Here is a 72,089-nt window from a genome sequence, read left to right on the forward strand (position 1 = left end):
GGAGGCATGGATAAAGTGTTCCGTGTTAATTCATGGATTGCTAGACAGAAAAAGTTACCTAGAGATGTGGTGGTATATTTTGCAAAGAGGGAAATTAGAGATGAAGTTATTCAAGCTGCCTATGATACTAAAGTTGTGATTGCTGACCAAGAAGTTCTGGTCTTAAAAGAAATTCCTCCAAAGATCTTAAGGAGAAGAAAAGATTATGCATTTCTTGTGCAGGAGCTCAATCAACGTGATATAAGGTTCAGATGGGAGATTCCAGTTGGATTGGTGGCGATGCATGAAGGCAAAAGGTACCGTCTGGTCACTGTGACACAGGCGCGGGATTTTTATAACAATGTTTTAAAAGCAACCCCACTATCACTTCTGGAAGCTGCAAAGGGATCTGGAGAAGGAAAACTTCAAGAGGCTGAAGCTGGACAGACAGAGGAGAATGGTGCTGGAGGAGATCAAGCTACAATTTCTTTGGCTGATCCTGGAGAGCAGAGGGTGACGCGTGCTGCTTTAAAACGAGAAAAAAAAATAAAAGAACAAGATCAGCAGAAGTCTATGGAACTTCCAAAATCTACTTACAGCCAAGCAGTGGGAGGAGCACGGCCTAAAGGAGAGCCTATTAAAGAAGTGCTCCAACAGCTTTGGGATGACATGCATGGCGACTAAATTTTTAACTTGGAACGTTAATGGGCTAAATTCACCACAGAAGAGGAAGAAAGTTTTTCAATATTTAAAACAATTCAAGATAGATGTTATATGTTTGCAAGAAACGCATATTAGGGCTATGGACCAAAAGTATTTATTGAACTTAAGGTTGGGCACGCAATTTGTTGCTTCTGCAATGAATAAGAAAAATGGAGTGGTTGTTTATGTTAAAAGTGCCTTAACAGCGGACTTAATTGAAGCAGATAAGCATGGAAGATACGTTATGATAGAGTTGCTGTTAGAAGGTAAAAAGACACTTTTAGTTGGATTATATGCTCCTAATCAACAACAAGCTGATTTTTTTAGTTTACTTCACACAAAGCTTACTCAGTTGGATTATAAATCGTTCATTTTTATGGGGGATTGGAATGGTGTTTTGGATGTACAGATGGATAAGGCTGGTTCTTTTAAACACGTTCCAAGTCATGCTAGACTGCCTAAATCCTTTTTTGAAATGAAGGATGACTTGGAACTGTGAGATATTTGGCGTGAAATACATTTGCATGAAAAGGATTATACTTTTTTTTCTGACAGACATCAATCTTTTTCCAGGATCGATTTTATTTTGCTGACTAATGACTTTTTTTCAAGGATTAAAAAGGTGAAGATATGTGCAAGAACTATTTCTGATCATAGTCCAGTCTGGCTAGAGATTAATAAGGAGAATAGAGATAGGCGCTCGTGGCACGTAAATGAGAATTTGTTTAGAAATCAGAAAAATGTGGAATAATGTAAACAGCGGATGAAGGATTTTTTTTGAAATTAATATGAATAAAGACACTTCTATGGACATGGTTTGGGATGCTAGCAAGGCCTATATGAGAGGGGTGTTGATATATATGAATAACAAACATAGACGTATTTTGGAAGCCAGGAGGAAAGAATTGGAGAATGAAATTAAGGAAAAAGAAAAGGCTTTGATTTTGAATCCAGCGGATGTGAAGACTAAGGAGGTTATTAAGCTATTAAAAGGACAATTTGACAAATTAATGGCTGACCAAGTGGCAACCAATTTGCGGTTTGCCAGGCACAACACCTTTTGCAATGCAAATAAACCAGGTAGATGGTTAGCTTATAGACTGAGGAAAAAGCAAAGGGCTTCTAATATAGATAAAATTGAGCATAAGGGAAGGGTTGTGTTTCAACAGGATCTTATTAAGGATGCTTTTGTGGATTTTTATTCTAAATTATATGCTAAGGAGAAGATTAATGAAAAAGACATTGATATATATTTGGAGAATGCTAGCATCCCGGTTCTTACGCAAGAACAAAAAGAGGGGATTAATCAATTGATAACAGAAGAAGAAATTCTTATAGCAATTAAGGAATTGAAGGTGGACAAAGCGCCAGGCACGGATGGTTTGACTGCGGCTTATTACAAAAATCTACAATTAGAGATGATAAAACCGTTAAAGGAACTGTTCCAGACAATTCAGAGGGGGGGGAAAGGTGCCTCCGTCTTGGAGAACTGCTTTTATTTCTTTGATTCCGAAGGAAGACCAAGATGCTACTCAAGTTAAAAATTATAGACCGATATCGCTTTTAAATACAGACTACAAGATATTTGCTAAGGTGTTGGCTAATAGATTGATGAGGGTTCTGCAACAGACGATTCATGGGGACCAAACGGGGTTTATTAGTGGTAGGCAAATGAAAAATAATGTGAGGCATATAGTTGATGTGTTAGAGTTTTTGGAAAGGAATAACCAGATCCCTGCGGCGCTAATTTTTTTAGATGCTGAAAAAGCTTTTGATCAATTGAATTGGCAATTTTTGATGAAAGTCTTGGATAAAATGAATTTTGGGGATAATTTTTTGCAACCAATTAGGGCATTATATCAAAAACAAACGGCCCGAATAATAGTTAATAATAGCCTGACAGAAGCATGTAATATTGAGAAGGGCACAAGGCAAGGGTGTCCGTTATCGCCCTTGTTATTTGTATTAACATTGGAGATATTGGTTAAAATACGGAATTCGAAAAAAATTAAGGGGATACAAATTAGAGATCAGGATTATAGATTGAGAGCATTTGCAGACGATCTGGTTGTTACAGTGACCCAGCCGGAGAACTCTGTTGTGCACCTGATGGAGATAATAATACAATATGGGAAGGTTTCTGGATTTAAAGTTAATACACAAAAAACTAAAATTCTGGCCAAAAATATGACAGCTTCGCAAAAGGCTCTCTTAGAAGGATTAACTGGATTTGAGATTGTTAAAAGGGTTAAATATTTGGGGGTGCTTTTGTCGCCCTCAAATACAAAGTTATATAAAAATAATTATGAAAAATTATGGGGGAAAATTCAAAAAGAAATGGAGAGTTGGGAAAAATTGCAATTGTCTTTGTTGGGGCGAATCGCAGCAGTGAAAATGAATGTCCTGCCTAAATTCTTATTTTTATTTCAAATGATACCGGTTCTTAAGAAAGATTCTAATTTGGAGGAATGGCAGCGAGGTATCAATAAATTTGTATGGGCAGGGAAAAGGCCACGAGTTAAACTAAAGATAATACAGGATACTCGTGAAAGAGGTGGTCTTAAAATGCCTAATTTTAAATTATATTATGAAGCTGCTGCTTTAGCAGGAATAAGTGATTGGATTAATTTGACACAAGAGAGATTATTAAATCTTGAGGGCCATGACTTGTTGTTTGGCTGGCATGCATATTTGTTGTATGATAAGAAGGTAGATAATGTTTTTAGAGTGCATATTTTAAGACAGGCATTGTTGAGGGTTTGGAAGAAGTAGAGACATAAATTAGATTGTAAGATACCATTGTGGGCAATCCCAAAACACGCAATAGAAAATATACATGCTGGTTTCAAACATGATGTGACTACGTACAAGGAGATTCTAAGCTTGGAAAGAAATGTCTGGTGTTTGAAACCATATAGTCTCTTGCGAGATGAGAAGATTGTTCAGACTTGGTTTCAATATATTCAGCTACGGGACAGGTGGAAAGAAGATCAGAAAAATGGTTTTACAATGACTGATGAAAATCTGATAAAGCAAATCAGAAACCAGGGTCCAGCACATATTAAACGGATATATCTTGCCTTGATAGAAATTGACTCAGAAACAGAACTCGTTAAGGATTGTATGATTAAATGGGCCCAAAATATCCAAGAAGTTATTACAATGGACACATGGGAAAGGATTTGGGTGAGGAACGTAAAATTTACACAAGCTCAAAATTTAAGAGAAAATTTTTATAAAATGTTTTACAGATGGCATTTAGATCCTAAAAAGCTGGCAAGTATGTATCCGAACTATCAGCCTAAATGCTGGAGGTGTGGTGAAGAAGATGCAACATATTTTCATATATGGTGGACTTGTAAAAAGGTTAAGGCCTTTTGGATAAAAATTTGGTGGAACATGCAGAAGATTTTCAAGCAAAGGATAAAGTTTTGTCCGCAACTTTTTTTGTTGGGTATAATTACAGATGCTACGGTTGTGGACACTAAGCTGATGTTGAATTTAATTACGGCAGCAAGACTCTTAATAGGCCAATATTGGAAGAAGGAGGAACTGCCGACTGTAGAAGAATGGACTTTAAAGGTTTCTGACCTGGCAGAGATGGCAAAGATCTCGGCTTATTTGAAAGATCACTCGCAAGAACGTTATGTTATGGAGTGGAGAAAATGGATTGAGTATATCCAGAACAAATATGGGACTAAGAAGTTTCATGTAGCATTTGAATAAGTCTTCCTTTTTTTCTCTCCTCTTTTTTTCTTTTTTCCTTTTTTTATATATCTTATATTAATAGTGTTTGTAATTACCCTATATGAGCTAGAGAGAGATGGATTTCAGAGTTTATGGTTGTTAGCATATGAATGTTTACGATTGGGTTTTTTTTGTTCTTTATACCTTGTATTTAGCTCTGGGAAGTCGGGGGGGAGGGGGGGGAGGGGTAGGGAGGGAGGGATAGGGGAGGGTTAGGGGGGATTGTTAAAGATAAAATGTATGATAAAACTTTTCAATAAAAAAAAAAGACTAAACATCGACATCTTAGGTATCAGCGAACTAAAATGGACAGGAATGGGTGAATTTAATTCAGATGACCATCAGGTATACTACTGCGGGCAAGAATCCCTCAGAAGAAATGGAGTAGCCTTCATAGTCAACAAAAAAGTAGGAAAAGCAATACTGGGATACAATCCTCAAAATGACAGAATGATCTCAGTTCGAATCCAAGGCAAACCATTCATTATCACAGTAGTCCAAGTCTATGCCCCAACCACCGGTGCTGAAGAGGATGAAATTGACCGGTTCTATGAAGCCCTACAGCACCTTATAGAACTAACACCCAAAAATGATGTCCTTATCATCATGGGAGATTGGAATGCTAAAGTAGGAAGCCAAAAGATAACTGGAATAACAGGCAAGTTTGGCCTTGGAGTACAAAATGAAGCAGGGCACAGGCTGATAGAAGTTTTTCAAGAGAATACGATGGTGATAGCAAACACTCTTTTCCAACAACCCAAGAGACGGCTTTACACATGGACATCACCAGACGGTCAACACAGAAATCAGATTGACTATATGCTCTGCAGCCAAAGATGGAGAAGCTCTATACAGTCAGTAAAAACAAGACCAGGAGCTGACTGTGGCTCAGACCATGAGCTTCTTGTTGCAAAGTTTAGGCTTAAATTAAAGAAAGTAGGGAAAAGCGGTAGGCCACTCAGGTATGAATTAAATCATATCCCTGTTCAATATACAGTAGAGGTGACAAATAGATTTAAGGAATTAGATCTGATAGACAGAGTGCCTGAAGAACTATGGACAGAGGTTTGCAACATTGTACAACAGGTAGCAACCAAAACCATCCCAAAGAAAAAGAAATGCAAGAAAGCAAAATGGCTGTCTGAGGAAGCTTTGCAAATAGCTGAGGAAAGGAGGGAAGCAAAAGGCAAGGGAGAAAAAGAAAGATATGCCCAATTAAATGCAGAATTCCAAAGAATAGCTAGAAGAGATAAGAATGCCTTCGTAAATGAACAATGCAAAGAAATGGAAGAAAACAATAGAATAGGGAGGACCAGAGATCTTTTCAAGAAAATTGGAGAGATGAAGGGAACGTTTCATGCAAAAATGGGCATGATAAAGGACCAAAATGGCAGGGACCTAACAGAGGCAGAAGAGATTAAGAAGAGGTGGCAAAATTACACAGAAGAACTATACAAGAATGAGCTTAATGTCCCTGATAATCACAATGAGTTGGTCACTGACCTCGAGCCCGACATCCTAGAATGTGAAGTAAAGTGGGCCTTAGAAAAGCTGAGCAACAACAAAGCTAGTGGAGGTGACAGTATTCCAGCTGAGCTATTCAAAATCTTAAAAGACGATGCAGTAAAAGTGCTACACTCAATTTGCCAGCAAATTTGGAAAACTCAACAGTGGCCACAGGATTGGAAAAAATCAGTTTACTTTCCAATTCCAAAGAAAGGCAGTGCCAAAGAATGTTCAAACTGGTGCAACGTCAGTTAGAGAAGGCCAAGGCCGATTACAAAAGGTTTGCTGATCGGTCAAGACGGGAGACGCCTCCACTATCGGTGGGAGATCGGGTCTGGTTGTCCACCAGGAACCTACCGTCAACACGGCCGGTGAGAAAGTTAGATCACTGATATTTAGGACCGTTCCCAGTCGAGGCTGTCATCAATCCGGTCGCCTATCGCTTAACTCTGCCACGTTCCCTGCGCGTGCACCCTGTTCTGAACCAGCCCTCTTCTGGCCTTGTAGTAAGGCAAACCCCTATTCAGAAAGAAGAGACTGGAGAGCGTCCAAGGCTAAAAGGCATCTGCCAAGATTTAATTACGCAGTTAACAAAAACACAAGAGCTTGTCTTCTCAAGCGGAAAAGTTGCTTTCAGCAACCAGCCCCTCCCCAAACACTCCTTTTATAGAGAGCTCAGGGCGTGGTCTCCCTGTGCCTCCTCCCGAGGAGTCCCACAGCCTTTCTTTGTTTGTTCCTGCTCGACTGCCTCCTGCGTCGGGCGTCCTTGAACAGGGCCAGCTGTGGGTCATCTTCCTCCGCACTCTCGGGCTCACGCAGCTGAGAAGAGGTCCCCGGCTGAGGGCTCTGCAAAGCCTCCAAACCATCATCAGCCGGTTCGTTTCCCTCCCCCTCATCTGAGTCATCCGATACATCGGAGCCGGCTGTCGGACCCACAAGCTGGCCCTGAGTCACAACACTATCCCGCACTGCAGGGCCCTTCCCCCGGGTCTGCCGATCCGGATGCGGTCGGGATGGGAACTGTTCGTGAAAAGCAGTCACCAACGCAGGGGCATGAACGACGGTCGCGTCTTCCCATGTGAAGTCCTCCGGCCCGTACCCTTTCCACTTGATCAGGTACTGGAAGCGACCTTTCAGCCAGCGGGAATCCCTGATGCTGGCGACCTCGTACTCGGGGGTGCTGCCTCCATCACGAGTTCCTGATGGGGGAGGTTCCGCTTGGCGAAGTGGACAAGCCGGTTGTTCGGGGACCAACAAGGACCGATGGAAGACGGGGTGCACGCGCAGGGAACGTGGCAGAGTTAAACGATAGGCGACCGGGTTGATGACGGCCTCGACTGGGAACGGTCCAAGGTAACGGTGGTCCAGCTTCCTCGCCGGCCGAGTGGATGGTAGGTTCCTGGTGGACAGCCAGACCTGATCCCCCACCGATAATGGAGGCGTATCCCTTTTCGACCGATCGGCGAACCTCTTGTAGTCGGCCTTGGCCTTCTCCAGCTGCCGACGCACCAACCGATGGATCGCCTGTAATTCCGCCATGAATTCGTTCGCTGCCGGCTCCGGTGAGTCCACGGGAGAAAGGGGGAAAAACCTGGGGTGATAACCCACGTTGGCCAAGAACGGTGTCATCTGCGTGGAGGTGTGCTGCGAGTTGTTAAAGGCAAACTCGGCTATGGCCAAATAGTCCACCCAATTGTCCTGCTGCAGGTTAACATAGCAGCGCAGATACTGCTCTAAGATGCCGATGACCTTCTCGGTACCCCCGTCGGTCTGAGGATGATGCGCGGACGAGAGGCAAACCTTAATGTCCAACGCCCGCATCAACTCCTGCCAGAAGCGGGCTGTAAACTGGGCCCCCCTATCGGAGACGACCCTATCGGGAAGGCCGTGCAGCCGGAACACCTGTTGGATGAACATGCGACTAGTGGCGCGAGCTGACGGTAAGCCGCGACAGGGGATGAAGTGCGCCATCTTGGTCAACATGTCCACCACCACAAACACTGTCGTGAAGCCGGAGGATGGGGGTTGGTCCGTCAGAAAGTCCATGGACACAGCCCCCCAGGGTCTCTTGGGTGTTGGCAAAGGCTGCAGTAAACCAGGCGGGGCCCCTGTCGCTGACTTGGCCTGCCTGCAAGGAATGCAGGAGGTGACATAAGACTGGACATCGTGTCGGACTCGGGGCCACCAGAAAGTACGGGAGACCAAGTTCAGAGTCTTGAACAGGCCAAAATGCCCCGCAGCCGGGTTATCATGACACTGGCTGAGGACGAGTCCCCTGAGTGGCCCTCCTGGAACATAGAGCCGGTCACGATAATACAGGAGTCCATCCGCGACCGACCAAGGCGAATCTGGCCCCACCTCTTCCTTCCGCTGAGCCACCCACGCCTCCTGCTGCTGCGCCTCCCGGATCCGAGCCCGTATATCCACCGGCTCCCGCACTGCAGCAAAAGACTCAACGGGGATCACTGTCCTGGGCGGAAGCTTGTCTTCCACTCGGGTGTATTCGGGCTTTCTGGACAGAGCATCCGCTCTCTGGTTGTGCCCGCTTGGTATGTACCGCACTCGGAAGTCAAACCTCGCAAAGAAGAGGGACCACCGGATCTGGCGTTGATTCAAATTCCGAGCGGTCTGCAGGCTTTCCAGATTCTTGTGGTCCGTCCGGACCTCGATCTGATGCCGCGCCCCCTCCAGATGATGCCTCCAAGCCTCGAACGCCGCCTTGATGGCCAGCAGCTCCTTCTCCCAGATGGTATAGTTGCGCTCCGAGGGGTTCAATTTCCGAGAGTGATACGCGCAAGGGAAAAGGGTACCGCTGGGCGTCGTTGCCTGGAGTAACACGGCCCCAATGGCAATGTCGGAGGCGTCCGCCTCCACGACAAACGGCCGTTGCGGGTCGGGATGTTTCAAGATGGGCTCCTTCATGAAGGCGTCCTTCAAAGCCTGGAACGCCTGTTGTTCGGGGGCGTTCCACTGGAACCGAGTCTTCTTCTGCAGGAGCCAGGTGAGGGGGGCTGTCAAGGCAGCAAAGCCAGGGATGAATGTCCGATAGTAGTTGGCAAATCCAAGGAGTCGCTGAACGTCCTTCACGCGACGCGGGGGTTGCCAACTCTGCAACGACTCGACTTTACTCGGCTCCATGGCGATGCCCTCAGGAGAAATGCGGTGACCCAGGAAATCGATGGTCACCTGGTAGAACTGGCACTTCTCCAACTTGGCAAACAGCCGATGTTCCCGGAGGCGCTGCAGGACCTGACGGAGATGCTGATGATGCGCTTCACGCGACGGGGAGTAAATCAGGATGTCGTCCAGGTAAATCACGACAAACTGGTCCAACAGATCCCGAAAGATATCGTTCATAAAATGCTGAAACACAGCGGGGGCGTTGGTCAGGCCAAACGGCATCACCGTGTACTCGAAATGTCCATAGCGAGTACCAAACGCCGTCTTCCACTCATCACCCGGCCGAACCCTGACGAGGTTGTAAGCTCCACGCAGGTCCAGTTTCGTGAAGATCTTAGCCTCCCGGAGTCGGTCCAAGAGCTCGGGGATGAGGGGCAGCGGGTAGCGGTTACGCACCGTGATGGCGTTGAGTTTCCGGTAGTCACAGCAAAGCCGTAACTCGCCCGACTTCTTTTTGACGAAGAGCACGGGCGCAGACACTGGCGAGGACGAGGGCCGGATGAAACCACGAGCCAAATTCTTTGTCAGGAAGTCCCGCAATGCAGCCAACTCGGGCTCCGACATGGAGTACAAACGCCCCACTGGGAGAGGCGCATCAGGGACTAGGTCAATGGAGCAGTCGTAGGGCCTGTGCGGGGGTAATTGGTCCGCCTCTGACTCGCTGAACACGTCAGCAAAGTCGGACAGTTCGGGAGGCAAGGAAACCCCTGGGGAACCCTCCACCTGGCTGGCACAGATATGGCGGGTGTGGTCCACGCACTGCAAACTTGGGAAGGTGACCAAGTTCTGAGACCAATAGATCTGTGGATCATGCGCCCGGAGCCACGCCAGTCCCAAGACCACGGGGAAGTGCAGATCCGAAGTGACGTAGAACTGAATGGCCTCCACATGGGAACTGATGGCCATACACACGGGTTGCGTGGCGGCCGTAATAGGCCCGGACAGGAGCACTCGACCATCGATGGTCTCCACAAGCATGGGCGGATCCACTGGACACTGGGGAACAGCCCATTTGGCCACAAAGGCCGAATCCATAAAGTTAGTGGTAGCCCCAGAGTCAATTAAGGCATGGACCGGAATCCCCTCTGGCTTGCCAGGAAGGATCAGACGTGCCTCCAGAATCAAATGCCGTGGAGGTTCACAGGCACCGTCGGAACGGCGTCGCTCGGCGTGGTCGTTGTGGGTCGCCCGATCTTTCACACCGTCTAGATCGGGCTCGGGCCGTTTCCCGACAGCAAAGCAGGGGACTTTCTCGGGGCAGGCTTGGTCACTGACGCCCGCTGACGCTTCTTCGGGCAAGAAGCAGCCAAATGTCCAGGGTCCCCACAGTAAAAACACAACCCCTCCGATCGTCGTCTGTCCATTTCCGTCACCGATAGACGGGACCTGGCGGCACCCAGCTCCATTGGCTCCTCCCTCTGGACTGGGGGCACACGCTCAACAGGAGCGGCAGGGGTCTGTGGGGTGGCACGGCGACTCTTTCGCTGCTGCAGCCAGGCATCGATCCGCAGACAAAGATGGATCAGCCCATTCAGGTCTGAGGGAATGTCCACGCGGGCCAGCTCATCCAACATCTCCTCTGACAAGCCATCCTGAAAGGCATCCACGAGCGCAGCCTCATTCCAGGCGGAATCCTGGCTAAGCAGCCGGAAATCGCTGATATAGGCCTGTAGAGGGCGCTGACCCTGCCTCAAAGCTTTCAGGCGTCGGGTGGCAGTCTGCGCCTTAATCGGGTCCTCGTACATGAGGCGCATATGGTCACAAAACCCCCCAAAGTTATCCAACAAAGGGCTAGGCTGTGCCAACAGAGGCGTGCCCCAACGAGCTGCATCTCCAGACAGAAGGCTCAACACGAATCCCACCTTATCTCGGTCAGTGGGGAAATCAGCTGCTCTCACGCTGATAAAAAGCTGGCATTGTCCCAAGAAGGCAGGAAACAGTTCTGGAGTACCAGCAAATTTATCCGGCATAGCTATCTGACATTTCCTCCTGGGTGGGGGTGCAGCATGTACCTGAGCTTGCAGTTGAGCCACCTGAGCTGCCAGCAAAGTGAGTTGCTGGGTGAGCTGGGCATTCTCGGCAAGAAGCTGCTCCATCGTAGTAATAAGGGGTGGGTGGCTGAAAGCAAACTGTTCTGAACCAGCCCTCTTCTGGCCTTGTAGTAAGGCAAACCCCTATTCAGAAAGAAGAGACTGGAGAGCGTCCAAGGCTAAAAGGCATCTGCCAAGATTTAATTACGCAGTTAACAAAAACACAAGAGCTTGTCTTCTCAAGCGGAAAAGTTGCTTTCAGCAACCAGCCCCTCCCCAAACACTCCTTTTATAGAGAGCTCAGGGCGTGGTCTCCCTGTGCCTCCTCCCGAGGAGTCCCACAGCCTTTCTTTGTTTGTTCCTGCTCGACTGCCTCCTGCGTCGGGCGTCCTTGAACAGGGCCAGCTGTGGGTCATCTTCCTCCGCACTCTCGGGCTCACGCAGCTGAGAAGAGGTCCCCGGCTGAGGGCTCTGCAAAGCCTCCAAACCATCATCAGCCGGTTCGTTTCCCTCCCCCTCATCTGAGTCATCCGATACATCGGAGCCGGCTGTCGGACCCACAGGCTGGCCCTGAGTCACAACACACCCAGTCTTTCATCGGTCTCTGTTGGTCCCCGAGCAACCGGCCTGTCCACTCCGCCGAGCGGAACCTCCCCCATCAGGACCTCGTGATGGAGGCACCCATCCGAGTACGAGGTCGCCAGCATCAGGGATTCCCGTTGGCTGAAAGGCCGTTTCCAGTACCTGATTGAATGGAAAGGTTACGGACCAGAGGACTTCACCTGGGAAGACGCGACCGCCGTTCATGCCCCTGCGTTGGTGACCGCTTTTCATGAACAATTTCCATCCCGACCGCATCCGGATTGGCAGACCCGGGGGAAGGGCCCTGCGGTGCGGGATAGTGTTGTGATTCAGGGTCAGCCTGTGGGTTCGGCAGTTGGGTCGGATGACTCAGAGGAGGAGGGGGGTGTTGAAGATCTTGCTGATGATAGCCCTCAGCTAGGCCCCTCCCACTTGGTCACCACGGAGACCCAGCTGTGTTAGCCTGACAGTGTGGATGAAGATGACCCACAGCTGGCCCTGTTCAAGGACGCCCGACGCAGGAGGCAGTCAATTAGGAGTAAACAGAGGAAGGCAATGGGGCTTCTCGGAAGGAGGCAGAGAGAAGCCACTCCGTGAACTCTATATTTTATTTTATTTTTATTTTTATTCCATTTATATCCCGCCCTTCTCTGAAGACTCAGGGCGGCTTACAACCTTAGCAGTAGCCTTCATTCTATATAAGGGGAATGTGTGGGGAGGGCTGGTTTGCTGAAGGCAACCGCTCGGATAGTGTTTCAAAGCTCCTGTATCTTGGTTCGTGTCTTGTTTGTTTTTGTAGTAATAAATTTGGCAGGCGTAATTCCAGCCTCTTGCCGTTTGTAAAGGGGTTGCCTTTTCTGCAGGGCCGGTAGCAGGCTGGTACAGAACAGGCCATGCCCAGACAGAAGGACCTCACCGAAGGCCCTGCAGGCACCCAGAAGGACAGCCCGGACTGCCTGACCTGCTCACCTACAGGAAGGACCGGGCCAGGAGTATTCTCAAAGGGCTGTCACTGCCGCCTGACTGCAGAGCGGCCAGCGCCGGGCATGCCTGACGTTCGCTCCACAGGCACCCAGCAGGACAGACCTGCCAACGTTGTCGCCTGCACGTCGGGAGAGGCGTCCTGCTGTCCTCCAGCGATGGTGGCTCTGGGCGTAACGGAGCTGTTTGCCAGTGAGCCAGCAATGTGGGACGTCAGTCGATTGGGGAGGGGTGTTCGCCCATTGGGAACACATCAGTGTACACACCCGGGTCAGGGCTATAGGAGGCTGGGGGGGATACTCACAGCACGCTTTACACGGAGGGTGGTTCACAGAGGCACATGGGTGTGGGTGCACGCGTAGGTGATGGGGAAAAGGGAGGGGTGTTTTGTAGGTGCGGAGCCGGATGCTGGCTTGTGTGGGGTGGGGTGGGGCCGGCGTGTAACAGCTATAAAACATTATTATTATTATTATTATTTATTGAATATTTATACCGCCCTTCTCCCGAAGGACTCAGGGCGGTGAACAGGACATATAAATAGAAATACAAAAGTTAAAAAAAGATTAAATAATTGCCCAATTAAAACAATTAAAATGTAAAACCCATTAAAACCCTAAGGTTCCCCCATCAGGCCAGGCCAGCATGTTCGAATAAATGGGTCTTTAACCCGCGCCGGAAGGAGCGAAGATCCGGTGCCGTCCGGAGCTCAACCGGCAGTTGGTTCCATAAAGCCGGGGCGCTCACAGAGAAGGCCCTCCCCCTGGGGGCCGCCAGTCGACATTCTCTGACCGGTGGCACCCTGAGGAGGCCCTCTCTGGGAACGCACAGGGCGGAGGGGAGTCGATGCCGGCAGCAGGTAGTCCCCGAGGTATTCCGGACCCATGCCATGTAAGGACTTAAAAACCATCACCAAGACCTTGAACCTCACCCGGAAGACAACTGGTAACCAATGCAGCTCGCGGAGCAAAGGTGTAACATGGAAGTACCGGGAAACTCCCAAGACAACTCTCACAGCCGCATTCTGTACCAGTTGGAGTCTCCGAGTGGTCTTCAAGGGAAGCCCCATGTAAAGAGCATTGCAGTAGTCCAGACAAGAGGTCACGAGCGCATGAGTGACTGTACACAGGGCATCCCGGTCCAGATAGGGCCGCAACTGACGCACCAGGCGAACCTGAGCGAAAGCCCCCCTAGTCACGGCTACTATGTGATCTTCTAGAGTAAGCCGTGAATCTAGGAGGACTCCCAAGTTGTGAGCCCTATCCACGGGGGGGGGGTGGTGGTGGTAAAAACTCACCCCCCATAGAAAGAGATGGAATATTTTGAATGTCCCGGGATGCCGGAATGTACAGCCACTCGGTCTTGTCAGGGTTGAGCTGAAGTCTGTTCCTCCCCATCCAGACCCGAACCGCCTCCAGGCAACGGGACATCACATCGAGGGCATCACTGGGGTGGTTTGGGGTTGAAATGAAAAGTTGGGTATCATCAGCATATTGATGATACCCAACTCCAAAACCACGAATGATCTCACCCAGCGGTTTCATGTAGATGTTAAACAGGAGAGGCGAGAGGACCGATCCCTGAGGAACTCCACAAACAAGAGCCCTAGGGGTCGACCTCTGCCCCCCTGGCAACACCGACTGTGAGCGTCCCAGGAGATAGGAGGAGAACCACTGAAGAACTGTGCCTCCCACTCCCAGTCCCCTGAGACGCCGCAGCAGGATACCATGGTCGATGGTATCGAAAGCCGCCGAGAGGTCTAATAGGACTAGGACAGAGGAATGTCCTCTGTCCCGAGCCCTCCAGAGATCATTCACCAGAGCGACCAATGCCGTCTCCGTGCTGTACCCGGGCCTGAAGCCCGATTGGTACGGGTCTAGATAATCCGCTTCATCCAGAACCAGAGGGAGCTGATGCGCCACCACACTCTCAACAACCTTCGCAAGAAAGCGAAGGTTGGAGACCGGACAAAAGTTGTTTAACACAGCTGGGTCCAAGGCAGGCTTCTTGAGGAGAGGTCTCACCACCGCCTCCTTCAAGACGGTGGGGAAATTACCCTCACTCAAAGAAGCAGATATAACTGCATGGAACCAGCCTCGTGTCCTCTCCCTAGCTGCATAAGCCAGCCAAGAAGGGCACAGGTCCAATAAACGTGGTGGAGCTCAACCTCCCCATAATCCTGTCCACTTCCTCAGGGGTCACAGAATCAAACTCCTCCCAGATAACATTGACAAGACCGCCCGTGTCCTGATCGTCGGACTCTGCCCAGCTGGAGTCCAGACCGGTCCGAATCCGAGCAATTTTATCCGACAGATGTTGACCAAACTCCTCGGCACGACCCTGCAAGGGATCCTCCCTCACCTCCTGATTAAGGAGGGAGCGAGTCACCCTAAACAGGGCGGCTTATCTGCGGACGCGATGAGGGCAGAGAAGTAATTAAACCTCGCCGCCCTCATCGCTGCGAGATAAGACCTAATATAGGTCGGATTCGGATCGGCTGGACCTCCAACAACTCTCTAGGCCCCGTTTACGACGCTTCATCTCCCGGAGCTCCACGGAGAACCATGGAGCTCGTTGGGATCTGCACCGGGTCAGGGGCCGCAAGGGTACAACTCGGTCAAGTGCCTCAGCGGCTGCCCTTTCCCAGGCTTCCACTAAGGCATCCGCCGAGTTGTGAGCAACGGAGGCAGGTGGGGATCCCAGCGCTGCCTGGAACCCATCAGGGTCCATTAAGCGCCGGGGCGGTACCATCTAGTTGGTTCCGCATCCCCACGGCAGGGGGTGGCAAGACGGAAGACCAGCCGCAGGAGGTAATGATCGGTCCATGACAGGGGCGTAATAAATGGAGAGCCCCCACCAAGATCATTAAACCACCGTCCAGATAAAAAAAACAGGTCAAGGGTGTGGCCTCCCTCATGAGTTGGTTCAGAAATTACCTGCGTCAGGTCCATGGCCGTCATGGAAGCCATGAACTCCCGAGCTAACTCAGATGACCCTCCCAGGGATGGTAGATTGAAGTCACCCAAAACTATAAGTTTGGGGAACTCAATCACCAACCCAGAGAGGACATCGAGTAGCTCAGGCAGGGCTGCCGCTGTGCGACTAGGCGAAAAGTACACCAGCAGCAAGCCCAACTGCGCCCCCGGACCAAACCTCAAAAAGAGAGACTCACACCCGACTATCTGAGGAACGGTGGTCTCCCGTGGACATAAGGTCTCCCTAATAACTACCGCCACTCCTCCGCCCCTACCTTGAGCCCGAGGCCGGTGTAGCACCCGGAAACCTGGTGGGCAGAGATCAACCAAAGGGACCCCACCCTCTGGGCCCAACCAGGTCTCCGTGATGCAAGCCATGCGTTGGGAGCGTGTGGCTTCCAACGCTGACTTTGTACTTGTTTGGGACTGGAGAATAAAACGTACCATCTTTGTTAACCGTTCCATGGCTGATCGTCTGTGTTTTCCGTCGCAGATGGCTTGACAACCCGGAGGCTTCAACTGGTGCAAAATGTGGCCGCGCGGGTGCTTATGGGAGTATCTCGGTACTCCGATGTTACACCACTCCTGCACGAGCTGCATTGGCTTCCGGTTACCCTCCGAGTGCGATTCAAGGTGCTGGTAACAACCTTTAAAGCCCTGCATGGCTTAGGCCCGGTGTACTTGCGAGACCACCTGCTGCCATTGTCAACCTCCCATCGCCCGGTTCGCTCCCAGAGTCGGCCTCCTCAGGGTTTCGTCGGCCGGCGACCCCCAGGGGGAGAGCTTTCTCTGTGGGCGCGCCGACCCTCTGGAATGACTTGCCTCCGGAGCTGCGGACAGCCCCTGACCTTCGGTCCTTCCGCTGTGACCTGAAGACCTGGTTGTTCCAACAAGCGGGCCTGGACTGACTACGATTTTTAATTAGGCTTTTACTGGGTTAAATTATTTTGTAATTTTGTATTTATTGTTTAATTCTCTTTTAAATTTTTTACTCTGTTTTTTAATTTTTATTGTTGTGAGCCGCCCTGAGTCCTCAGGGAGAAGGGTGGCATATAAATTTAATAAAATGAAATGAAAAATGAAATGAAAATCTGGCCATAGCTGAGTTTGCATTCAATAACTCGCAGCACACCTCCACACAGGTGACACCGTTCTTGGCCAATGTGGGATGTCACCCCTGGGTTTTCCCCCTTTCCCCGTTAGACTCACCGGAGCCAGCAGCAAACGACTACATGGCAGAGTTACAGGCGATCCATCGATTGGTGCGGCGACAGTTAGTGTTCTGTACCAGCCTGCTACTGGCCCTGCAGAAAAGACAGGGACAACCCCTTTTACAAGAAGGCAAGAGGCTGGAATTACGCCTGCCAAATTTATTGCTACAAAAACAAATAGAACAAGACACAAACCAAGAAACAGGAGCTTTTCAAGCGGTTGCCTTCAGCAAACCAGCCCTCCCACGCATTCCCCCTTAAATACAGTTCAGGGCGTGGCTTCTCTCTGCCTCCTTCCGAGGAGCCCCATTGCCTTCCTCTGTTTACTCCTGATTGACTGCCTCCTGCGTCGGGCGTCCTTGAACAGGGCCAGCTGTGGGTCATCTTCATGCTGTCCGGCTCACACAGCTGGGTCTGCGTCGTGACCAGATGAGAGGGGCCTGGCTGAGGACTCTCATCAAGCTCTTCAACACCCCCCTCCTCCTCCTCCTCTGAGTCATCCGACCCAACTGCCGAACCCACAGGCTGACCCTGAATCACAACAGTTAGAGAAGGCCAAGGTCGATTACAAAAGGTTTGCTGATCGGTCGAGGCAGGATACGCCTCCACTATCGGTGGGAGATCGGGTCTGGCTGTCCACCAGGAACCTACCATCAACCCGGCCAGCTAAAAAGTTAGACCACTGATATTTAGGACCGTTCCCAATCGAGGCTGTCATCAATCCAGTCGCCTATCGCTTAACTCTGCCACGTTCCCTGCGTGTGCATCCAGTCTTTCATCACTCTCTGTTGGTCCCCAAGCAACCGGCGTGTCCACTCCGCCAAGCAGAACCTCCCCCACCAGAACATTGTGACGAAGACAGCGCCCCCGAGTACAAGGTCACCAGCGTCAGGAACTCCCATTGGCTGAAAGGTTGTTTCCTGTCGGATTCAGAGACCAGCCATCGCAGGGTGTCCAAAATGTCTGTCTGCCTACGCAGAGTTTATTGTATTTATACAGTTTTAACAAACAGGAAAGAGCACACAGCAAAAGCATTGTTTATTGGTGTACTCCCTAGTCCAGGGGTCGGCAACCTTAAACACTCAAAGAGCCACTTGGACCCGTTTCCCAGAGGGGGAAAAAACACGGAGCTGTAAAACTCGTGTGCACCCGCACGCAAGGGGGAGAACTTGATTGAAGAGTTTAATTAAAAAGAAATAGAGGCTGCTGTGCATGAGTTCTCTCTTTCTCTCCCTCTCTTTCTCTCCCTCCCTCTCTCTCTCCCCCCCTCTCTCCCTCTCTCCGATCTTCTGCTCACCTGGCAAGCTGGCTTCACGCTGTTCTGGACAAGCTGACACATATTCTTATTCGGCTGGCTCTCTCCTGCCCTGCTTTCTGCTGCTTTGTGCTTCCTGTGGAGATGCAGCAAAGGCAGGAGCCCCGCCCAATAAGCTTATCAGCTTCTCGGAGAACAGCTTGAATTACACAGAGAGAGACAGAGAGAGAGAGAGAGAGAGAGAGAGAGAGGGGGGGGGGGAGTGCAACTGCTGGAAGCCGCAGGAGAAGGCTGAAAGAGCCGCATGTGGCTCCAGAGCCATGGGTTGCTGACCCGTGCCCTAGTCAATCTTAGAGAACATCCCAGCCAGGGCAGAGTCTCTCATATCTACATGGTTCCTGGCAGTCCTTGGAGGTGCCAATTGGAGTGAGCTCATAGACATATGGTAAACAGGATACTAAGACAGGCAGTTTGCTGCACACAGTTCCTTCATATCCTTGACCTCCATCTCTACAGTTTCTAGTACCTGATCGAATGGAAAGGCTACGGTCCAGAGGAGTTCACCTGGGAAGATGTGACCACCGTTCATGCTCCTGCTTTGGTGTCTGCCTTCCATGAACAATTCCCATCCCGACTGCATCCGGATCGGCAGACCCAGGGGAAGGGCCCTGCAGTGCGGGATAGTGTTGTCATTCAGCGTCAGCCTGTGGTTCCGGCAGCTGAGTCGGATGATTCTGAAGAGGAGGAGGAGGAGGGGTTTTGACAGTCTTTGGTGTCAGAGGGAGGTTCTGATGCACTGCAGGACTCTCAGCCTGGCCCCTCCCATCTTGTTCAGACTCAGCTGTGTGAGCACGAGGGATTGGAAGAAGACAATTCACAGCTGGCTCTGTTCAGGGACGCTAGGAGCAGGATGTCAAGGTAAAAATCACCTTTGTAGAGGGCGAAGGACCGTGCTTCAGAGAATGCATGATGTGCATGCAGGAAGGCAATAAAAACACGACGCATAATCTTACTAAATACCTTTTACTTACAAAAATATAAAAACTAAAAATATATTATAAAGAGAGCTAGCTCACTACATCCTAACGTAACAGACAGTAACAGCAAAGTGAATAAAACAGTAAAGATAAACACTGGGAACTTTTTCTAGACATGCGCACTAAACAGACTGAAACCATAACATTACTAGTCATATGGGATTCACTATGGTTACCAGATAAGTTATCACAACAGGTGCAGAGAGCAGGGGAAAATGTACAGTTAGAAATGAACTTTTCTGACGAACAAAAAAAAACATGCAGTGACATTCCCCTTCTTTCGTCAGCAAAGTGAAGACTCAAGTAAGGCACATCTTCTCACGCAGATACTCATGCTGGGCTGTAGGAAGTGGTTTGTTCAGCATATCAGCAATTTGATCACGTGTAGGCACATACTGTAATGTCACAAAACCTTGTTTAACCAGTTGCCTTATGTTTTGATATCGGATGTCAATGTGTCTGGACCTTGAACCTGTAAAACGTGTTTCAGAAATATAAACCACAGATTCATTATCTTCCATCACTGTGATCGGTCGAATCGGATGTGTCCAGATATCTGTGATTAAAGCATCAAACCAGGTTAAAGAATTGCATGCATCAGACACACAAGCATACTCAGCTTCTGTAGAGGAACAAGAAACAAAATTCTGTTTACGCACATGCCAGTAAACAGGACATTCAAAAACATCATATAACCTGATGTACTTTTCCGTGACTTCTTATCACTCGCCCAATCTGAATCTGCATAACAACATAACTCTGCATAGTCAGTATGTGTTGGTTCCAACAACAACTTCATGTCTTTGGTGTGTTTTAGATACCTCAATAACTTTTTAACACATGTCCAATGAAACTGTTTTGCCTTGCCTACGTGTCGTGATAAAAGATTAACACTAAGTGCAATGTCGGGTCTAGTCCAACTACTAATATACAGCAGCGACCCAATGACTGAGCGATATAGTGTTTGATCTTCGAACTCAGGATTTGGTTCATGTGCCAAAATGTGAAAGTCAGTTTTCATGGGTATACTCACAGGCTTAGCGTCCTCCATGTTGCAGTGATGTAACAGTTGTTCAATCTTCTCTTCTTGTGTAAGACTGAACCCCTTCTGAGTTTTGGCAATTTGAACACCTAAATAAGTGTTAATACATCCTAAACACTTCAATGTGAAAAACGTTTGTAAAGCTTTAGCAAAAACCTCACTCATCTGCTTATTTGGACCAATATAAACAATATCATCGACATAAACAAGAATTATCTCATATGGACTTCCGGTGGCGACGCGACGTCGAAAGACAGCCGTTTTCGGGCTGCCCGCTCCGCAGCTGTGTTTTTCCATCGTAAACAGCGTCTATCAGCTGTTTAGATGGATTTGAAGCCCCCTCCTCGGGAGAAGAGGAGGGGGTGAGGCCCCAGGTAGGGGTTGAGCTCTCTGGGGCCGCCTGAGCTGAGAGCTTGGGCGGCTGAAGGATGAGCCCCCCCGAAGCCTGGGTTGCTCCGAGCTGCGCAGCGCCTCTGCTCTGGGATTCTTGGAGCAGAGCCAGGCGTTAGCAACCACCCCTGCCAAAAGGAAATACTTTTGATTATCAAGATGCAGGCAGAGCGGTACAGGAGGTCAAGGTGAAGTGGACTCTTTATTTTTACTCTCTAGCTCAATGGATTTTATAGCTTTAAAGTGAAAGTGCGTAATAAGTGAAAGTGGGGGAAGATGGCGGCTAAAACTTCTAAAGCTCTTCGGAATGCGGGGTCTTCCCTGGTGCAAGAGACCTCACTGCAAGCTTTGCTTCCTCCTGCATCTCCTCCGGTATTGACGCTTAAGGATTTACAAGACGCTCTTGGAAAGCACGCACAACTGATGTCTGATATGATGGATGAAAAGTTGAAAAAGCTGGAGGAGAAATTGGAGGAGAAAATGGAGGAGAAAATGGAGAGACTGGAGAAGAAGATGGAAGAGAAGCTGAGAGCAATGAGGGTGGACATCTTGTCTAAGGTTGTATCCGTAGCTGAATGTGTGCTACAGCTGGATATAAAAGTGGAGGATCTCAGTCAAAAGAACTCTATATTAGAAGCAAAGGTATTAGAAAATGAAAATATAAGGGATAAAATGGATGAAGAATTGAGCCTTGTTCAGTATAATCAGATGCAGAATGCTATTAGAATTAGGGGTTTAAAGGAGAATGGTAAAGAAGATTTAAAGCAGCTGATTTCTGAGGCTCTGGAAGGGGTACTGGGTCAGTCAGCATCTGAAATTGAGGGAAATATGGACAAAGTTTTTCGTGTAAATTCATGGATTGCAAGACAGAGAAAGTTACCCAGAGATGTGGTGGTCTATTTTACAAAGAGAGTAATTAGAGATGAAGTCATTCAAGCTGCTTATGATACTAATTTGTTAGTGGCTGAGCAAGAAGTTTTGGTTTTAAAAGAGATTCCTCCGAAGATCCTAAGGAGAAGGAAAGATTTCGCATTTCTAGTACAGGAACTTAAGAAACGTGATATTAAGTTCAGATGGGAGATCCCAGTTGGGTTGGTGACAACGCACGAAGGTAAAAGACATCGTTTGGTTACTGTGGCTCAGGCACGTGATTTTTATAGTAATGTGTTAAAAGCAACCCCCCTATCATTTTTGGAAGTTGCAAAAGGACACGGTGTGGGAAAGTTTCAAGATGTTGCAGACAGACAGACAGAGGACAATGGTGGTGGAGGGGATCAAGCTACAGTCTCATCGGTTGCTGCAGGAGGCCAGAAGATGACGCGTGCCGCCCTAAGAAGAGCGAGACGAGAGCAAGAGCAAGACCAGCGGAAAGTTATGGAATCTTCAAAGTGTGCTTACAATGAAGATGTAGGAGGAGAGCGGTCCAAAGAAGTTTTGGGGGTCATGACAGAGGTGCTCCAAAAGTTTTGGGGCGTTAAGATTGCTGATTAAATTTTTAGATTAGAATGTCAATGGAGTAAAATTATTATAGAGGAGAAAGAAAGTTTTTTTTCTTTTTTTTAATATTTTATACAATTTAAGATTGATGTTATTTGCTTGCTAGAAAAGTATATTAGGGTTACGGACTTAAAGTATGTGTTGAACTAAGAGTGGGTATGTAAGCTCCTAATTAACAAGTTGTCTTAGAGATTGCTTAAAAATTTTTTTATATATATACTCTTTTTATTTGAACTTTTATTTGAACTTAAGGATGATTTGGAACTGTGAGACATTTGGCGTGATACACGCAAGAACTATTTTAGATTATAGTTTAGTTTGGTTGGAGATTATTAAGATTAACAGAGATAAGCGCTTTTGGTGCGTAACTGAGAATTTGTTTGGAAATTAGAGAAAGGTGGGAGAATGCAAATAGCAGGTGAAAGTTTTTTTTTTCTTTTCCCTTTTTTTTTTGAAATTAACATGAATAAGGACTGGGATTAAGAAAATTTATTTTGAGTAAAGATCTTTTTCTGTTTTCCTCTTTTTCTTTTCTACTTTATTTGTAATATTAATATTGTTTGTATTCATTTTATATGAGCTAGAGAGAGATAGAATTTATAGTTTATTGTTGATAATATAGGGGTGTTTATGTTTGTTTTTTGATTTTATGCCCTGTATTTAGCTCTGGGAAGTCGGGGGGGAGGAGGGAGTGGGGGAGAGGGATAGGGGTGGGGGAGGGGGGGATTAAAGTCAAAATGTATTGTAAAACTTTTTAAATTAAAAAAAAATAAAAAAAAAGAATTATCTCATACCTATTACCGGATCTTTTAGTAAACACGCATTCATCTGTTTCGGACTTAATAAAGCCCATTGAATTTAGTTTGTCAGAAAGACATAAGTACCACATTAAACCAGACTGTTTCAGACCATAAAGACTTTTGTGTAGAAACCAGGTATCCCCTTCTTGCTGTCTGAAACCTGGAGGACCTTTCACGTAGATGTCCTCGTCAAGATTAGCGTGTAGATAAGCCGTTTCAACGTCGAACTGGAAAACCTCTAGGCCAAGGATAGTTGCAGTGGCTAAAGCAATTTTCACATTTTCAGTCCGCACTGTGGGTGAGTATGTATTTGTATAGTCCTCAGGATAACGTTGAGCGAAACCCTGGGCTACCAGTCTGGCCTTGTAGAATGACTCACCATTCGGCTTCTTTTTGATCCTGTAGACCCATCGAGTACCAATAACTTTCTTGTTTGCTGGAGGGCTTGCAGGCGTAAACACTTGGAGTTTCTTTAGACTGTCCATTTCAGCCTGCATTGCCTCAAACCATTTATCTTGTTCTGATTCATGAAGATGTTTGATCTGTGTGAACTTCTCAGGTGGAAGTGTAACATTACAAATCAAAGGTACAGGTGTTTTTGTTACTTGCCACGAATAACGTTTTGGAGGGATTCCCTTTGTGGACCTCTTGGAACGTCTCGGGCCAACCGTCCATTCTTCTTCCGTGTCGTTCTCGTCTTCATCATTGTCGCCAGCAGCAACATCAGCGGCTTGCGAAGACGGAACAGTAGGTTGAGAAGAACTCGTGGAAGGAACATTCTCCTGTGAATCTTGACCATCAGATTGTGTGGCATCAGCAACATCATCTCTAGGAAAATAAACTCCAGGATCGTTAGAATGAATCCTGGACCAGTCAGCATCTTCCTCAAAAGTAGCAGATTGTGAAACCACAATAACATGATGAGAGTCAATGTATTTGCTCCATTTTGAATTATCATCAATGCCCATAAATCTCATCCTTTTTGCTGCAGGACCCCCTTTCTTTCTTTGGGCTAAAGGTATATTCACCATAGCATATGAACCAAAAATATGGAGATGTGAGAGATCAGGCTTGTGTCCATACAACATGAAATAAGGGGTCTGATTTATCACACTACTCCAAGTATGGTTGATGATATGGTTAGCATATTTGATAGCTTCACCCCAGTATGGAAGACTGAGGTTGGCATCTTCAAGGAGGCAATGCATCATGGTTTGCAAAACCCCATTTCTGCGTTCTGCCACTCCATTTTCAGCTGGAGTATAAGGAGCAGATCTCTGATGTACTATCCCATTCTCACGCATCCAGTCCTGGAAACGCTGAGACATGAATTCAGCACCACGATCACTCTGGATTCTGGCAATGTTGACCTCGAATTGGGTATAGACAAGACTAACAAAGTCTTTAAAGATCTGAAAGGTCTCAGATTTTTCTTTCATAGGATATACATATCCATATCTAGAATAATTATCAACGATTGTCAAGAAATATCTTTTACCACCAAGTGTTTGTGCAAAAGGACCAACTATGTCAGTGTGTACCAAATCAAAAATGTGTGTTGACAGGCGTGTAGCGTGTTTTGGAATTGCTGCTGCCTTGGATTTGGCTTTCTTGCAGACAGCACAGTCCAAGAACACCTTACACCCCTTTAGATCCAAACCTCTTGCGAACTCTGGCATCTTCTTCAGAACACGGAAACTGGCATGACCCAATCTTCTGTGCCACTTATGGATACACCTGGAATGCAAAGGTTTACCTGTTAGTGAATTCTCAACATTAGCATTTTTATTAGGAACCCCAGGCTTGCTGTGAGCAACCTGTGTCTTTTTTGTCTGTTTATTATTATTAGGAGCCTTTGGAGTAGCAACAGGATCTCTCTCTGGGACGTCTCTCTCTGGGCCTGTGCTCTTTGGAACGTGTATACTTGCCTGCTCTTGCTGCTTAGACTTTGGTTTTAAGTAATAAACACCACCAATCAACATGGTTTCAGCAACAATATCTCCGTCTTTGACTATATAACTTGCTTTTTCAAGATGGTGGACCTGAAAATGAGAAAACCTAGACAAATGACTCTGACTAAGCAAATTACTACTGGCAGATGGAACATAGTAAACATTTGGAATGAGAGCACCGAGCTCTTCAATATAAACAGTTCCTTTTCCCATGACCTGAACAGGATGATTTGAAAAAGAGTAAAGTTCACGAAGTTCAGGTTCAGGCTCGTGCATCTCAGTGTAAAGCTCTTTTCTGTAGGTAACATGTAATGCTGCTCCACTGTCCAAAGTCCAAAGAAGTCGTCTGTCGTACTCTGGTTGAGGCTGTGGATCGTTGGTCACAACCAATGTGACAAGTGGAGCTTGTGGATCACGCCTGGAACCACGACCACGACCTTGTCGTCCGCCTCTACCTCTGCCTCCTCTGGAATCTGTTCCTCTGGGCTGGTATGTGACGGGAGCTGGAACTCGTTGGGGACAATCCCGGGTGGCATGTCCCACACGATTGCAGATGTAGCATCTTGGCATCCTTGGAACGTAGGTCCTTCCACGGAAGGCACGCCTCGCTGAAGCTCTTGATGCAGGTGGTTCCCTTAAATGTGGTGCAGCTTGCATAAGTGCCTCTTCTTCGGCTAAAATTCTGCATACATGATCCACTGTGCGTTGAGCAATAGGCACTTGATTGATCTTGGAAATAGCATCTTTCCACTCATGATTCAAAGAATTGATGATAATGCTAATCATTTGAAAATCATCAATAGGATAGCCTTGTTCACCCAGTTCTTTTCTAATACCTTTCATTTTAGTCAAATGTGCTCCAATATGTTCACCAGGTTTTAATCTGGAACCATGAAACTCAGACAAAAGTAAACATGTAGACTCAATTGATGTAGGCCGATAACATGTCTCTGAGTCCAAATTTGTTGGGCAGTTGCATCTTGTGAAAACGTGAGCTGCAATTCAGTGTCCATTGACATCAATAATGTTGTGCATGCTCTATTATCCAAGTCCCATATGTCAGGAGTCCATGGCTGGGCAGGAGGATTAAACACCATCATGTGAGTACCTTCTCTGCATAGCAAAAGTCCAACCTCACTGACCCATGCCCTGTAATTCTGTCCTGACTTCTTTAATTTTGAGTCACCAGCCAGTGGTACAATAGAAGGTGTTTGATGAGGAATATACAATTGAGGTACTGGCTGTGCAGGTTGTGCAATCCGACCATAACCTGCAGGGGGCACCAGTGGTGTCTGTACCTGTGCCTGGACATGCGGCAGTTGCATTGAAGCTGCCGGTAGTCTTGGTGCTGGCTGTGACTGTCTTTGAGCTGCTATTCCACCCTGGCCAGCAGGAGGCGCTGGGGCTGGGGCTGGTGCAGTAGCATAACCTGCAGATGACACTGGCCTTGCATATAAGAACCCGGTGGCAATTGCATGTGGGCTAAATATGGCTGTGCTCTGCCAGGTAGAGGGGCTTGCATAGAAGCAATATTAACAGGAGAAGCAATAGTAACAGGAATCCTAGCACCATCAGGGACTGGAGCCTCAGATAACGGCAGAAAACTTGTATCTCTGAGCAAAGACTCCTCCATAGACAATTGCGAGAGTGAGAACTCCAATTCATGTCTTAATGCAGCTTCACCAGTAGATGGTGCTATAACATTTGCTTCAGGCATCACTGTGGCTCTGTATGTCCTTTGGGACAGCCCATAATCATGTGACATAGGAGCCTCCGGTTCCCATTCGTCTTGCATGACACTCAATGATGGGCGTGACTTTGGCTTTGGAGAAGAAGGAGGCAATATGGCTTCTCCTTGTGGGTGTGGCAATATGGCCGGTTCATGCTCATAATTCCTCTCATATTGATGAATCATTGACACATATTCCTTTGCCTGCTGCAAACGCCTTTCAAAAACCCCAATTTGTTCACAGTAGCCTTGCATAGCCCTATCTCGCATAGTTTGCTTGGGGCTTGAAGGAGCAGAAGGAATTTTCTTCGGCTGAACTTTAGGTTTCGCTCCAAGCCTTTGAAATGCATCTTGAGCCCCTGGAGTGTGAACATTTTCAAAAGCAGCTACCAGGGAGCTTGGAAAAGTAGAAAAAGGAGTGACTGACCTTGCATCGTCGACAGGAGCAGGTGCGTCTTCTCCAAGGCGTGTGGCTGAAGCTATCGGAGTTCTTAAAGTTGAAGGGAGCTGCCCAACAGACAGCCGTGGCTTCCTTCCTGACATGTTTCAGCAGTTAATCACCGCTGCCTCGCTAGCACTAACTAACTGATAACAGCCGCAGAAACATGCATCTCCAAAAACATAAATCAAACCATCCTCGATACCAAAATGTCAAGGTAAAAATCACCTTTGTAGAGGGCGAAGGACCGTGCTTCAGAGAATTTTATTTATTTTATTGCATTTATATACCGCCCTTTCCCTGAGGACTCAGGGCGGTTTACAGGGAGTTAAAAATCAACCATACAAAAGTTAAAAAACCAATTTAAAAAGATTAAACCAACCCTGTACAATTAAAAAACCCCAATTAAAATAATTGATGTGCATGCAGGATGTGCATGCAGGAAGGCAATAAAAACATGACGCATAATCTTACTAAATACCTTTTACTTACAAAAATATAAAAACTAAAAATATATTATAAAGAGAGCTAGCTCACTACATCCTAACGTAACAGACAGTAACAGCAATGTGAATAAAACAATAAAGATAAACACTGGGAACTTTTTCTAGACATGCGCACTAAACAGACTGAAACCATAACATTACTAGTCATATGGGATTCACTATGGTTACCAGATAAGTTATCACAACAGGTGCAGAGAGCAGGGGAAAATGCACAGTTAGAAATGAACTTTTCTGACGAACAAAAAAAACGTGCAGTGACACAGGAAGCAATCTAGCAGAGCAGAACAGAGGAAGGCAATGAGGCAACTCGGGAGAAGGCAATGAGAAGCCACGCCTTGGGACTGATGATAAAAGGGGAAGGTGTGGGAGGTGCTGGTTGCTAAAGGCAACCGTTTGAAGGCAACTTCTGCTAGAGTCCTGGTCTGTTATTCTTGTTTAACTCTTGTTTAACCTTTTGGTTTAAGTCTTGTTTGAACTTTTTGTTTAACTTTTGTTTGAACTCTTTGTAAATAAATTTGGTTGGGTTTTTTTCCAGCCTGTTGATTATAAAAAGGAGTTATCACTGACATTCAACAAGGCCGGTCGTAGGCTGGAATAGAACAAAGTCAAAACAGGGTCTTTTTCTGAAGGAGCCAAGTCAGGGGTGTGGTCAGGGAAGCAAAGCCGGGTATGAATGTCCTACAGTATAGTAGTTGGCAAAACTAAGGAGTCGCTGGACATCATTGTGTTCTGACCCAGCCTTATCGAGTGCTACTCAACAGCTACTCATGAGGAAAACCCCATTTCAGTTAACAAGGCATGAGCAAGGCAGGAACTTGTGAGAAAATAACCTCTTTTATTTTTAACAAGGCATTTATGGAATAAACTCCAGATAACCAGTCCTTAGGTGTTAAAACAAACAGTAGCAGTCTTTGTTCTCACTTGGCTAAGTTCAAAGTGTCTGAGTTCTCGGCAGCAAGGCTCAATTAGCAATTCAAACCAAACACAAAGAAATCTGGCAAATATAGATAATTGGCAAAGAGTCCTGGCAAAAGAAATCCAACAGAGAAACAAGATACCGGAGCATGAACAGTTGCCTGTGGCAACCGGTGCCTCCCACACCTCTCCTCTTTACAGTCCAGCCAGGGTGTGGCTTCTTAGAGTCTCTTCCTTTTCCTGGAGAGCTGCCCCACTGCCCTCCATTGTCCTGCATGCCTTTCCTCTCTGTGCATACGCGTTTCTGGAACAGGGCCCAGCTGTTCCTCCTCTTCGCTCAGTTCAGGCCCCCAACACGGCTGTCTCTCTGCTTGAGCGTGAATAGATGGGCTTGGCTCCACATCTGGCTCTGAGTCTTCTTGCTCCTCAGAGCTTTCTGCAGACTCCCATGTGAACCCAGGCACCCCTTCCCCCTCACCCGATTCAACTGACTCGGCTGCTGGATCCGCTGGCAGTCGAGGAACCACAACACCTTGACTCAACATGGGGGTTGCCAACTATGTAGGGATTCAACTTTGCTCAACTCCATAGCAACACCCACAGGAGAACTGCGATGTCCCAGGAAGTCAATGGTCGATTGATAAAATTAGCATTTCTCTAGTTTGGCATACAAACAATACTCCCGGAGTTGTTGCAAGACCAGGCGTAGGTGCTGATGATGACTCTCCCACGAAGGGGAGTAGATCAGAATGTTATGCAGATAGATCACAACAAACTGAGCCAACAGGTCCTGGAATATATCATCCATGAAATGCTGGAAGACAGTGGGGGCATTGGTCAGCCCAAACGGCATGACTGTGTACTCGAAGTGGCCGTACCAGGTACCGAATGCTGTCTTCCATTCGTCACCGAGCAGTAGCCTACACCCGAAAAGGCTTTGGGGGCATCCTTTTCTTGTCTGCCTGCACCTTTGCGGCCTTCTCCACTCTTACTAAGGCCCTCTTCATGTTCACACACACACACACACACAATTTGGGCTATCCAGTCCTGGGGTTGACAGGGGGAGGGGTCCCGCTGTGAACACTTGGGGATCGGGACGAAGTCCAGACCATGTACCACCCAGAAGGGGGTAAAACCAGTACTGCTGTGCACTGCATTATTCAATACTACTTCTGTGAATGGTAGCATGTCAGCCCAGTCGTTCTGCTGATAGACGTAGCACCGTAGATATTGCTCCACCATCGCGTTGCCCCATTCTGCTGCCCCGTTGGTACTGGGGTATTACGCTGAGCTGAGTCCCTGGGACAACCCGATGGACGAACTCATGCCAGAAGCGGGCTGTAAATTGCACCCCCCTATCTGAGATTATCCGCCGGGGCACCCCGTGCAGGCATTATACCTGTGTGATGAACATTTTGGCAGGTTTCCGTGCAGATGGCAACCCCTTACATGGTATAAAATGGGTCTGTTTGGAAAAAAGGTCAACTATCATCCAGATCACCATGTAACTGTGGCTCTCCGGCAGCTCCACAACAAAGTCCATCGCTATATCCTCCCAGGGTCGGGTCAGATCTGTCACAGCCCTGGTGGCCTCCCGGTACGAGGCTTTGCAGTGGCACACATAGGGCAGCCTCGTACATAGACTTCAGTGTCCACCTTCATCTGGGGCCACCAGAATTGGCGTCTTGCTAGGTGCAGGGTTTTAAGGAACCCGAAGTGCCCTGCCTGCTTTACATCATGGCACTGTTGCAACACCCTTAGCCTCACTGCCTGTGGGACATATAGCTTATTGCCCTTCCAAGCTAGCCCATCCCTATTTGTTAGCAGGGCTTGGTGGTCCCGCAGCCAGGGATCATCCTGCATTGTCTTCTGCAGTTCCTGGACCAGGTTGCTGGCCGGGTGGCATGCAGACACTTGCGCCACTGCTTGCCTCAAGGGCGGCATAATGGCTTGTACCACCTCCTCCCGCTTGCTTTTATATTGGGGCATGCATGACAGTGCATCTGCCAGAAAGTTTTTACCCCCTGGTACATACAGTAACTGAAAGCGAAAGAGCTGAAAGTATTGCGCCCACCGTGTTTTGGGGACAAGCACCATGGCATCTGGCCCTCTCAATTCCTGGCAAATAGATGGGGAAGAAATGGAGGTAGTGACAGATTTTGTTTTCCTGGGCTCCAAGATCACTGCAGATGGGGACTGTAGCCAAGAAATTAAAAGACGCTTGCTCCTGGGAAGGAAAGCCATGGCAAATCTAGACAGCACACTAAAAAGCAGAGACATCACCCTGTCAACAAAAGTGCGTATAGTCGAGGCTATGGTCTTCCCAGTTGCAATGTATGGCAGTGAAAGTTGGACCATAAGAAAGGCTGAGCGCCAAAGAATTGAGGCCTTTGAACTATGGTGCTGGAGAAGACTCCTGCGAGTCCCTTGGACTGCAAGGCGATCAAACCGGTCAGTCCTAGAGGAGATCAATCCTGACTGCTCTTTAGAAGGCCAGATCCTGAAGCTAAAACTCAAATACTTTGGCCACCTAATGAGAAGGAAGGACTCACTGGAGAAGAGCCTAATGCTGGGAAAGATCGAGGGCAATAGAAGAAGGGGACGACAGAGAATGAGGTGGCTGGATGGAGTCACTGAAGCAGTAGGCGTGAACTTAAATGGACTCCAGAAGATGGTAGAAGACAGGAAGGCCTGGAGGAATGTTGTCCATAGGGTTGCGATGAGTCGGACACGACTTCGCAGCTAACAACAACACCATGGTGCCTGCAAAGCCTCCAGATTCTTTTTTTTATTGAAAAGTTTTAAGATACATTTTTAAAAAGATAAACTCCCTCCCTCCCCCTCCCCTCCCCCTTACCCTCCCTTACCCCCCCCCCCGACTTCCCAGAGCAGAATACAGGGTATAAACTTTACAAACTTAAGCTAAAATATGCTAACAAACTAAAAAAAACACATTAAATTCTATCGCACTTTAACTCCCCTTAAACATAACTAAATTACTAAGAAATAATGAATAACTAATAATACATCATATAAAACTAATACTTATTCAAATGCTAAATGAAACTTTTTAGTCCCATATATATTCTGAATATATTTGATCCATCTTCTCCATTCCACAATGTATCTCTGTTGCGATTGTTCTTTCAAATATGCTGAAATCTTTGCCATTTCCGCCAGGTTTGAAACTTTCAAAGTCCACTCTTCTATAGTAGGCAGTTCCTCCTTCTTCCAATATTGTGCTACTAAAAGTCTTGCTGCCATAATTAAATTCAACATCAATTTAGTATCTTTGACAATACAATCTGTAATGATACCCAACAGAAATAACTGTGGAGAAAACCTTATCGTTTTTTAAATATCTTCTGCATGTTCCACCAAATTTTAATTCAAAAAGCTTTGACTTTTTTACAAGTCCACCATATATGATAACACGTTGCATCCTCACAACCACACCTCCAACATTTAGGCTGGCAGTTCGGATACATACTTGCTAGTTTTTTAGAGTCTAAGTGCCACCTATAAAACATTTTATAAAAATTCTCTCTTAAATTTTGAGCCTGTGTAAATTTTATGTTTCTAACCCAAATCTTTTCCCAAGTATCCATTGTTATAACCTCCTGAAAGTTCTGGGCCCACTTTATCATACAATCTTTGACAAGTTCCGTTTCTGAGTCAATTTCTATCAGTGCATTATATATCCTTTTTATATGTGCTTGACCTTGATCTCTAATTTGTTTTACCAAATTTCCATCAGTTATTGAAATACCAACTTTCTGATCTTCTTTCCATCTTGCTTGCAACTGCCCATACTGAAACCAAGTTTGTACAATCTTTTCTTCTTTTAAAATATTATATGGCTTTAATTGCCATACATTCCTTTCTATCCTTAAAATTTCTTTGTATGTAATCACATCATGTTTAAATCCAACATTTATGTTTTCTATTGCATGTTTAGGTATTGCCCAAATTGGTATTTTATAATTTAACTTATGTCAATATTTTTTCCATACTCGCAACAGAGCATACCTTAATATATGCATCTTAAAAACATTATCCATCTTCTTGTCATACAATAAATATGCATGCCAACCAAATAACAAATCATAACCCTCAATATTCAATAATCTCCCTTGTGTTAAATTAAACCAATCACTAATTGATGATAAAGCAGCAGCCTCATAATATAATTTAAAATTGGGCATTTTAAGACCACCTCTTTCACGTACATCTTGCATTATCTGAAATTTAACTCTTGGTCTTTTCCCTGCCCAAACAAATTTATTAATACCTTTCTGCCATTCCTCCAAATTTGAATCTTTTTTAAGTATAGGTATCATTTGAAACAAAAATAAAAATTTTGGCAAAACATTCATTTTTACTGCTGCAATTCTTTCCAATAAAGATAATTGTATTTTTTCCAACTATCTAACTCTTTTTGTATTTTTGACCATAACAATTCATAATTATTTTTATATAATTTTGCATTTGAAGCTGAAAGATATACCCCCAAATATTTAATCTTTTTAACTATTTCAAATCCAGTTAGCTCTTCTAAAACAACCTTTTGTTCTGTAGTCATATTTTTAGACAGAATTTTAGGTTTTTGCGTATTTATCTTAAATCCAGAAACTTTTCCATATAACAATATTATCTCCATCAAGTCCACAACTGAGTAAGTCGGTTGACTTAATGTAATAACTAAGTCATCCGCAAATGCTCTCAATCTATAATCTTGATCTCTTAATTTAATTCCCTTAATTTTATTTGAGTCTCGTATCTTAATCAATAATATTTCCAATGTTAAAACAAACAACAAAGGTGACAACGGACACCCCTGTCTTGTACCCTTTTCAATATTACATGCTTCTGTCAAACTACCATTGATTATAATTTGAGCTGTTTGCTTCTGATATATTGCCCTAATAGATTGTAAAATATTATCCCCAAACTCCATTTTCTCCAGTACCTTAAATAAAAATTGCCAGTCCAATTGATCAAAAGCTTTTTCAGCATCCAAAAAAATCAGCGCTGCAGAGACCTGGTTATTTCTTTCCAAAAATTCCAATAAATCTACAATATGTCTCACATTATTCTTCATATGTCTACCACTTATAAATCCTGTTTGGTCACTATGAATCATTGGCTGCATTACCTTCATTAATCTATTTGCTAAAATTTTTGCAAATATCTTATAATCAGTATTTAAGAGCGATATTGGCCTATAATTTTTGGTTTGGGTAAGATCTTGATCTTCCTTCGGAATCAGCGATATGAAAGCTGTCTTCCACGATGGAGGCACTTCTCCTCCGGATTGGATTGTTCTAAATAATTCTTTTAAAGGTTCTACCATTTCTAACTGTAAATCTTTACAATAGACGGCAGTCAAGCCATCTGTTCCTGGTGCTTTCCCCACCTTTAATTGTTTAATTGCTAAAATAATTTCTTCAGCATTTATCAGTTGATTCATTTCTTCCCTTTGCTCTTGTGTAAGAACAGAGATATTCACTTCTTGTAAATATCTATCTATATCTACACCTTGAATCTTATCCCAAACATATAACTTAGAATAAAATTCAACAAAGGCCTTTTTAATAAGATTTTACTGAAACACCTCTTTGCCCTTGTATTCTATTCTATCTATATTACGTGACCTTTGTTTCTTCCTTAACAAATAAGCTACCCGTCTTATTAGCATTACAAAAAGTATTATGTTTAACATACCGTAAATTGGTTGCCACTTGATCTGCCATCAACATATTAAACTGACCTCTTAACAAAGTAATTACCTCTTTAATCCTCTTGTCAGATGGATTCAAAATTAAAGCCTTCTCTTTCCTCTTAATTTCCTCCTCTAACTCTTTTTGCTTATATTCCAATTTACGCCTATGTTTATTATTCAAATATATTAACACCCCTCTCATATAAGCTTTACTTGCATCGCAAACCATTTCAATAGAAGTACCCTTGTTCATATTCATATTAAAAAATTCTTTCATCTGTTTTTTACATTCATCCACGTTTTCTTGATATCTAAACAGATTTTCATTCAATCTCCAAGACCTCCTATCTCCACTCTTTTTCCAGTTCCAACCATACTGGACTATGATCTGATAGAGTTCTTGGACATATCTTAATCTTCTTAATCCTAGAAAAAAATCATTAGTAGTTAATACAAAGTCAATCCTGGAAAAGGATTGATGTCTATCAGAAAAAAAGGTAAAATCTTTTTCTTCCAAATTTCTTTCTCTCCAAACATCTCTCAATTCCAAGTCGTCTTTCATCTCAAAAAAGGATTTAGGCAATTTAGCATGATTTGGTATACTTTTGAAAAAACCTTTTTTGTCTTTCTGTGTGTCCAGGACACCATTCCAGTCTCCCATCAAAATACATGTTTTATAATCCCATTGAATTATCTTACTATGTAAAAGTTTATAAAATTCTCCTTGCTGTTGATTAGGAGCATATAATCCAACCAAAAGTATTTTCTTGCCTTCTATTAACAGTTCAATTATAATGTATCTTCCTTGTTTTATCTGTTTCAATTAAATTAGCTGTTAAATTCTTCTTCACATAAATGACTACTCCATTTTTCTTATCTGAAGCAGATGCACTAAACTGTATACCCAATCTAGAATTTATCAGATATTTTTGATCAGCTGCACGAATGTGTGTTTCCTGTAAACAAATAACATCATTTTTCAATTGTTTCAAATACTGAAATACTTTCTTTCTCTTGTGCGGGGAATTTAAGCCATTAACATTCCAGGTTAGAAACTTTGTCGCCATCTTTTGCGACCTGAAGCTTTCGGAGCGCCTCTTGCAAAACCACCTGCACCTGCTTCTACGGTTTCGCTCCTCCCACTGCTTCACTATAAGTAAGTTCTTGAGATATGATTGTAGCTTTCTGTTGTTCTTGTTCTTGTCTCATTCATCTAATTGCAGCCCTTGTCATTCTTTGTTCTTTAACCTCTTCTGACGATGTCTGGAACTGCACAGCTTCTGAAGTTTGCTGAGATTCTTTAACCTTCTGCAAAGTAACTCCTTCAGCTCCTTGTATACTCTCCACTTGAGTGTGGCGCTCTCCTTCGTCCTTCCTTCCTTTAAATTCTGGAGATGGCGGAGGACCTGCTTTCAATATGTTAGAATAAAAATCTCGTGCCTTCAACACTGTATTAAGACGATATCCCGTGCCAGCATAATTCACCACCAACCCTACTGGAATCTCCCATCTAAACTGAAGCTGCCGTTTCTTTAATTCATCTGCCAAAAAAGCAATTTTTTTTCTTCTCCTTAAAATTCTTTTTTTTATTGAAAAGTTTTACAGTACATTTTTGAATACAAAAACCCTCCCATCCCCCTCCCCTCTCCCCAAACCTCCCCAACTCTCCCCTCCCCTCCCCCCCCTCCCTGACTTCCCAGAGCTAAATACAGGGTATAAAAATACAAACAAACATAATCTAAAATATGCAAACAACAATAAAATATTAAATTCTATTGCACTTTAACTCTTAATAAAATAACTACAAGCTAGTTATACATCATATAAATCCACTACTTATTCAAATCCTAAGTGAAACTTTTTAGTCCCATATTTATTCTGGATATAATCAATCCATCTTCTCCACTCCACAATATATCTCTGTTGCTATTGGTCTTTCAAATACACTGAAATCTTTGCCATTTCCGCCAAATTGGAAACTTTTAAAGTCCATTCTTCTATAGTCGGCAGTTCTTCCTTCTTCCAATATTGCGCTACTAAAAGTCTCGCTTCCATAATTAAATTCAACATCAACTTAGTGTCCACAACGGTAGTATCTGTGATAATACCCAATAAAACAGTTGCGGACAAAACTTTATCCTTTTCTTGAATATTTTTTGCATAGTCCACCAAATTTTAATCCAAAAAGCTTTAACCCTTTTACAAGTCCACCATATATGAAAATACGTTGAATCCTCACAACCACACCTCCAACATTTGGGCTGGCAGTTCGGATACATACTTGCTAATTTTTTAGGATCTAAGTGCCACCTATAAAACATTTTGTAAAAGTTCTCTCTTAAGTTTTGGGCCTGTGTAAATTTTACATTTCTCACCCAGATCTTTTCCCAAGTATCCATTGTAATAACTTCTTGAAAATTCTGAGCCCACTTTATCATACAATCTTTAACAAGTTCCGTCACTGAATCAATTTCTATCAATGCAAGATATATCCTTTTTATATGTGCTTGACCTTGATCTCTAATTTGCTTTACCAAATTTTCATCAATCATTGAAAAACCAGTTTTCTGGTCCTCTTTCCACCTAGCCTGTAATTGCCCATACTGAAACCAGGTTTGTACAATCTTTTCTTCTTTTAAAATATTATATGACTTTAATTGCCATACATTCCTCTCAAAACTTAAAATTTCCTTATATGTAGTCACATCATGTTTAAATCCAACATTTATATTTTCTATTGCATGTTTAGGTATTGCCCAAATTGGTATCTTATAATTTAACTTGTGTCTGTACTTTTTCCAAACTTGCAACAGAGCATACCTTAAAATATGTATCTTAAACACATTATCCACCTTCTTATCATACAATAAATATGCATACCATCCAAATAACAAATCATGACCCTCAAGATTTAATAATCTCTCTTGTGTTAAATTAAACCAGTCACTTATCGCTGACAAAGCAGCAGCTTCATAATATAATTTGAAATTAGGCATTTTAAGACCACCTCTTTCATGCGTATCTTGCATTATCTTAAATTTAACTCGTGGCTTTTTCCCTGCCCAAACAAATTTATTAATTCCTTTTTACCATTCCTCCAAATTTAAATCCTTTTTAAGTATAGGTATCATTTGAAATAAAAATAAAAATTTTGGCAAAACATTCATTTTCACTGCTGCAATTCTTCCCAATAAGGATAATTGTAATTTTTTCCAACTATCTAATTCTTTTTGTACTTTTCCCCATAACTTTTCATAATTATTTTTATATAACTTCACATTTGAGGGTGACAAATATATCCCCAAATATTTAACCCTTTTAACTATTTCAAATCCCGTTAGCTCTTCTAAAACAGCCTTTTGTGATACTGTCATGTTTTTAGACTACATTTTAGTTTTTTGTATGTTGACCTTAAATTCAGAAACTTTCCCATATTGCGTTATTATCTCCATCAATTCTACAACTGAATAATCAGGCTGAGTCACTGTAACAACCAGATCATCTGCAAACACCCTCAATCTATAATCCTGGTCTCTAATTTGAATTCCCTTAATTTTATCCGAATCACGTATTTTAATCAGTAATATTTCCAATGTTAAAACAAATAATAGAGGTGACAACGGGCACCTCTGCCTTGTACCTTTTTCAATATTACATACTTCAGTCAGACTATTATTAACTATTATGCGGGTGTTCTGAACCAGCCCTCTTCTCGCACCCCTAATCAAAAGAAGAGACTGGAAAGCGTCCAAGACCAAAAGGCTTCTGCCAAGTTTTAATTACACTGTTACAAAAATACAAGAGCTTGACTTCTCAAACGGAAAAGAGTTGCTTTCAGCAACCAGCCCCTCCCCAAACACTCCTTTTATAGAGAGCTCAGGGCGTGGTCTCCCTGTGCCTCCTCCCGAGGAGTCCCATAGCCTTTCTTTGTTTGTCCCTGCTCGTCTGCCTCCTGCGTCGGGCGTCCTTGAACAGGGCCAGCTGTGGGTCATCATCCTCCGCACTCTCGGGCTCACACAGCTGAGCAGAGGTTCCCGGCTGAGGACTCTGCAAAGTCTCCAAATCATCATCAGCCGGTTCGTTTCCCTCCTCCCCCACATCTGAGTCCTCCGATACATCGGACCCGGCTGTCGGACCCACAGGCTGGCCCTGAGTCACAACACTATCCCGCACCGCAGGGCCCTTCCCCCGGGTCTGCCGATCCGGATGCGGTCGGGATGGGAACTGTTCGTGAAAAGCAGTCACCAACGCAGGGGCATGAACGGCGGTCGCGTCTTCCCATGTGAAGTCCTCTGGCCCGTACCCTTTCCACTCGATCAGGTACTGGAAGCGACCTTTCAGCCAGCGGGAATCCCTGATGCTGGCGACCTCGTACTCGGGGGGGCTGTCGCCATCACGAGGTCCTGATGGGGGAGGTTCCGCTTGGCGAAGTGGACAAGCCGGTTGTTCGGGGACCAACAAGGACCGATGGAAGACGGGGTGTACGCGCAGGGAACGTGGCAGAGTTAAACGATAGGCGACCGGGTTGATGACGGCCTCGACTGGGAACGGTCCAAGGTAACGGTGGTCCAGCTTCCTCGCCGGCCGAGTGGATGGTAGGTTCCTGGTGGACAGCCAGACCCGATCCCCCACCGATAATGGAGGCGTATCCCTTCTCGACCGATCGGCGAACCTCTTGTAGTCGGCCTTGGCCTTCTCCAGCTGCCGTCGCACCAACCGATGGATCGCCTGTAACTCCGCCATGAATTCGTTCGCTGCCGGCTCCGGTGAGTCCACGGGAGAAAGGGGGAAAAACCGAGGGTGATAACCCACATTGGCCAAGAACGGTGTCATCTGCGTGGAGGTGTGCTGCGAGTTGTTAAAGGCAAACTCGGCTATGGCCAAATAGTCCACCCAATTGTCCTGCTGCAGGTTAACGTAGCAGCGCAGATACTGCTCCAAAATGCCGATGACCTTCTCGGTACCCCCGTCGGTCTGAGGATGATGCGCGGACGAGAGGCAAACCTTAATGTCCAACGCCCGCATCAACTCCTGCCAGAAGCGGGCTGTAAACTGGGCCCCCCTATCGGAGACGACTCTATCGGGAAGGCCGTGCAGCCGGAACACCTGTTGGATGAACATGCGACTAGTGGCGCGAGCTGACGGTAAGCCGCGACAGGGGATGAAGTGCGCCATCTTGGTCAACATGTCCACCACCACAAACACTGTCGTGAAGCCGGAGGATGGGGGTAGATCCATCAGAAAGTCCATGGACACAGCCCCCCAGGGTCTCTTGGGCGTTGGCAAAGGCTGCAGTAAACCAGGCGGGGCCCCTGTCGCTGACTTGGCCTGCCTGCATGGGACGCAGGAGGTGACATAAGACTGGACATCGTGTCGGACTCGGGGCCACCAGAATGTACGGGAGACCAGGTTCAGAGTCTTGAACAGGCCAAAATGCCCCGCAGCCGGGTTATCATGACATTGGCTGAGGACGAGTCCCCTGAGTGGCCCTCCTGGAACATAGAGCCGGTCACGATAATAAAGGAGTCCATCCGTGACCGACCAAGGCGAATCTGGCCCCACCTCTTCCTTCCGCTGAGCCACCCACGCCTCCTGCTGCTGCGCCTCCCGGATCCGAGCCCGTATATCCACCGGCTCCCGCACCGCAGCAAAAGACTCGACGGGGATCACGGTCCTGGGCGGAAGCTTGTCTTCCACTCGGGTGTACTCGGGCTTCCTGGACAGAGCATCCGCTCTCTGGTTGTGCCCGCTTGGTATGTACCGCACCCGGAAGTCAAACCTCGCAAAGAAGAGGGACCACCGGATCTGGCGTTGGTTCAAATTCCGAGCGGTCTGCAGGCTTTCCAGATTCTTGTGGTCCGTCCGGACCTCGATTTGATGCCGCGCCCCCTCCAGATGATGCCTCCAAGCCTCGAACGCCGCCTTGATGGCCAACAGCTCCTTCTCCCAGATGGTATAGTTGCGCTCCGAGGGATTCAATTTCCGTGAGTGATACGCACAAGGGAAAAGGGTACCGTTGGGCGTCGCTGCCTGGAGTAACACGGCCCCAATGGCAATGTCGGAGGCGTCCGCCTCCACGACAAATGGCCGTTGCGGGTCAGGATGCTTCAAGATGGGCTCCTTCATGAAGGCGTCCTTCAAAGCTTGGAACGCCTGTTGTTCGGGGGCGTTCCACTGGAACCGAGTCTTCTTCTGCAGGAGCCGGGTGAGGGGGGCTGTCAAGGCAGCAAAGCCAGGGATGAATGTCCGATAGTAGTTGGCAAATCCAAGAAGTCGCTGAATATCCTTCACGCGACGCGGGGGTTGCCAACTCTGCAACGACTCAACTTTACTCGGTTCCATGGCGATGCCCTCAGGAGAAATGCGGTGACCCAAGAAATCAATGGTCACCTGGTAGAACTGGCACTTCTCCAACTTGGCAAACAGCCGATGTTTCCGGAGGCGCTGCAGGACCTGACGGAGATGCTGATGATGCGCTTCACGCGACGGGGAGTAAATCAGGATGTCGTCCAGGTAAATCACAACAAACTGGTCCAACAGATCCCGAAAGATGTCATTCATAAAATGCTGAAACACAGCGGGGGCGTTGGTCAGGCCAAACGGCATCACCGTGTACTCGAAATGTCCATAGCGAGTACCAAACGCCGTCTTCCACTCATCACCCGGCCGAACCCTGACGAGGTTGTAAGCTCCACGCAGGTCCAGTTTCGTGAAGATCTTAGCCTCCCGGAGTCGGTCCAAGAGCTCGGGGATGAGGGGCAGCGGGTAGCGGTTACGCACCGTGATAGCGTTGAGTTTCCGGTAGTCACAGCAAAGCCGTAACTCGCCCGACTTCTTTTTGACGAAGAGCACGGGCGCAGACACTGGCGAGGACGAGGGCCGGATGAAACCACGAGCCAAGTTCTTTGTCAGGAAGTCCCGCAATGCAGCCAACTCGGGCTCCGACATGGAGTACAAACGCCCCACTGGGAGAGGCGCATCAGGGACTAGGTCAATGGAGCAGTCGTAGGGCCTGTGCGGGGGTAATTGGTCCGCCTCTGACTCGCTGAACACGTCAGCAAAGTCGGACAGTTCGGGAGGCAAGGAAACCCCTGGGGATCCCTCCACCTGGCCGGCACAGATATGGCGGGTGTGGTCCACGCACTGCAAACTTGGGAAGGTGACCAAGTTCTGAGACCAATAGATCTGTGGATCATGCGCCCGGAGCCACGCCAGTCCCAAGACCACGGGGAAGTGCAGATCCGAAGTGACGTAGAACTGAATGGCCTCCACATGGGTACTGATGGCCATACACACAGGTTGCGTGGCGGCCGTGATAGGCCCGGACAGGAGCACTCGACCATCGATGGTCTCCACAAGCATGGGCGGATCCACTGGACACTGGGGAACAGCCCATTTGGCCACAAAGGCCGAATCCATAAAGTTAGTGGTAGCCCCAGAGTCAATCAAGGCATGGACCGGAATCCCCTCTGGCTTGCCAGGGAGGATCAGTCGTGCCTCCAAAATCAAATGCCGCGGAGGTTCACAGGCACCGTCGGAACGGCGTCGCTCGGCGTGATCGTTGTGGGTCGCCCGATCTGTCACACCGTCTAGATCGGGCTCGGGCCGTTTCCCGATAGCAAAGCAGGGGACTTTCTCGGGGCAGGCTTGGTCACTGACGCCCGCTGACGCTTCTTCGGGCAAGAAGCAGCCAAATGTCCAGGGTCCCCACAGTAAAAACACAACCCCTCCGATCGTCGTCTGTCCATTTCCGTCACCGATAGACGGGACCTGGCGGCACCCAGCTCCATTGGCTCCTCCCTCTGGACTGGGGGCTCACGCACAACAGGGGCGGCAGGGGTCTGTGGGGTGGCACGGCGACTCTTACGCTGCTGCAGCCGGGCATCGATCCGCAGACAAAGATGGATCAGCCCATTCAGGTCTGAGGGAATGTCCACGCGAGCCAGCTCATCCAACATCTCCTCTGACAAGCCATCCTGAAAGGCATCCACGAGCGCAGCCTCATTCCAGGCGGAATCCTGGCTAAGCAGCCGGAAATCGCTGATATAGGCCTGTAGAGGGCGCTGACCCTGCCTCAAAGCTTTCAGGCGTCGGGTGGCCGTCTGCGCCTTAATCGGGTCCTCGTACATGAGGCGCATATGGTCACAAAACCCCCCAAAGTTATCCAACAAAGGGCTAGGCTGTGCCAACAGAGGCGTGCCCCAACGAGCTGCATCTCCCGACAGAAGGCTCAACACAAATCCCACCTTATCTCGGTCAGTGGGGAAATCAGCTGCTCTCACGCTGATATAAAGCTGGCATTGTCCCAGGAAGGCAGGAAACAGTTCTGGATTACCAGCAAATTTATCCGGCATAGCTATCTGACATTTCCTCCTGGGTGGGGGGGCAGCATGTACCTGAGCCTGCAGTTGTGCCACCTGAGTGGCCAGCAAGGTGAGTTGCTGGTTAAGCTGGGCATTCTCGGCAAGAAGCTGCTCCATCGTAGTATTAAGGGGTGGGTGGCTGAAAGCAAACTGTTCTGAACCAGCCCTCTTCTCGCACCCCTAATCAAAAGAAGAGACTGGAAAGCGTCCAAGACCAAAAGGCTTCTGCCAAGTTTTAATTACACTGTTACAAAAATACAAGAGCTTGACTTCTCAAACGGAAAAGAGTTGCTTTCAGCAACCAGCCCCTCCCCAAACACTCCTTTTATAGAGAGCTCAGGGCGTGGTCTCCCTGTGCCTCCTCCCGAGGAGTCCCATAGCCTTTCTTTGTTTGTCCTTGCTCGTCTGCCTCCTGCGTCGGGCGTCCTTGAACAGGGCCAGCTGTGGGTCATCATCCTCCGCACTCTCGGGCTCACACAGCTGAGCAGAGGTTCCCGGCTGAGGACTCTGCAAAGTCTCCAAATCATCATCAGCCGGTTCGTTTCCCTCCTCCCCCACATCTGAGTCCTCCGATACATCGGACCCGGCTGTCGGACCCACAGGCTGGCCCTGAGTCACAACAGCGGGCTGTTTGCTTTTGATATATTGCCCTGATTGGTTGTAAAAATTTATCCCCAAATTCCATTTTCTCTAATACTTTCATCAGAAATTGCCAATCCAATTGATCAAAGGCTTTTTCAGCATCCAAAAAGATCAACGCTGCAGGGATCTGATTATTTCTTTCCAAAAATTCCAACAAATCTACTATATGTCTCACATTGTTCTTCATTTGTCTACCACTTATAAACCCAGTTTGATCACCATGAATTACTTGTTGTATTACCCTCATTAATCTGTTAGCTAAAACTTTGGCAAATATCTTGTAGTCCGTATTCAAAAGTGATATTGGCCTATAATTTTTTGCTTGGGTGATATCCTGATCTTCCTTCGGGATCAAGGAAATAAAAGCAGTCTTCCAAGATGGAGGTACCCCTCCTCCCATTTGAATTGTCTGGAACAATTCCCTTAAAGGCTTCACCATCCCTAACTGTAAATTTTTATAATACACAGCAGTCAATCCATCCGTACCCGACGCTTTGCCCACTTTCAGTTGGTTGATTGCTAAAAAAATTTCTTCATCAGTTATCAATTGATTCATCCCTTCCTTTTGTTCTTGCGTAAGAACAGCAGTCTAGCATTCCGTAAATTAGTTGCCACTTGATCTGCCATTAACTTATCAAACTGACCCCTTAATAAAGTAATTACCTCTTTAATCTTCCCATCAGATGGATTCAAAATTAAAGCCTTTTCTTTTTCCTTAATTTCATCCTCTAATTCTTTCCTCCTAAATTCCAATTTACGTCTATATTTATTATTCAAATATATTAATACACCTCTCATATAAGCTTTACTAGCATCCCAAACCATCTCAATAGAAGTACCTTTATGCATATTAATTTTAAAAAATTCCTTCATCTGTTTTTTACACTCTTCCGCATTTTCCTGATATCTAAACAAATTTTCATTTAAGCACCAGGACCCTCTATCCCTATTATCTTTTTCTATCTCTAACCATACTGGACTATGATCAGACATAGTTCTTGGACAAATCTTGATCTTCTTAATCCTAGAGAAAAAATCATTAGTAATTAATACAAAGTCAATCCTGGAGAAAGATTGATGCCTGTCGGAGAAAAAAGTATAGTCTTTTTCTTGCAAATTCCTTTCTCTCCAAACGTCTCTCAATTCCAAGTCATCCTTCATCTCAAAAAAAGATTTAGGCAGTTTAGCATGACTTGGGGTGCTTTAAAAAAAAACCCTTGTCCATTTGTACATCCAAAACACCGTTCCAGTCTCCCATCAAAATACAAGATTTATAATCCCACTGAATTATCTTGCTGTGTAATAAACTGTACAAATCTCCTTGTTGTTGATTAGGAGCATATAGTCCAACCAAAAGCGTTTTCTTGCCTTCTATTAACAGTTCAATTATAACATATCTTCCTTGTTTATCTGCTTCAATTAAAGCCACTGTCAAAGTATTCTTAATATAAATAACCACTCCATTTTTCTTATCAGTTGCAGAAGCAATAAACTGAGTGCCCAACCTTGAGTTTAACAATACTTTTGATCCGTGGCTCTAATATGTGTTTCTTGTAGACAAATAACATCATTCTTAAATTGTTTTAAGTATTGAAGTACTTTCTCTTATGTGGTGAATTTAAACCATTAACATTCCAGGTTAGAAACTTTGTCGCCATCTTTCGCGACCTGAAGCTTTTGGAGCGCTTCTTCCAAAATCACCTGCACTCTCTTAGGTCGCGCTCCTCCCACTGCTTCACTGTAAGTAAGTTTTGGAGGTGCCATTATAACTCTCTACTGTTCTTGTTCTTGCTCTTGTCTCATTCGTCTAGCAGCAGCACGTGTCATTCTCTGGTCTCTAACCTCCTCCGATGATACTGAAATTTGATCAACTCCTGTAACTTTCTGGAATTTTCCATCTTTCATCTGCGTAGCTCCTTCAGCACCTTGTGCATTCTCACTTTGTGATTGACACTCTCCCTCACCATTCTTCTTTTTAGATTCCAAAAGTGGTATGGGGACTGCTTTTAAAACATTAGTATAAAAATCACGTGCCTGTAACACTGTAAGAAGACGATGTCTCGTGCCTGTATACATCACCACCATACCCACTGGTATCTCCCATCTGAACTGAATATCCCATCTTCTTAATTCTTGTGCCAGAAAAGCAAATTCCTTCCTTCTCCTTAGGATTCTTGGAGGAATCTCTTTTAAAATTAAAACTTCTTGTTCAGCAATTGCAAATTTATTATTGTAAAAAGCTTGAATAACCTCATTTCTAATTGCTCTCTTTGTAAAGTAAACCACCACATCTCTGGGTAATTTCCTTTGTCTTGCAATCCACGAATTAACACAAAATATTTTGTCTATATCCTCCATAATTTCTTCTGCTGATCGCTCCAAAACACCTTCCAAAGCCTCTGAAACTATTTTTTTCAAATTTTCCTTAGAATCCTCTTTTAAACCTCTAATTCTCACAGCGAACTCCATCTCCCTGTACTGTACCAAGGTCAAATCGTCGTCAATCTTATCCACCACATTTTCAGTCTCTGTCATTTTTGCATCTAATCTGATATTATTTTGGCTGAGATGTTCCACTCTCTCGTCCAGACGCTCTATACATACAGCCATGCCTTGAAATGCAAGTAAGATGTCTGCCCTCATTTCTGTAAGCTTCTCCTCCATAAGTTCAGCTAACTGTTGAGATTGCTTTTTCAAAGCCTCTTGCAAAACATCCTGCAGATCTTTCACTGTAAAAGTTGGTACAGGTGCAGGTGCAGGGGGGGCATTAAAGCTTGTAGCGAAGATTGCTGCACCGGAGAAGCCCCCGCGCTTCTAGGAACTTTAGAAGATTTGGCAGCCATTTTCACCCACTATTGCCTGTTACGCACTTTCACTTTTATCAAACTCCACAAAGTCCACCGAGTTAAAGATCATAAACTTGCTTTCACCTGATTCTCCTGTACCGCTCTGCCTCCATCCAAGTTATCTGAAGTTCACTCTTGCTGGCAGGGATGGTTGCTACGCCCTGCTCTGCTCCAAAGCCCTGGAGCAGAGGCGTCCCGAGGTCCGGAGCAAACTCAGGCTTCGGGGGGCTCGATCCTTCAGCCACCAGAGTTTCAACTCTGGTGGCCCGGGAGAGCTCTACCCCTGCCTGGGCGCTCACCCCCTCTTCTTCTCCCGAGGAGCGGGCTTCCGAGCTGCCAAAACAGCTGATCGGTGCTGTTTTCGGCGGCTCCATGGAGACAACGGGGCTGACAGCCTGAATGGCTGCCGGCGGCGGAGCCTTGCCACCCGGAAGTCCTCCTTAAAGTTCTTGGAGGAATCTCTTTCAGAATTAGAACTTCTTGCTCAGCAACTTTAAATCTATTGTTGTAAAAGGCTTGGTTAATCACGTTTCTAATTGATCTCTCTGTAAAATAAACCACCACATCTCTAGGTAATTTTCTTTGTCTGGCAATCCAAGAATTGACACGAAATATTTTGTCTATATCCTCCATAATATCTTCTGCTTGACGCTCCAGAATCGGTTCGAGGGCTTGTGTCAATAACTCTTTCAAGTTTTCCTTTGGATCCTCTTTCAATCCTCTAATACTCAAAGCAAACTCCATATCTCTATATTGTATCATAACCACATCATCATCAATCTTTTCCATCATGTTTTCAGCTTCCAACATTTTAGCATCCAATCTCGAATTATTTTGATTCAACTCTTCCACACGATCATCCAGGTGCTCAATACAGACTGCAAGTCCTTGAAATGCAGCTAAAATGTCTGCTCTTATTTCAGTATTCTTCTCCTCAATAAGTTCAGCTATTTGCTGTGATTGTATTTTTAATGCATCTTGTAAGTCTTTTAATGTTAATGCGGGTGCGGGTGCCACAGGAGGAGGCATCAAAACTTGTAATGAAGAATGTTGAACTGGTGAAGCACCAGCACTTCTAGTAACAGAAGCTTTGGTTGATTTAGAAGCCATCTTAACACCCAGTTAATTTCCGTTGCACACTTTCACTTTCCACACCGCTTACAACTATTTCTTTCAAAGTAAACCAGAGTTAAAGTTCAAATACTTGCTGTTTTAATATTCTCCTGCACAGCTCTGCCTGCATCCAAGTAATCCAAAGTTAATAGTTGATTGCAGGGATGGTTGCAGCACCCTGCTCTGCTCCAAAGCCTTGGAGCAGAGGAGTCCCCGAGACCAGAGCAAATTCAGGCTTCGGGGGGGCTCTCACCCTTCAACCCCCATAATTTAAACTCTGGGGGTCTAGGGGAGCTCTACCCCTACCTGAACGCTCACCCTCCCCTCTTCTCCCAAGGAGAGGGTTTCCGAGCTGCAAAACAGCTGATCATTGCTGTTTTAGCGGTTCCAATGGAAAACAACGGGGCTGACAGCCGGAACGGCCGCCATCGACGGAGCCTTGCCACCCGGAGGTCCCCAAAGCCTTCAGATTCTTGTGATCCGTCCACACCTCGAATGGTTCCTTCGCGCCCTCCAGGAAGTGTTCCCACATTGCCAATGCCCAACGTATGGCGAACACCTCCTTCTCCCATATCGCCCATGCTCGCTCTATATCTGAGTGGCTGTGTGTGCCGGCGTCTCGGGAAATTCAGATTATTCCACCGTTAACTATGGGGGTGAGATATTACCCCCCGTAGATAGGGCTCGCAACTTGGGTGTCCTCCTAGACTCACAGCTCTCTTTGGAAGATCATATAGGAGCTGTGACTAGGGGGGCCTTCGCCCAGGTGCGCCTGGTGCGCCAGTTGCGGCACTATCTGGACCGGGATGCCTTGCGCACAGTCACTCATGCACTCGTGACCTCCCGTTTGGACTACTGCAACGCTCTCTACATGGGGCTGCCCTTGAAGACTACTCAGAGGCTCCAACTGGTGCAGAATGCAGCCGCGCGAGTTTTGGTGGGGGTGTCCTGACACTCCCATGTAACACCTCTACTCCGCGAGCTGCATTGGCTTCCGGTTGTCCTCCGGGTGAGATTCAAGGTGCTGGTTACGACCTATAAAGCCCTAAATGGCATGGGTCCGGGTTACTTACGGGAGCACCTGCGGCCGGCATCAACTTCCCTTCGTCCAGTGCGCTCCCACAGAGAGGTCCTCCTTAGGGTGCCGTCGGTCAAAGAGTGTCGACAGCCGGCCCCCAGGGGGAGGGCGTTCTCTGTGGGCGCGCCAGACCTGTGGAACCGTTTACCGGTGGAGCTCCGGATGGCTCCCAACCTTCGCTCCTTCTGACGTGACCTAAAAACATATTTATTTGAACAAGCCGGCCTGGTCTGATGGGTTTAGGGGTATTTTAATGTTATTGTATTAATTGTATTGAGTTGGGCTGTAATATTTAATATTTTTTTAATTTTTGTATGTTGTATTTTATTGTATTGCCCTGTACACCGCCCTGAGTCCTTCGGGAGAAGGGCAGTATAGAAATTAAATTATTATTATTATTATTATTATTATTATTATTATTATTATTATTATTATTATTATTATTATTATTATTATTATCTGTTAGCTTACGGGAGGTGTAGACACAGGGCTGTAACGTCCCTTGGCTGTTCCTCTGGAGTAACACTGCTCCCACTGCGACATCGCTGGTGTCGGCTTGGACAATGAACAAGCCGGGGTTCGGATGCAGTAGGATTGGCTGCTTAGCAAAGAGGGCCTTCAGGCAGGCCAACGACCACACCAGAGGTTGACCGGGGCATGGCTCGGCCGCTGCTTGTTGGGTGCGGAGCAGGTCCATTAGGGGTAAGGCTACTGCAGCAAATGGGATGAACTGCTGGTAAAAATTGGCAAACCCCAAGAAGCTTTGCAGCTGACGGCGGGTTCTTGGGGCCTGCCACTCCAACACTGCCCTGACTTTACCTGGGTCCATCTCCACCCCCTCCGCTGATATTTGGTACCCTAGGTAGTCCAGCTGGGTTTGGTGGAGCTCACACCTGGACAGCTTCACATATAGTTGGGCCCTCAGCAGTTTTTCTAACACCTGTTGTACCAGTCAGACGTGGCCTGCCATGTTGGAGGTGTAGATCAGGATGTTGTCCACATACACGAGCACCCCACGGTACAGGTGTTCATGCAAAACCTCATTAATGAGTTGCATGAACACCCCAGGGGCTCCCTGCAAGCTGAATGGCATGACTCGAAAGTGGTAGCTGCCAGGCGAACAGTTGAACACTGTCTTCCACTCGTCTCCTTTTTTGATCCAGACTCTGTAATACGCTTCCCTAAGGTCGAGTTTTGTAAACACCTTCCCCTTTGGCAGATGGGCCAATAGGTCTTTCATCAAAGGTAAGGGGTACATATTCTCAATGCAAACCCCGTTGATGCCGCAAAAGTCCACACACAGGCATAGGGATCCATCCTCCTTCTTCTTGAAGAGCACCGGAGCTGCAATCCGCGATCTTGCCAGTTGGATGAAACCCCCTGCCAAGTTCTTATCAATATATTGTCTCAGTTCCTTCATCTCCGTAGGCATCATGGCATACATCCGGGGCTTTGGCAGTTTGGCCCCCGGCAGGATATCAATTGCACAATTGGTTGGCTGGTGAGGAGGTAGCACATCACCTTCATGCTCGCTGAACACCTCAGCAAGGTTGGCATACACCTCTGGGAAGGGGACCTGCCCCCTCGTGCTCTCCTGTCCTACGGGTGCCTCCCTGCCTCTCTCTCCACCCTTGTTTGCTTGTTCCTGAGCAGGCGGTCGAGGGCCACCAATCCATAGCTTATGGTAGCCCCCTTCCCACCAAATCGTAGGACCCCACTTGTCTAGCCATGCTAGCCCCAAAATAGCCTCAGTCATGGAGGGGACCACAATAAATCGGAGGACTTCCCAATGGGCCCCCATCTCTAGCCTCACTGGCTCTGTTATAAGGGTAAGCCGGTGCCCCTCCCAGGAGGGAACCATCCACCTGCCCAAACCAAACAGGTTTGGCTAGATGTCTTACTCTGATCCCTACCTCCGCCACTACGGATTTGCTTATCAGGCAACAGGTGCTACCGGAATCTAGCAGGGCCCTGTACTCCCCACAATGACCTATTTGTGGACTCGTCAAGATGATGGGGATGACAAATGGTCATATGGGTTCACTCACCATCGGATCCTCCATTGGCTTGTACTCGCTGTCATAGGCCACCAGTTGGTATTGTGTGGCAGTAGTCGCCTCCTCCTACGGGATACCCCTTTGCGGGGTGGACCCCTCCGCCTGATGCGCTGCCTGAAGCTTCTCTGGTGTCCTCTTGGGTGTGGCCCCAGATTTCCCAGGGGTACCCTGAGTCCACTGGGTGATGGGGACTGGGCACTCCGCTACCTGATGTCCTGGCTGGTTGCAATGAAAGCATCTAATCGACGGCCAGGGTTTGACCCCAGGGGAACCCAGACCAGAACCCTGGGTCCTTCGTCCATTGTCCCTTGGTTTCTCCATGGCCTTATGCAACACTGGTGGGCCCTCCCCCTTTGGCCAGAATTCTCAAAGGCCTTCCTCCAGGTCCACTACCACATGGAACCAATCCTGTAGCCAACTTGGGACGCCTTGGAAGACACATGCCTGGCGCAGGTCTTGGTCCAAACCAGCCCGGAAGTGGTGGATCAGCAAACGTTCAGGCCACGACCGTAGCCTACCGGCCACCCTCCAGAACTCACACGCATACTCGACTGCGGACCGGCCCCACTGCTTCAGCATCAGCAGTTCCCCTTTGACCTGCTGGCCATGTGAGACATCTTCAAAACGGGACCGCAGAGCGGCCAGAAATAACCCGGCGTTGACCAACTCTCTGGCATGGTCACTATATAGATCCGCTGCCCATTCCACGGCTTCTCCTTGTAGCCCTACTGTTATCGCCACCACCAATGCCCACTGGAATGGGTAAAAGCGGGCATATTGACCGGGATGCCTTGCGCACGGTCACTCATGCGCTCGTGACCTCTCGTCTTGATTACTGCAACGCTCTCTACATGGGGCTACCCTTGAAGACCACTCGGAGGCTCCAGCTGGCACAGAATGCAGCTGCGAGAGTTGTGTCGGGGGTCTCCCGATACTCCCGTGTTACACCTTTGCTCCGCGAGCTGCATTGGTTGCCAGTTGTCTTCCGGGTGAGGTTCAAGGTGTTGGTAATGACCTACAAAGCCCTCCATGGCATGGGTCCAGAATACCTTGGGGAGCACCTGCAGCCGGCGTCAACTTCCCTCCGCCCAGTACGCTCCCACAGAGAGGGCCTCCTCAGGGTGCCGCCGGTCAAAGAATGCCGACTGGTGGCCCCCAGGGGGAGAGCGTTCTCTGTGGGTGCACCGGACTTATGGAACCATCTTCCGGTAGAGCTCCGGATGGCGCCCGACCTCCGCTCCTTCCGGCGCGACCTTAAAACCCATCTCTTTAAGGAAGCGGGCCTGGCCTGATGGGATGGGGTGGGTTTGTTATTATGACTTTAATTTTAAATTTGTACTATGGGCATTGTTTAATCATGTTTTAATAATTTTAACTTTTGTATCTGTCTTTTACGTATTGCCCTGTTAACCGCCCTGAGTCTCTTGAGAGAAGGGCGGTATATAAATTAAATAAATAAATAATAAATAAAATATTGGTCCACATGGCTAATAACCTGGCAGAGAAACATGGCCAACTAATCCAGGTCTCCATCAAAGGTCTCCTTCAATGGTGGAGGACCTCAGGCCATCCCTTGACCCCATGGCCCCAAGGCCCAACTCGGACTTTGCAGGGTGTCCATTACAGGCATAGAACGCCGGGCTGAGGATCCATCCACTGGGATCGGTTGCCTGGCAGGGGCTCTGTCCGGAGCCATCAGTGACCTGCTGTCCCATGTTGGCCACAATTGTCCTGTCTCTATACCCTGGTTAGGAGCCCCTACCACCGGGGTGTGAAGAGCGTGGCTGGCCCCTACCCTCAAACCTGGGCTGGCCAAAGGGAATTGGGTTGGCCCCGCCTGGGTTGGCTGTATTAGCATTTGTGGCCACGAAGCTGTCTCGGGTCCCACCTCCACCCTTGGCCATAGGGGAGGATCCTGGACCCCAGCCTCACCAAACCAGTCTCTCAGCGTGTGTCGTCCGGGTGCCGTGGAATAGCTGCATTTGTTGTTGTCGTCCTCAGTCAGATGCCTCTCTCTCTCCACTCCATCATGGGGCCCATGGCACCCAGTGGTTTTACCAGGCCGGTAGCCAGGCAGGTGACAGCTGAACTGTGCCACCGTTCCCCTGAGGCCCCTGAATCCTGTGCCACCCCTGCAGCTGTCTGGGTATCGCTCACCAGACCTTCAGGTCGAGCCTTACACACTTTGGGCTGCACCACTGGTTAACCACCTCCATTTTCCTCAATGGGACTTGGTGCTGCCACCTCAGCTGTTTCTCCTCCATCACTCACAGGTGCCACCTCCTGTGTCCCTTCAGCCATTCCCTAAGTAAGCACAAGGGTAATGGGGAGGAACAAATAAAGACAGTGCTGACTTTTCTGTCAGAGTCCTTACCAGCCCTGGTCCCACAGATGAAAAATGAAGGTCACCAAGGTAGCTGGCTAGGCAGGAACGTTCTGACCAGCATTTATTGATGAAAAATAACAGCAAATAAAGTCAGCACTGGGAGTGAATTGCTCCCAGCGCCTTACATACAGGCAATCCCCTTAGCTCCACCACCCCCCAGCCAACTAGCCAGCATCCGGCATCCGGCCTTAAAACCAGCATCACTGGCCTCTGCCTCCCTCCTCCAGCTGGCTGTGCAAGTCCCTGCGTCCACGTGAACGGTTGTGTGCCGGCAGCACGGCCACTCAACTTTCCAGCGGTGTGGGATAACAGGCAGGACCACTCCCTCCACTTCTCCAAGTGCCGCTACAAAGGTACGTTGTGAACAGGGCCCCATCCGATCAGCAACTGGGACCCAGGGGCTCTCCAGCCCGTCGGCGCCGTCACCAGCAGTACAGCACGCTGCCGGGAGCCTCAGCTGTTCGGCGGCCAGAGAGAGAGGTAGCACGGCACTGGGAGCCTCAGCTGTTCGGCGGTTGGCTCGGGGATTCCCTGGGCATCAGGCGATGACATCAGCAGCTTGCCATCAGGCCGTGGGCTCCCTCGGCTGTCTCCCTCCGCCCTCCCTGAAGTGGCAAGCCCACGGGGCTTGACACGCACAAGTGCCCCTGACGCGAGTGATGTTGAGCTGGCCACATCCACCCAGTAGGCCAAGACCATGCCAGCCACACCCAACCAGTAGGTCACGCCTACCCAGTGGGCCACTCCCATCCAGCACCCAACGATAAGTGGGGTTTGGGTTGCAGTTTGGGCACTTGGTCTCTAAAAGGTTCGCCATCACTGCTCTAGGATCAGCAGGGGTGGCTCTTGCTCATAGCCTGAACTCTGTCTCTCCTGTTCATCCTGTCCCAATCCTGAAAGGCCCTGGCCTGCTTCGGCCTACACTTCCCCACATTCCTCTGAAGCCACAGACACCTCTGCTTCGACCTCCATATGGTCCCGTTCCAGCTCATTTTCCTCCACAGATTCAGGCTCTGACAGAGGCATGACACTATTCCCCCCCCCGCAGGACCACCCTCCCCTGGGACCATGCGGACTGGGATGTTGCAGAAACTGGGCATGAAAGTTGTAGACCAGACAAGGGGCGTGGACGTCTGCGGCATCAACCCACATGAAGTCCATAGCCTTTCCATGCCACTGTTCTGTTCCAGCCTACTACCGGCCCTGCAGAAAAGGCAGGGACAACCCCTTTACAAAAAGCAAAAGGCTGGAAGTAAGCCCGCCAAATTTATTTACACAAAACAGATCCAAAACAGAGCAAACTGAGCAAAACAAAATATGAACCACTAAAAACAGAAGCTATTCAAACGGTAGCCTTCAGCAACCAGCCCTCCCATACATTCCCCTTTTAAACAGTTTCAAGGCATGGCTTCTCTTTGCCTCCTTCCGAGGTGCCCCATTGCCTTCCTCTGTTTACTCCGGCTTGACTGCCTCCTGCTTCGGGCGTCCTTGAACAAGGCCAGCTGTGGGTCATCTTCCTCCAAGCTGTCAGGCTCACACAGCTGGGTCTGAGTAGTAACCAGATGGGAGTGGCCTGGCTGAGAGCTCTGCGATGCCTCAGAACTGTCCTCTGCAGGCTCTCCAAACCCCTCCTCCTGCTCCTCCTCTGAATCGTCTGACCCAACTGCCGAACCCACAGGCTGACCCTGAATCACAACAGCCACGAGGTACTGAAACCAGCCCCACAACCGATGGGAATCCCGAATACTGTCCACTTCTTACTCCACTTCTCCATGAGGGGTTACCAGTGGTGGAGCTGGCCAATGTGGACAGTTGGCTGCTACTGGAACTAGTAACAACCTATGGAAAACTGGGTGAATCTGCATGGTCTGGGGCAAGGACAAGTGAAATGCCACAGGATTTATCACCACTTCAACCGGAAACAGCCTCAAGTAACAGTGACTGAGTTTTTTCGACGGCCATGCTGTGGGCAGGTACCGTGTGGAAAGCCAAACCCAATCGCCCACAGATAACTGAGGGACATCTCGACGATGACGATCGGCGAATCATTTGTAATCCTCCTTGGCTTTCTCCAGCTGGTGTCGAACTACTTGGTGCACAGCTTTCAGCTCTTGGAGGAATTTGTCCACGGCCGGAACTGGGGAATCAGATGGAGCCAATGGGAAGAGCCGTGGATGGAAGCCATAACTGGCAAAGAACGGCGACACACGGGTGGATGCATACTGGGCGTTGTTACAGGCAAACTCCACCACAGCCAGCAGCTCTGCCCAATTGTCCTGTTGGGTGTTGCTGAAACAGCAGAGGTACTGTTCCAAGATGGCATTCACTCTCTCTGTGCCCCCATTGGTTTCAGGGTGATGGGTGGAGGACAAACAGGCCTTTACCTGCAGTTCTGTGAGTAGGGTCTGCCAGAAGCGTGCCGTAAATTGCACCCCCCGATCTGACACTACTCGGTCCAGTAATCCATGCAGCCGGAATACATGGGCGATAACTTGGCTGTCATCCGTGCTGTAGGGAGACCCACACATGGAATAAAATGGGCCATCTTGGTGAGAATGTCCACCACCACCAAGATGGTTGTGGCACCCTTTGATGGGGGCAACTCGGTAATGAAGTCCAACAAGACCTCCCCCCACGGTCTTTCTGGCATGGGTAGCGGCTGCAAGAGACCAGGGGGCACACCAGTAACATACTTGGCCTGTTGACAGATTCTGCACGATGCCACATAGCCTAGCACCTCATGCCGGAGTCGCAGCCACCAAAAGGTGCTGGAGATGAGGTGCAATGTTTTGAAGACCCTGAAGTGACCCGCTGATGGACTATCATGACATTGTTTCAGGATGATGCCACGGAGGGATCCCCCAGGAATGTAGATGCGGTCTCTGAAATGCAACAGGTCCTCCATGTACACCCAAGGGGTCTTATTTCCCTCATCGCCAGCCAACTCATGACATCAAGCCACCATGAATGGATCCTGCCGCTGCGCCTCACAAATCCTGATCTGTAGGTCCATGAGCTCCTCTGTGGCTGCCAACCGTTCCAAGGGAATGAGCATTCTGGGCATGATCTTGTCCTCCTTTTGGGTGAACTCGGGCTTCCGGGACAGCGCGTCCGCACCCTGGTTCCACCCGCTAGGGACATACGTCACCTGAAAGTCGAATCTTGCGAAAAACAGGATCACACCTGTCGCTAATTCAGCATTCTGGCAGTCCGTAGGTGCTCTAGGTTCTGATGGTCAGTTCAAACCTCGACTTGGTGACGGGTCCCCTCTAAGTGGAGCCGCCATGTCTCAAAAGCAACTTTGACCGCGAACAGCTCCTTGTCCTATATGGTATAATTCTGTTCTGGTGCTGACAGCTTCCGTGAATAATAGGCACATGGGAACAAGGTACCTGTGGGGGCATAGGTTTGCAGAAGCACAGCCCCAACAGCCACATCCAATGCATCCGTCTCCACCACGAATGGCCTTAAGGGATCAAGATGCTTGAGGATGGGCTCGGAGGCGAAAGCTGCCTTAATGGCATCCAAGGCCCCCTGCTCCTCAGCGCCCCAGCGGAACTTCACCCGTTTCTTTAACAGAGTGAAAAGGGGAGCAGTCAGGGTAGCAAAGCGGGGAATGACCTTGCAGTAATAATTTGCAAACCCCAACAGTCACTGCACGTCCTTTACCCGCCATGGAGGCTGCCATTCCTGCAGCGACTCTACTTTCTCCAGGTCCATCTCCACACCCTCAGGCGAGATGCAATGACCCAGAAAATCGATCATGGTTTGCGCAAATGGGCACTTCTCCCACTTGGCAAAGAGGTGATTCTCCCGCAGTCGTTGCAACATGAGCCGAACATGTTTCCAATGCTCTTGTGGGGATAAATCAGGATGTCGTCGAGGTAGATGACCACAAACCTACCCAGCAGGTCCCTGAACACGTCATGCATAAAATGCATGAATACTCCCGGTGCGTTGTTCAAGCCAAATGGCATAACTATACTCAAAGTGTCCATAACGTGTCCGGAAGGCTGTCTTCCACTCATCTCCAGCTCGAACTCGGACCAAGTTGTAGGTTCCAACTTAGTAAATATTATGTCCTGGGGGAGTTGCTCGATGAGTTCGGGGATGAGTGGGAGTGGGTACCAATTATGGACTGTGATGGCATTCAATTTCTGGTAATCACAGCACAGCCTGAGCTCCCCCGACTTCTTCATGAAGAGCACTGGTGCAGCCAACGGGGAGGTAGAAGGGGAGTCATAAGACCGATGCGGGGGCAACTGATCCGTCTCTTTTTCCCCAAACACATCGGCATAATCCCCCAACTCTGCCGGTAGGTCCAGGTCCACATGTGTAGCCACATTCCCTGCACAGGCATGTAGGTGATGGGTGGCACACTTCTTGCCAAGGAACTGCACTGCCCCACACGACCAGATAATATGCAGATCATGAGCCCGTAACCACTCCAGCCCCAGCACCACCAGGAAGTGGGGAACTGTAGCCACATAAAACATGGCTTCTTCCACATGTGGCCCAATACGCATGTGAAGGGGTCTGGTCGCAGCAACCACCGGGCCTGAATGAAGGAGCCGACTGTCAATCGTCTCCACCAAGACTGGCGGTGACACCTGCTGCTGGGGAATTGACCACTGCACGGCAAAAGCCGAGTCCATGAAATTGGCCGTAGCCCCCGAGTCCACCAGGGCCTGGACCTCCACCACTCCTTGACCAGGCACGAACACACTTGCTGCTAACACAAGGTGCTTTACAAGAGTTGGTTGTGGTGGAGGTGATTGGCCCGTTGCCAAGTGAGCCCGACCTACAAAGCCCTCTAGGCTGGGCCCTGCCCATTTCCCACCGCTGCTTTGGGTGCCTTCACAGGAGACTTGGCTGCCATATGGCCTGGACCGCCACAATAAAGGCAAAGACCGCGGTGGTGCAAATCCTTTTCAGCTTGGGTCAGTCGAGGTCATGCAGCCCCCGACTGCATTGGCTCGTCCAGAGGTGGTACCAACGGTGCCATTGTCTTCACGGGTGTGGGCAAGGCCTCTGTCCATTATTGCACCTGTCACTGCTGGAGTCTTGCATCAATACGGAGGCACAGATGCATGAGCTCCTGCAAGGAGCAAGGGCATTCGGTGCACGCCAGCTTGTCCAGGAGATCTGATGAAAGTCCTTCCTGGAACTGGTCCATGAGCACCTCCTCGTTCCACTGCAGGTCCTGGCAGACAATTCTGAAATGCAACAATGTAGTCTGCAAGTGATCCACGCCCTTGCCGCAACTCTCTCACCCGCTGGTTTGCTGTCTGGGCCCTAACAGGGTCCTCAAACATGGCCCTTAGCTGATGGCAAAACTCTGGATAATTGTCCAGCAGTGGGTTGTGCTGGGTAAGCAGGGGTGTCGCCGAACATGCCACTGATCCTGATAAAAGGCTTATCACAAACCCCACCTTATCCCGGTCAGTGGGGAAGTCCTCAGGTCAAAGGCTCATATACAGCTGGCACTGCCCAAAAAACGCTGGGAATTGGGCCAGTGAGCCATCAAATTTCTCCAGCACTGCAACAGGGCATTTGCGGCGTGGCCGAGCTGTTTGTATCTGCACAACCTGCGCAGTCAGGAGGGCCACCTGCTGGGTTAATTGATCATTTTCCGCATGGAGCTGTTCCATGGTCGCCCAATGTGGTCTGGAGGAGCAATTAGGAGTGGATCGGAAACAAAATGTGATGACCCAGGGCACAGCAGAGAGGCAATGCAGTCAGCTGGCAATTCAAACCACCCTTTAATTGCTCCAAATTTTCCCCAAATGCTCCCACATTTCTGGCAAGCCTCCAAACAAAGGAAGACACACACACCTTCAGCAGCCTCTGGCTTCAAGTAGTTTCACATACAGTCTGATTAGAAGAGGAATTTACTCAAGGCCACAGAAATAACAAGGAATGACACATACATCATAAACCTAACGAGTCTGTGTGAATACAAGCTTGCCTGAGCAGTTTCAGAAGAGAAGCCAAAATACAGTCCGAAGTCTTTGAACATCGAAGCAACATTGTCAGTCAGTCCAATGGTCAGAGTTTACGGGTTTCCAAGCAGAAATCACAGAACAAGAGATCAGCAACAACACACAAAACTCCAAGGAATCAGCGTATGTTCCCGAAAAATGCATTTCCCCACAGCTTCTCCTTAAGTCTCAGTCTCCAGGTGTGCCTTGTAGAGAGGGGCAGGCTGCTCTCCTCCTGGTTAGTTGAGCCTGCCTGTGTTGTTCCCTCCTCTCCACTCTCCATGCTCTAGGATCAGGAGGGGGTGGCCCTTGCTCATCGCCTGAACTCTGTCTCTGTCTCTCATGTTCATCCTGTCCCAATCCTGAAAGGCCCTGGCCTGCCTCGGCCTGCTCTTCCCCACATTCCTCTGAAGCCACAGACACCTCTCCCTTGACCTCCATAGGGGAGCTACTAGCTCCACTGGCAGCCGACGGACCACAACAGGCGTGTTGAGGCCTCATGGGAGCTCCATCTCGGGCATCTTCCCTGAATCGTCACTACCATTCTGGAGGCTACCAGAAAGGGTGTAGGGGCTCAGGACCCATTAGTTAAAATTGAGTTTAAAGGAGAGCTGATTTAGTGTCAAGTTTCTGGCTAAGGATCCCAACGAAGTAAATACACCAAAGTCATCTAGATCTCTAATGCATAACTTTATTAAGTACCACATACTGGCACTGAAGAGTTGAAAACCAGCTCTGGCAACATGGTGAGAAAAAGATTATTAAAAGTTCAGGTCACATTGTCAAATTATTCTTCAGGCAGTTGTTATGAGAAGAATGTCTCTGTTCACCACAACATTTCTTCAATGACCTTGGTTCCCATCCGTATAGAATCCACCTGTGCATTCCAAACCTTTCCCTCCCCCTTCACAACTGTAGGAGAGCTAGAAGCAGCATGTCAGTCCTAACACAAGCATTCTTCATAGCTTAACAATCTGCTCCAGAAAACAAAGCCAATATTCTTCCAAAATATTTCTCTGATCATAATCCAATGTCCTTACACCTTAAATTTGTTTCTCAGTCTTTTAAATGGAGATTAAATGAGTCTGTTTTGCAGAGGTCACAGATTGTTAAAGAATGTAACCAAGTACTCCAAGATTATTTTAATAATAATTTGGGTAAGGGAGACGCTGCGGCGTCTCAGGGGATTGGGAGTGGGAGGCACAGTTCTTCAGTGGTTCTCCTCCTATCTCCTGGGATGCTCGCAGTCGGTGTTGGCAGGGGGGCAGAGATCGGCCCCTAGGTCTCTCGTTTGTGGAGTTCCTCAGGGGTCGGTTCTCTCGCCTCTCCTGTTCAACATCTACATGAAACCGCTGGGTGAGATCATTCGTGGTTTTGGAGTTGGGTATCATCAATACGCCGATGATACCCAACTTTTCTTTTCTACCCCAAACCACCCCAGTGATGCCCTCGCTGTGATGTCCCGTTGCCTGGAGGCGGTTCGGGTCTGGATGGGGAGGAACAGACTTCAACTCAACCCTGACAAGACTGAGTGGCTGTACATTCCGGCATCCCGGGACATTCAAAATGTTCCATCTCTTTCTATGGGGGGTGAGCTTTTACCCCCCGTGGATAGGGCTCGCAACTTGGGAGTCCTCCTAGATTCACGGCTTACTCTGGAAGACCATATAGTGGCCGTGACTAGGGGGGCTTTCGCCCAGGTTCGCCTGGTGCGCCAGTTGCGGCCATATCTGGACCGGGATGCTCTGTGTACGGTCACTCATGTGCTCGTGACCTCTCGCCTTGACTACTGTAACGCTCTCTACATGGGGCTTCCCTTGAAGACCACTCGGAGGCTCCAACTGGTACAGAATGCGGCCGCGAGAGTTGTCCTGGGAGTTTCCCGGTACTCCCATGTTACACCTTTGCTCCGCGAGCTGCATTGGCTACCAGTTGTCTTCCGGGTGAGGTTCAAGGTCCTAGTCATGATCTTTAAGTCCTTACATGGCATGGGTCCGGGTTACCTCGGGGACCACCTGCTGCCGGCGTCAACTTCCCTCCGCCCAGTACGTGCCCACAGAGAGGGCCTCCTCAGGGTGCCTCCGGTCAGGGAATGTCGACTGGTGGCCCCCAGGGGGAGGGCCTTCTCTGTGGGCGCTCCGGCATTATGGAACCAACTGCCGGTTGAGCTCCGGATGGCATCAGACCTCCACAAGATCTTAACATACTTAACCAACTAAAATTATTGCAATGACAAATCTCTTTGTTGACTGTTTCAGATAGTGGAAAGAAAGTGAAATATACAAAATAACACTTTTTTGAACATGTAAATAAACCAGGGAGATGGTTGGCAAATAAATTAAGAAAACAGACAGAAAAGAAGATTACAATTAAACTTCAGGAAGGAAATAAGATTTACATGGATAATAAAAATATTCAGTGACTTCTTTTGGAATTATTTATTTTATTTATTTATTTATTTATTTAGATTTATATACCGCCCTTTCCCGAAGGACTCAGGGCGGTTTACAGGGCATTTAAAAGAGAGTCAATACAAACGTTAAAACAAATTTAAAAAGATTAAATAAAACCCTGAGAACAGTAAAAAACCCAATTAAAATTAAAATTAAAAAATTCTCAGCCTGGGCCAGAGAGCTCGAAGAGCCAGGTCTTCAGGTCCCGGCGGAATGAACGGAGGTTGGGGGCAGTCCTAAGCTCCGCAGGCAGCTGGTTCCACAGGGCAGGCGCACCCACTGAGAAGGCCCTACCCCTCGGTGTTACCCGCCGGCAATCTTTAACCGGCGGCACCCTGAAAAGACCCTCCCTGTGGGAGCGCACTGGACGAAGGGAGCTTGATGCTGGCAGCAGGTGTTCCCTCAAATATCCCGGACCCTCGCCATTTAGGGCTTTATAGGCTTTACCAGCACCTTGAATCTCACCCGAAGGGCAACCGGAAGCCAATGCAGCTCGCGGAGTAGAGGTGTTACATGGGAGTATCGGGAGACCCCCATCACGACTCGCGCGGCTGCATTCTGCACCAGCTGAAGCCTCCGGGTGGTCCTCAAGGGCAGCCCCATGTAGAGAGCGTTGCAGTAGTCTAAACGGGAGGTCACGAGCGCATGAGTGACTGTGCGTAGGGCATCTTGGTCCAGGTAGGGTCGCAACTGGCGCACCAGGCGAACCTGGGCAAAAGCCCCCCTGGTCACGGCTCCTATATGATCTTCAAAAGTGAGCTGCGAATCCAGGAGGACGCCTAAGTTGCGAACCCTATCAACGGGGGGTAACACCTCACCCCCCCATCGTTAGAGATGGAATAGTCTGGTTGACCCGAGATGCCGGTATGCACAGCCACTCAGTCTTGGCATGATTGAGACGAAGCCTGTTTCTCCCCATCCAGACCCGGACAGCTTCCAGGCAACGGGACATCACAGCGAGGGCATCGCTGGGTTGGTTTGGGGGTGGAGAAAAAAAGTTGGGTATCATCAGCGTACTGATGATACCCCACCCCAAAACCACGAATGATCTCACCCAGAGGCTTCATATAGATGTTGAACAGGAGGGGCGAGAGAACCGACCCCTGAGGAGCTCCACAAACAAGAGGCCTCGGGGCGGACCTCTGCCCTCCCGTCAACACCGACTGCGAGCGGCCCAGGAGATAGGAGGAGAACCACCGCAAAACAGTGCCTCCCACTCCCAACCCCCTGAGACGCCGCAGTAGGATACCATGGTCGATGGTATCGAAAGCCGCTGAGAGATCTAATAGGACTAGGACAGAGGAACAACCCCTGTCCCGAGCCCGCCAGAGATCATTCACCAGCGTGACCAATGCCGTCTCCGTGCTCTGCCCCGGCCTGAAACCCGATTGGTACGGGTCCAGATAATCAGTTTCATCCAGGAACAGAGGAAGCTGATGGGCCACCACACTCTCAACAACCTTCGCCAGAAAGTGGAGGTTGGAGACCGGACGATAGTTATTTAAAACAGCTGAGTCCAGGGCAGGCTTCTTGAGGAGGGGTCTCACCACTGCCTCCTTCAGGGAGGCGGGGAAGACACCCTCCTTCAAGGAAGCAGTTATTACTGCCTGGAACCAGCCTCGTGTCTCCTCCCGAGCCGCATAAACCAGCCAGGAGGGGCACGGGTCCAACAAACAGGTGGTGGAGCTCAGCCTCCTCATCATCCTGTCCACATCATCAGGGGAAACAGGATTGAACTCAGTCCAGGTAACATGCTCAAGACCGTCCGATTCCTCCATGTCAGACTCTGCCCAGTCAGAGTCCAAACCGGCCCGGATCTGAGTGATTTTGTCCGTCAGATGATGACTAAACTCCTCGGCCCGTCCCTGCAAGGGATCCTCCCTCACCTCCTGGTTAAGGAGGGAGCGAGTCACCCTAAACAGGGCGGCCGGGCGATTATCTGCGGACGCGATAAGGGCAGTGAAGTAATTAGCCTTCGCCGTCCTCATCGCCGCAAGATAAGACCTTATAAAGGTTCTTAACTGCAATCGGTCAGATTCGGATCGGGTGGATCTCCAACAGCTCTCTAGACCCCGTCTCTGACGCTTCATCTCCCGGAGCTCCACAGAAAACCATGGCGCCCAACGGGATCTGCGCTGGGTCAGGGGTCGCAAGGGTACAACACAGTTGAGTGTCTCAGCGGCTGCCTTATCCCAGGCATCAACCAAGGCATCAACTGGGCTGTGGGTGAGGGCGATGGGTCCATTAGGTGCCTGGGGCAGAACCACCTGGTCGGTTCCGCCGCCCAGCAGTGGGGGGTAGCATAACGGAAGACCAGCCGCAGGAGATAATGGTCGGACCATGACAGGGGAACAATGACCAGTGAACCCCCTCCTAGATCATCCAACCACTGTCCGGACAGGAACACCAGGTCGAGAGTGTGACCCCCCGCATGAGTCGGGCCCTGAATTACTTGGGTCAGGCCCATGGCTGTCATGGAAGCCATGAACTCCCGAGCCAACTCAGACGACCCTCCCAGTGAAGGCAGGTTGAAGTCACCCAGTACCATAAGCCTGGGAAACTCCACCGCCAACCCTGAGAGGGTGTCGAGCAGCTCGGGCAGGGCTGTTGCCACACAGCTGGGCACCAGGTATGTGAGCAACAAGCCCATCTGAACCTGAGGGCCACATCTCAGGAGGAGGGTCTCACTCCCGCCAGTCTGGACAATGGTGGTCTCCCGCGGACATAAAGTCTCCCTGATAACCACCACCACCCCTCCACCCCTGCCCTGAGCCCGTGGCCGGTGTAGCACACGGAAACCTGGGGGACATAGTTCAGTCAGAGGGACCCCTCCCTCCGAGCCCACCCAAGTTTCCGTAATGCACGCCAGATCCGCGCATTCCTCCTCGATCAAGTCACGAACGAGGGTAGCCTTGTTAACAACGGATCTGGCGTTAAAATAAACCAGCCTAAGCTCAGGGACCTGATCACCCTCACCCCCGGGCAAGAGGGTGCTAACCGGAGGGTCGGAGCACGCCACCGCTCGAAGACAGTGGGGGCGCGATCCCAGGTGTTGATATGGCCCTCCGTGCAACCACCTGCCGCCATTCCCTATCGTCGTCGTGATTTGCAGCCCCACCCCAGCACACACAGAACCAGCAGTTTCCACCCCCAACCCTATCTCGCCGGGACCCTTCATAGGCCCAGACTGGGTACCAATTAAAAATTCCCTCCCCACCCTACTGTCCCTCCCCATCCCTAACCCTTTAAAATACCTAGCTAAAAAATATATCAGGGGCCTCTTAATGCGTCTCCACCAGAGGCCCCTAGTTAAGCCCAGCCACCTCTTATTATACTAATTTATATAAGAAACAGAAAATATCCTTGAAAAGTATTGATGATTATATAACGACTCAAAGTCTTCCTAAATTACCATAAAGTTATAAGCAATTCTGAACATTTCAATAATGACCTTTGAATTAACAGAAGCAATTAAAAGAACTAAAACAGGTAAAGTCCCAGGACCAGATTGTATATTGAGCAGATTCTATAAAAGCTTTGAAGGTCAACTACTTCTTCTAATAAAGGACTTAATGAATTCTATCTTACACAGAAACTCTATGCTGGATTCATGGAAAGATACCTACTGTCACGCTGCGTCCTTGATGACAAACCACAGACAGATCCAAGGTACGAGTGACGTTGTTTATTCTTGCAACCAAACAGAAAGACTAAACCGGAATAAAGTCAGTGTTGGCAGCACCCTGCTCCAACGCTCCTTTAACGACCGGACACACCCTGGCCCCACCCCACCAACACAAACCAACATCCGCCCACAATCTGATAAAGACCCCACCCATCTCCTCCCTGCGTGCTTGCTTCGCGCTTCGCGTGACGGCGGCAACCGTTTGGTGAGTCTGCCAGGCAACACCTGGCCTAGTCCCTAAATCTCCTCCTCGCGCTCCCCCATCCATCCCATTCACCCCCACCACCACCCGTGCTGCTCAGACCCCTCCTCATGCGCAAACCCTCAGTCCCTGTCACCCCTCGCCCCGCGTCCTTGGATGGGGTTGGCCAAGACCCCACCCCCACGATCCCCAGCCCAGTCCTACCGTCCACTGTTGTTCCCACCGCCCCTCGCTGTGTCCGACTTGTCCCCGCCATTTGTCCAACCCGACAGCCATGTTCTGCCTTGTCCGCAACAGCTATTTGTGCCATTCCGAATCGGTCACGGCCAGCCGGTTGCTGGAGAGGCCCGAGGTCCCTTGTCGGAGGCCCGACAGAGTGAAGAGAGTGCGCAGACGCGGCCGTCAGCTGTTTGGCGGCCGCCTGCGCTGGCCATAGTTGTTCGGCTGCTGCAAAGGCATCCTGCGCCGCGTGGGCGGTTGGACGAGCCCTCTGCGCTGCTGCGGACCCGCTGGCAGCAACCGGAGGCTGGCAGGCACGTCGGGAGGTAGGTATCCCCGGACTGGCTGGTGTCCCCCCGGAGGGGTGAAGCTTCTCCGGAGAGTGGCGAGCCAGCCAGGCTCGACAGGCGGCTCCCTCTACCAAGGACCCACTGGAAAGGCAAGAACGGGAGAATGGGTGTTTACCAACCCGAGCTACTGGTTCCCTCTCACCACTACCCAGTTTACCCGGATGTTTGCGGTGAAATTCCGTGACTAATCGGGCTGCCTGAACGTCCCCTTCTTCCACCCATGATGCCTCTGTCACCAGGTATCCTTTCCACAACATTAGGTACTGTATTCATCCCCTCCGTACCCTCAAGTCGAGGACTGCCTGTATCTCGTAATGATCCCCATGAACCGGACCTGGAGCTCCTCCACCTGCCACCTCAGGCAGTCCCCGAGCAGGCTTCAACAAGCTGCTGTGGAAGACTGGGTGGACTTTTCCCAGGAACTTTGGTAACCTGAGTTGCACCGTCACGGGGTTAACCACTCGGACCACTTGGAACGGACCTAGGTATTTGGGTCCTAGCTTTCTACTGGGTATTTGCAGTTGCAGATACTTAGTAGAAAGATACACCCAATCCCCTGGCTTGGGGGTTACAAACGGCTCTCGCTTTTTATCCGCTTGCTCCTTGGTCCTAGCCAAGGCCTTTGTCAATGCCTTTTTAGCGGCTTTCCAGACCCCCTCCTTCTGGTCTACCCACTCTCTGGGCCCGCAAGGAGCTGACATTCCCTGATCGTATTCAGGGATGGGTACAAAGTCGTAACCCGCTACCACCCTAAAAGGTGTCAAACCCGTGCTGCTGTGAACAGCGTTATTATGAGCGACCTCAGCAAATGCTAATAGGTCCACCCAGTCTGTTTGCTGATACGTTACGTAACATCTGAGAAACCAGTCTACTGTGGCGTTGGCTCTCTCAGCTGCTCCATTGGTGCACGGGTGATATCCTGAACTCAGTCCTTGGGTGGACCTGATATGTCCAATAAACTCCTTCCAAAACCGTGCTGTGAATTGTACTCCACAATCGGAGATTATTCGTCGAGGAACTCCGTGCAACCGGTAAATGTGGGAGAGGAACATCCAGGCTAGTCTCCTGGCCGACGGTAGTCCTTTGCAGGGGATGAAGTGTGCCTGTTTTGAAAACAGGTCCACAACTGTCCAAATCACGTTATAGCCCCTGCTCTCTGGTACTCCCACGATAAAACCCATGGCTATATCTTGCCATGGTCGCACTGGATCAGACACCGGCTGCAGTAAACCCAATAGTATTCCTGTACGAGGTTTCGCCATGGCACACATATGGCAGTTCCGGACGTATTGTTCAATGTCTGCCTTCATACATGGCCACCAAAACTGCCGCCGCGTCAGGTGTAAAGTCTTGAGAAAACCAAAATGACCGGCCTGTTTGGCATCATGACACCGGTACAGAATAGTAGGTCGAAGCGCTAAAGGTATGTACAGTCTGTCCCCATGCCAAGCCAAACCATCACATAGAGTGAGGAGACCAGAATGCTCCTTCAGCAAGGCATCCTTTTTCAATGCTTCACACAAAACACAGGATAAATCATCCATCGCTTCGCATACTATGTGTTTGTCGTCCGTTGGGTTATCTGGTGGAATGAGTGCCTGGACCACCTCTTCTCGTTTGTTGTCATATTGGGGGAGGCGTGACAATGCATCGGCAAGAAAGTTCCCCGGAACGTATTTCAACACGAAATTAAAGCGTCAGAAGTAAATAGCCCACCTGATGTGTTTGGGTGCCAGTTTCCTTGGTGATTGCAGAATTCCCAGGTTTTTATGGTCTGTCCACATTCAAAGGGATGGGCTGCCCCCTCCAATAGATGTCACCACATCTCCAGGGCTGAGTGAACGGCAAGCGCTTCTTTTTCCCATATCGCCCATGTGCGCTCCGTGGACGTCAATTTTTTGGAAGAGTATGCACACGGTTGAAGTGCACCATCAGCATTTTGTTGCAGTAACACAGCCCCCACCGCAACGTCACTGGCATCCACTTGGACCACAAACGGTACATCCGGGTTACGATGCGCTAATACAGGTTCTCTAGCAAACAGAGCTTTCAGAAACTCAAACGCCTGTTGGCACTTAGTAGACCACGCCAATTTCAGCCCAGGACGTGGTTTCTGTTCTGTACCAGCCTACTACCGGCCCTGCAGATAAGGCAGGGACAACCCCTTTACAAGAAGGCAAGAGGCTGGAACTAAGCCTGCCAAATTTATGGACACAAAAGCAAACAGAGCAAAAACAAGACACGAACCATGAAACAGGAGCTATTAAAATGGTTGCCTTCAGCAAACCAGCCCTCCCACGCATTCCCCTTTTAAACAGTTCAGGGCGTGGCTTCTCTCTGCCTCCTTCTGAGATGCCCCATTGCCTTCCTCTGTTTACTCCTGATTGACTGCCTCCTGCGTCGGGCGTCCTTGAACAGGGCCAGCTGTGGGTCATCTTCATCCACGCTGTCAGGCTCACACAGCTGGGTCTGCGTCGTAACCAGGTAGGAGGGGCCTGGCTGAGGGCTCTCATCAGCAAGCTCTCCAACACCCTCAGCAACCTCTCCAACACCCCCTCCTCCTCCTCTGAATCGTCCGACCCAACTGCTGATCCCACAGGCTGACCGTGAATCACAACAGTTTCTCTCCAGATTGTCTTGTACGCAACAGGTCTGTTAATGGCAAGGCTATTGCATCAAAGCCCGGGATGAATTGCAGCTAAAAATTAGCAAAACCCAGGAAACTTTGCAGCTGCCTACGCGTTCGTGGCACTTGCCACTGCTGAACGGCTTCCACTTTCCGGGGGTCCATCTCCAGCCCATCTACCGATACACGATACCCCAGGTAATCCAGACTGGACCTATGAAACTCACATTTCATGAGCTTCACGTATAAGCGGGCAGCCAACAAGTTATTCAGAACCTGCCGAACAAGGGTGACATGCTCCTCCATAGTGTTGGTATATATTAAAATATCGTCAAGGTAAATGTTCTGTTCCAGCCTACTACCAGCCCTGCAGAAAAGGCAGGGACAACCCCTTTACAAAAGGCAAAAGGCTGGAAGTAAGCCCGCCAAATTTATTTACACAAAACAGATCCAAAACAGAGCAAACTGAGCAAAACAAAGTACGAACCACTAAAACAGGAACTATTCAAACGGTTGCCTTCAGCAAACCAGCCCTCCCACACATTCCCCTTTTAAACAGTTCAAGGCGTGGCTTCTCCCTGCCTCCTTCCGAGGTGCCCCATTGCCTTCCTCTGTTTACTCCTGATTGACTGCCTCCTGCATCGGCCGTCCTTGAACAGGGCCAGCTGTGGGTCATCTTCATCCACACTGTCAGGCTCACACAGCTGGGTCTCCGTAGTAACCAGATGGGAGGGGCCTGGCTGAGAGTTCTGCGAAGCCTCAGAACTGTCCTCTGCAGGCTCTCCAAACTCCTCCTCCTGCTCCTCCTCTGAATCATCCGACCCAACTGCCGAACCCACAGGCTGACCCTGAATCACAACACTATCCTACACCACAGGGCCCTTCCCCCAGGTCTGCCAATCCGGATGCGGTCGGGATGGAAATTGTTCATGAAAAGCAGACACCAAAGCAGGAGCATGAACGGTGGTCGCGTCCTCCCAGGTGAACTCCTTTTCAGCCCCCGTCCGACGAATCACCAAAAAGAATGAATCCGGAACGGGAGCTGGTTCTCCTGAGCCACGTTTATTATCTTCACAAACAGCCGCTCGAAGACAAACAAAGTGCTGGCAAAGCCGACACCCACCACCACACCCTTAATTGCTGCACCACGCCCTCACCCTACTTAATTACCGCCCCCCTTGGTTCCCACCCTATGGCACCCGCCCCCAGGTACGTATCCTCCCTGGCCCCGTCCCACCACCATTGCAGCCGGTAAGCCACCCCCCAGCCCAAACCACCCTCCTTTCCCCCAGAGCTCCGCACATCTTCGCCTCCCCCCTCAGGTCCCCAGACCACCGTGAGTTGCGCCGCTCGGACCATCCGCCGCTGGTGGCTGTCACGGGCAAGGAGGCCGGCAGAGCATTGGGACGTGGCCTCTGCGGGAATGGGGGATGCAATGTTAGTGCGTGTCCTGAGCCCCTCCCCGTCCCGCCGGTAGACTCCGCCACCTCCTGGTCCACCCTGGCGCCCGTCCTTGTTCTGCCGCTCGGGCGCTGGACAACTACCGGCTGCTCCACCGTACGGCCGCTCCCCGGCCTTCTGGATGGCCCCGGAGGCTGCTGGGCCACGTCGGCGGCCGCGACCTTCCCTGGCTTGTTCCCGGGGCCCGGCGAGACACTCTGTGGCCTCTCCAGGTGCCGGGCGGGTGGCCGCTGAGCCGACTCGGCGACCGCACTCCTCCCCGGCTCGTCGGCTGCTTCTGAGGGCCGGCGGGTTGCTCCGCGGCCTCCCCAGCTGATGGGCGGGTGGCCGCTGCGCCGTCTCCTCAGCTGTTCTCCTTTCCGGCTTGTTGGGAAGGCGCGGACGCTGGCAGCTGTTCCCGGAGGCCGGTAGCTCGTTAGGGAGGCGCGGGCGCTGGCGGCTGTCCCTGGAGGCCGGTAGGTTGCTCCGTAGCCTCCCCAGGCGTCGGGCGGGCGGTTGCTGGGCCGTCGCGGCAGTCATGCACTTTCCCGGCTTTTCGGGAGACCGCGGGCGCCGGCGGTGGATTTCGGGGCCCGGTGGGTCGCTCCGCGGCCCCGCTGAATGTCGGGCGTGCCGGGCCCGACATGCCGCCCCCCCTACCAAGGGTCCTCCTGCAGATGTAGAGAGCAAAGTCACACAATCACTCACCCCACATACACCACCATTCCCCCTACCTCCCGGCCTGTTAGGGTGAGCACGGTGGAATGCCCGAACTAAGCGTGGAGCATGGACGTCTTTCCCCGACACCCACGTTGCCTCCTCCACCGGGTATCCCTTCCACCGAAGAAGATACTGTATGGCACCCCTCCGCACCCTGGAGTCCAATACCTTCTGCACCTAGTATTGATCAGCATGTACTGGTCCGGGGCCCCCCTCCCCAGCCGCTGCAGTAGCCGCGGGAACAGGTTTTAGCAGGCTACTGTGAAATACCGGGTGGACCTTACCCAAGAACTTCGGCAACCGCAGTCGAACCGTAACCGGGTTTACTACCTGCACCACCCGGAATGGCCCGAGGTACTTTGGTCCTAGCTTGCGGCACGGGACCTGTAACCGCAAATACTTGGTGGACAAGTAAACCAGGTCCCCCACCCGCGGTGTAACAAAAGGCCTCCGTTTCTTGTCAGCCTGTGCCTTGGTCGCAGCAGCGGACCGATCTAATGCTTCCTTTGCAGCCCCCCATGCGGCCTCGATTTGTCGCATCCATTCCTGCGGTGAGCACGTAGGCCCCTCCTCCTGGGCGCATTCTGCGAAGGGGACGAATTCATGGCTGGTGACCACCCGGTATGGAGAGAAGCCAGTACTGCTATGAACCGCATTATTGTACGCCACTTCGGCGAGCGGTAACAGGTCCACCCAGTCAGTCTGCTGGAAAGAAACGTAGCTCCGTAGATACCGTTCTACGGCGGCGTTGGCACGTTCTGCGGCCCCGTTGGTGCTGGGGTGATAGGCCGTACTCAACCCCTGCGACGAGCCGATATGACGCAGGAATTCTCTCCAATACCGAGCCGTGAACTGCACCCCTCTGTCCGAGATCACACGCCGCGGCACCCCGTGCAATCGGTACACTTGTGTAATAAACAGCCATGCCAGCCGACGAGCTGATGGCAATCCCTTACAAGGAACAAAGTGTGCCTGCTTGGAAAACAGGTCGACTACTGTCCAAATGACAGTGTGACCCTTGCTCTCTGGGAGGTCCACGTCGAAATCCATGGCTATGTCTTGCCATGGCCGAGTCGGGTCAGCCACCTGCTGCAGCAGCCCCAAAGGCTTCCCAACCTGAGGTTTTGTAGTAGCACAAACATGGCAATGCCGTACATACTCCTCGATGTCGCTCTTCATGCGGGGCCACCAGAATTGACGGCGTGCCAGATGTAAAGTTTTCACGAACCCGAAATGTCCCACCTGCTTGGTGTCGTGACAGCCAAAAAGAACTCGTGGCCGCACAGTTTCAGGTACATACAATCGTGATCCATGCCACGCCAGGCCTTCCCGCATAGTCAACAGACCCGGATTACTCCGCAGCCAAGCGTCCTCCTGCAGGGCTCTTTGGATTGCCTGGTTCAAACCCTCCTCTGTCACCTGTCCAGCGCTTTCTGTTCCAACCCCCTCCTCCATCAGTGTTGGGATGAGTGCCTGCACCACCTCCTCCCTCTTGCTGTCAAACTGCGGCATGCGGGATAAAGCATCCGCCAGAAAGTTCCGTCCCCCCGGCACATACTTCAACACAAACCGAAAGCGATGGAAGTACAATGCCCATCGGACGTGCATAGGCGACAAGCGACGAGGGGTCTGTAGGGCCTCCAGGTTTTTATGGTCCGTCCACACCTCGAATGGACGGGAGGCCCCTTCCAAGTGGTGCCGCCAAGTCTCCAAGGCCCAACGTACTGCAAAGGCCTCCTTCTCCCACACCGCCC

The sequence above is a fragment of the Vipera ursinii genome (genome assembly GCF_947247035.1).
Source record: "Vipera ursinii genome assembly, chromosome: W".
Taxonomy (NCBI): domain Eukaryota; kingdom Metazoa; phylum Chordata; class Lepidosauria; order Squamata; family Viperidae; genus Vipera; species Vipera ursinii.